Below are 72089 nucleotides of genomic sequence, written 5' to 3'. Positions count from 1 at the left end.
AAACACTATCAAACTCAAAACTTTAAATCCACAAACTTTACAATAAAAATAACTATATCTTATATTCAAATTCAAATGTCATGATCATATTAAACTAATTATCTTAAAAAAAAAAACGTATACCTTCAGCTCTCTCATGGTCAAACAAACACAAAAAAAAACTACCAAATTCAAAATTATATACCCATAACTTTAAAACCAAAATAATTCAATCTTTTATAGAAATTTAAATATTCAAATTTATTAATACAACTACATACAATTGAAAGGAATGATCCTAAAAATAGACTTTTCAAAATCATTTTATAGAACAAACTAGTTCTATATGAGAATGATATTAACTCATATGGGATTTAACAACAACATAATAAATTGGATCATGTGCTGTATTACTACAACAACTTTTGTAGTTATGGTAAATGGTGCAACATCAAACTTCTTCCACGCTGAGAGGGGACTTCATCAAGGTTGTCTGATGTCCCCCCTCCTCTTTTTATTAGTTATGGAAGGATTAAGTAGATTGGTCAAGAGCGCAAAAAGACGGGGCACAATATCGAGTACTCCTATGGCAAGTGAGATCAAACTCACGCATCTATTATTTGTCGATGACATGCTCATTTTTCTAGATGGATCTTGCCAAGACTCAACATCTTTCAATGATATTTTGAACCCTTTTATGCAAAGCGATGGGTATGGTTGCAAACAATCTTAAATCGACTCTCATGGTGGTTGGATGTTCTGAGGATGAAGTGTCCTATGCAAGAGGACTCTTCCCTTTTCAGATCAATATGCTTAAGGAAGGCATAAAATATCTTGTCTTCCATTTAAAACATAACGACTACAAGAAAGTAGATTGGATGTGGTTGATGGAAAAAATTGAGAACAGAATAAAAACTTGGAGTCATAAGTGGCTATCCTGTGTGGGCAGGCTGGTCTTAATTAAATTCGTCACATACTAGTCTTCTGGATGTATCGATCTTGGATTCTAAAAGGCATTCTAAAAATTATTTGGAAGTTCTGTTGCAAATTTATTTGGCGAGGTCAGAAAGAGGGGTAGACCTTTGCATGGGTCAAGTGGGACAAAGTTTCATTGGCCAAAAAGTGGGGACGCTGGGGTATCAAAAATCTTTATAATTTCTCACAAGCTTTGGCGGTTAAAGAATGTTGGAATACTATTTCCTCAACAAACCTATGGACTCATGTTATCACGAGGAAAATATATATCCTCTCCCTTCTTTAGATTAGTTACGGATACAAAACATGTATAGATCAAACATTTCCACAATATTTAAAGCATCCATTAAATCCTCCCACCTTATCGCTTATGGTCTCGCTTGGCATGTCGGGATAGACCGTAGAGTCCATATTGGGCTTGACCCTTGGTCTGGTAGTGGAAATCATCATACACTCCCTCCTGATTTGGCTGCACACTTAACATCACAAAGGATCTTCCACATCAATAAAATTGCTGACCATAATCATCCATCCATTTGGGGTCAAATATGGAAATCTGCAGAATCGTTGAACATACTTGAACAATGGCACTAGGCCTAGGCAGACTACACTCATGCACTTTCCACCTCTCACATCTGCATACATGATCGAGAGGACAGACTGCTTTGGGTTCACTCTAAGCGGGGAACTTACACGCCAAAAGTTGGTTTTTTATAGATCATTGACTCAAAGAACCCTGAATACGGTGGAGGCATCTCTGGAAGCTGATGAATCAACAAAAGGCATATTATTTTTCTGGTGTATACTAGAGAACAAATTTCCCTCTAGAGAAAACTTAAAAAAGAGATATTTTTATGGCCCATTGTGGTGCACATTTTGCAAAGATGCTGAAGAATTAGTGGAACATTTGTTTATTTTTTTTCCATTTTCTATACAAGTATGAAACTCAATTTATCATGACTTATTTATCAACATCAAATGGCTAGGTGACGATGTTTTACAGGCATAGAAATAGTGGTGGAACGAGGCTTCACCTGTAAAACTTAAAAACATCCCTCTCCTCACTAGTTGGGGGATCTGGATCGCCAAGAACCACAATTCTTTTCAGGAGATATCCTCTATGCCTAATGCAACTAGTGCAAAAATTACTACAATATATAATCTTCCGTCTGATGAGGATCAACCCTAGAAAAATTGTCCCACTATAGAGGAGGTTATTGATCGATCCATCCTTGGGAATATTTTGACGGAGATGCACAACAAGATCAGTGTGGCGGGGCGCTGTTATTCATAAAAACAATACACATCACTTTGAACTAAAGATGTGATTGGGGCCAAGTACAAACAAATATGCATAATTTTTCAGTTTAAAACTTCTAATATTATTCTCTATTGAAAAATATTGTCATCAGTTACAGGTCTATGGTGATTCAAAGGTGGTTGCAGACTGGTTTAATTAACACATGATGTGCCACACACACTGTAAACAATTTATTGGAAGAAGTTTTCATGTTAAAATCTCATTTTGACTACATTTCTTGTCATCACATTTACAAGGAAAGGAATATGCTTTCCAACAGGTTATCCAAAGAAACTGCGCAACAAGATTTTGGTACTTTGCATGTGACAGAGAGGAATGGTTCAGGACCATTATCAGTATTACCATAGACCATTTACATAACCTACTTTGGATATGGATGCTTCACAGTGACACTACACGTCATACTTTATTGATCATCAATTCTTTTTAATTTTTTCAACGGTTATGTTTATATAGTTTTGTATTTATGGCCATATATACAGGGACATACGGTCTTCATGTTTATTATTTTGATCTACACAATATGTATATCAGACATGTATGATGAGTGCCTGTACCTACCAACAATCTCTTTATCCGCATGATATATCAACAGATACAACATGTAATTTTCTATCTTTTGGATAATGAAAAATATGATTTTTCCTTGGGGAAAAAACTACATACAATAAAATAAAAGTAACTGTAATACAAAAAATATCCTGCATAGATCTATCTTAACTCCATATCTACCAAATGCCTGAGAGGGATCAAATCTCTGAAGATGAAAACTTCTTTTTAGCTGGGAAACTTGATTTATCAAGATTCCTCTCATCCTTAATTAAAATAGATTTATGGTGTTTCTTAATAATATTATTTATATTATAAAAATTTCACATCTCTATATGTAAAAGTATTCTCATTTTTAATTTCATTATAATCTTGATTTAATCTCTATGCAATATTGACAAAATACTTTCAGTAAGGGTAGTGAGGATAAAGGGTTTAGATATATCTCAAAAATAGTTATAACCTTTTTGTTTTATTTTATTTTAGATTTAATGAAAAATCTGTCATAAAATAAAAGTACAATAAAATATTTGTACAATACTTGGATTGTGAAATGAGCTATGGTTTTTGGGTATGTAGAATTGATAAGCCATGGTATTTCCCCACGACATTGTAACAAAACCTATTTACAAGTTAACAATATGCCTTATATGTGGGGTAAATATTTATGATTAAAAATCTTGTTATATTGTAAGTTTATTATAGGTATTAAATTTTTATATGCTTATTAATTAAATTTAAATATGGTCACAAAATCATTATTTTAATTTAGAGCTACTATTCAAAGTTATATATTTTAGTGTGATATGTTTATTATGATTTTATTTTATCTAATTTTTTTCAATTTTATTAATAAAAACGAAATTATAATATAACAAATTGAATTTTATTATTTTTAATTTTTTATTATTAATTAAGTCAACATTTACATGTTTACACTCATTTACTGACACTAAAACATCTTCCCCATGCTAGGCTCTATACTAGCATAGATCTATCTTAATTACAAAGCTACCAAGCCCTAAGGAGGGATCAGATCTCTCAAGATTAAAACTTCTTTTTGAGTGTGAAACTTGAAGAAAGGTTTGCACCTAGAGAGATTTGATTCCTCTCATCGCTTGATAACTCTTTAATTAAAAATAGATATATATTGGTTCTTAATAATATTATATATATTTCACATCTCTCTATATAAAAGCATTCTCAGTTTTAATTTGATTAAACCTTCATTGATAGATCTTTAATTAAAATGGATCTATTCTAATTCGGTAATGCTTAAGAACATGTGTTTCCTCTTTAGAGGTCACATGCTCAAATCTAGAGGGGGTAGAGTATGTATGCCTATTTAGACTTTAGTAGTCAAAACTTTGAGTAGAAGTGAACCCCTCATCCCACAAACAAGGGAGTTTCATACACCAGTTTGGTGTTTGGCTTGGTTGTGACCTTAAAATTGAAATATTTTTATTATTATAAAAATATTCTCATTTTTAATTTGATTAAACCTTGATTTAATCTCTATTAAATATCCACAGAATATTTGTACTAATAGTAGTGAGGATAGAGGGTTTAGATATATCTCAAAAGTAGTTATAACCTTTATGCTTAAATTTAATTAAAAAATGCTATAAAATTAAATCAAAATTAAATATTTATAAAATATTTTGATTTTGAAATGAATTATGGTTTTTGAGTATTTGATAGTGATAACCCATGGTATTGTAACAAATCCCATTTACAAGTTAATAACATCCACGATAAAGTAGGGGTGATTATCCATGGTTAAAAATCTTGTTACATGTAAGTTTATTATAAATATTAAGTTTTTATGTGCTTATTAATTAAATTTAAATATGGTTATAGAATCATTATTGCATTGAGATACACTCTCCAACCTAGTATGTAAGAGATGTTATAATGTCCTATGCTGTAAAAATGTTGATTAGACCAAACTACATTTAAAAAAATGTGTAAAATAATGTAATGTAAACATTTTAAATAGGTGAAAATAAAATAAAAGCGAAAATAATTGAAAACATTTTTACTCTATAATAAAAAATAAATAAAAAAATAATGTTAAAATAAAATAAAATAACTTCATGCTATTTCGATGGTATTGACCCATGGTATTCATGCAGAATATGTTAAAAATGGAAGAAACAAACATATATTAAGAAACTGTGTAGCTCACAGGTGAGGAGCTTCACCTAGAGTCTGCCTCTAGTAGAATTCTCTACACATTCACAATTAATTATCAAGAATATATAGTTTACATGCAAATAGGAGAGTTAGAACAACCACCTAGAATGTAGGAACTAATTCCCAAACTAAGTCTCACACACAACTGATGAACGAACTTTCTCCAATAATAAATTCTCCATTAATTTCAACACTCCCCATAATGGAGAAAGGGTTCACTAGTACTCCTAACAACTCCCTAAATAACTCAAATTTAATTCTTCCAAGGGGCTTGGTAAAAATCTCTACACCATTATCACAAGTATTACAATATTCAATATAAATCTCTTTTGGCTGAATCTTCTCTCTAACAAAGTGAAACTATGTATCAATATGCTTTGTGTTTTTGTGAAACACAAGATTGTTTGAAAGTTTGATTGAGCTCTGGTTGTCACATCTGATAACTGTTGCATCTTTTTGTTCTTCTCCGACATCATGGAGAAGTCTCCTCAACCAAACTGCCTCACACGTTGCTGCACACATTGCTTGATACTCTGCTTCTGCTGAAGACAAGGATACAATATTTTTCTTTTTGCTGCTCCATGCAATGACCATGAACCCAATGTTGAATGCATACCCTATTACAGATCGTCTGTCATATAGATTTCCATCCCAATCTAAATCTAAAAATCTTGTCAATATAACATCAAACGAATCAGTATATTTAATACCAAAGTTTAAGGTTCCTTGAAGATAGCTTAAGACGCCTTTCGCTGCAACCCAATGATTCTCAAGAGGCTTTGACATGAATTGGATTAATACATTAACTGCAAAAGCCAAATACAACCTAGTTGTAGTCAATTAAATTAGACTCCCAACTAGTTGTCTATACATTGTTGCATCTACCTCCTTAGAACCATCATTATTTTGAATTTTGATATTCTTCTGTAAAGTCACTAAGGTAGCTTTGCACTGATCCATTCTAAACTTTTCCAATAAGCTCCTAAAATACTATCCTTGAGACATAAAAGTCTGGCCAGAATCTGTCCAGACTTCAAAACCCAAACAATAGTGTAACTCTCCAAGGTCTTTCATCTCAAAATCATGTGACATCTGCTCTTTGATTTCTTTAATGAGCTCATCAACATTTCCTTTAATAATAAGATCATCTACATATAAAGAAATCAAATTTTTTTCCCCTTTCAATCAAACACAATATACATATTAGGGTTATTCTTGCTCCTCTTAGAACTATGCTGCAGGAAAATGAATCAATTTTTTCATATTAATCATACAATTCTTTTCTCAATCTATGGACTAAATGTTCCTCCCCCTATTTAACAAACCCTTCAAGTTGCATTAAATACACTACTTCTTTTAATTCACCATTTAAGAATGCAAATTTCACATCTAGCGGGTGTATCATCCAATGATGTTTGGTAGCTAAAGAAATTAACATTCTAATTGTGTTTAATTTAGCTACAGGGGCGAAGGTTTCCTCATAATCTATGCCTTCTTTCTGCGAGTACCCCTTTGCCACCAACCTAGCTTTATATTTGTCTATAGTACCATCTACTTTAAATTTAGGCTTGTATAACCATTTGCAACCTATGGGTTGTTTGCCTTCAGGTAGTTCAACTAGATCCCAAGTTCTATTCTTAAGTATTGACTCATATTCCTCTTCCATGGCTGTCCTCCATTCATCATATTGACTTTCTTATTTATAATTAGAGGGTTCAACAAAATTTAACATACTAGTTATAAGAGCATGATCCCTATATCTTGATGGCAATTGAATTTGCCTACCTGATCTCCTTAGTGGTGGACTGGCTTCAAATCTATTTTGATCATCCCTTGGTGGACTTGGCTTGCTGGCTGCATCTGTAGCATCTTATTCTTCCTCTTGCTGCTGCTGCTGCTTATGGCTATCCCTTGCTTCATCACATCCATCTTCCATCAACAAATTCATGTGCCACTCTTCATTGCATCTATCATGGTTTCCATCGTCAAATTGCCCATGGAATACTACATATCTACTTGCAAACACTTTATGAGTAAAGGGATTAAACAATTTATAAGCTTTAAACTCTGTACAATACCCAAAAAAATGCATTTAATGGCCTTTGAATCCAGTTTCTTCCTATCCTCTTTTGGAACATGAGCAAAATCTTTGGAGCCAAAAACTCTTAAATGATTAACTGCAGGCTTAAAACCTAATAAAGCTTCGAATGGAGTTTAAAATAAAGGCTTTTTGTTGGACTCCTACTCTTTAAATATACTGCAGTATTTATCGCTTCTGCCAAAAACCATTAGATAGGTTCTTACCTTTTAACATGTTGCGTGCACACTCCATAAGGGTTATGTTCTTCCTCTCTACAACCCCGTTCTGTTGAGGAGTTTGGGGTACTATAAACTGCTGAACTATCCCATGGTCCTTGAAATATTTGATGAAACCACCCTTCTTGTATTCTCCCTCTTGATCTGAGCGGAGAATTTTGATGAACTTCCCTGTTGTTTTTCAACCATGCTTCTGAACTCTTTAAAATATTCAAAAGTATGACTCTTATTTCTGAGAAAATATACCCAGGTAAATCTCGTGCAATCATCAACAAATAATAAAAAATAATAGGCACCTCCTAATGACCTCATCTGCGTCGGCCCACATAAATCAGTGTGCACAAGCTCTAGTATATCCCTCTTCTTTCTATCTAAATTTGAGGGAAAATCATCCCTATGCATCTTCCCAAGAGCACGTGCTTTACAATCAACATGAATTTTTTTCAAAATAGGGAGACCATTGACCATACCTCATTTCTCAAGCAGCAACAGGTCATGAAAATTAATATGACTGAATCTTTGATGCCACAAATTTTATGCAGTCATAACTGATGAAGTCAAAACTTGGTGTGGTGCGCTTCTTACATTCATTTTGTATGGACCGCCAACCTGAACACCTGATGCAATTTGCTTCATATGACCCAACAGATCTTTAATAACACAATAAGACTTAAAAACTCTACCTTAAGATTCTGATATGTTATCATAGAAAAAGAGATCAAATTCTTTTTAATTCTGGGTACATACATTACATTTTGAATATGCCTAATATTCCCATCAAGAAATATGACATGAACATTTCCATACCCTTTAATTTGGTACCATCTATCATCACCAAGGTAGATATTAGCACTACTGCTGGTTTCTTTGAAATTTTCAAAACAATGTTTGTTACCTGTCATGTGAGTGGAAGCTCTTGAGTCCACAAACCAAGTTTCTACTTCATCATCCTCAACAGAGAAATCCGAATCAAATACAAACAATCTGGGATTCTGATTCTAGTCTTCATCATCAAAGTGCCCTGCATGCTTCTTATGTTATATGTCAAGTTTCATCAAGCCTCTTCTTATGGAAATTCTTAGCAATATGACCAACTCTACCACAATAAAAACATTTGGTTCCTGAAACACTTATGCTTGAAGACATACCTTGAGGTGGCTTTCTTTGTGGTGTACGTCTGCATTTTTGTCCAACACTTGCCTTCCCTCTGAAAGGATTTTTCTTCACCAGTAAATCAAGGTCTGAATTCCAGGGTTTCAGAGTCATCTGCCTCTCTTCCTCTTGCATCAGGATCCCTATCAATTCTTCAAAATTGGGGGCTTTCTCCCTTACGTTTAGGTCTGTAACAAGCATTTGATAATCAACAGTCATAGCATTCATGGTAACCGTGATGAGATCAATGTTCGATACTGTCTCCCATATATCGACCAACTTGTTTCTCAACTCCTTGATCCGAGAGATGAATGCTGTGACTGATTCATTCTCCTCCATTTTAGTGGAGAAAATCTTGCTCTTCAGGAACAATAAGTGATTTGTATTTTTTATCTCATAAAAATCCTTGAGAGTTGTCCAGATCTCGTTTACGGATTTATGCTCTTTGATGTGAGGGATAATGCAATATTTCACTGATAATTTCAACAACACTTTCACCTTGTTCTCCCTTTTCTCCCAATCTTGAATTGATGCAGTTGTTCCTCCTCCTGCTACAATTTGCTTCAATTCATCCCCATTTGCAATCGCTCATGCACTTTTCCCCTCAAGCAAGGTTTGCAACTTGAATTTCCAATTAGAATAATTGGACCCATCAAGATTATTGCTCTCGTTCAAGTATGCCTCTGTCATGATTATTCATCTTGACAGGTCTACTTAAAAAAAATAACTTCCAACCTCCAGCAATTATTCAAAAAACAGATCTATCTCCAGATTCCAGACGAGCGATCTAAAAAAATTAGTGCTCTTTTAATATAAAAAACTTCTTTAAAATACAACCCCTTCAGATGGATGCTAAAAAACAAATCCTTTTTAAGGATATAGAAACCTCCTTAAAAAATATGAACCCCTTTTAGATGGGCACCCCAAACAAAAAACACTTTTCCCTTTAAAAAAAATAATGAAAGAAAAAAATGATTCCAACAGTACTCTCAGTTTTTATGCCTCCTCTTCTCAACGCAGATTGTCACGCCCCCAGGCCGACGGTAGTCTTTCAACCACACTTGGTGAGGTGCGGCACCACCGAACACTTTCTTTTCACCAATACTTATGTTCGTGGACTATGCCTAACCACTTATTCCTACTTAGTTTGTGTTTCGCAACCAAGTATTATTAATGTTTCCCTTATACCAATGAACACCCATACACATTCATTAACATCAGCAATTATAAACGAGAACACAATTGCACAGTATAAAGGGAGGGGAAACTCCCTGAACAATGAGTCTGCCCGATAATATATTATACAGTCTTTTAATATTACAAAGCTTTATAAGTATACTTGGAAACACCAAGTTTCATACTTAGCCAAATTTACAATCTTCGGCAAACTTGGTTGCCCATCTCGTCGGCGCCTTCGCACGGTCGCTGCATGACTTATCAACCCTTCGTTCTCCTCGTCACACGATCTTGTTGTTTGCCCAACTTGGGCGCGCCTCCAAGTTGCCACACACGGGCGCCTCTACCCGAGACACACCTTTGTCCACAATCTCAACACTTCACCAAATGTCACACTGTACACACTTGCACGACGGGCGGGCGCTCACCCGAGTCACCCAAGAACCCATGCCAAGTCGTCACACAAACCGGGCGCCCACGCCCTTGTCCAACCATCGGGCGCTCCTTTGCACAACCCGGGTGCCACACTCGTGCATGCCCTTCTCCAACCGGTGGGCGACCTCTACCCGCGCCCTTCACCCAAAACCAAGAAATGCTACTACCTCCGTGCGGCCTTGCCCAAGAACGGGTGCATCACCAAAACTGCGCCTTCCTTCTTTGCTACGTCCACACCTTAGTTCTGCGCCTTCTTCACATGTTGAGCGAAGTCCTTGTGTTGAGCAATGGTGCCAAATGACTCCAATGCAATGCCAATATATATGAGTGGCAGGGCGAGGTCTTGGCTGCCCAGCCAACCTACCCACGCCATCAACTCCATCGCAATTATCTCCAAAACGTGAGTCGGCATTGCTACTTCCGTAGGTCAACCCCGTGGGTGATCTTCCAAGCTCTCCACGCCTATAAACAGCTCGCTCTCCTCCTTTTATGTGTTCATTATAACATAACCTCATCGCATATGTCATATGAGCTCGTTCCTTTGTTGTTTGTCATCGCACTTTAGGCTAGAGTGCGCGCAAGGACTGCAGGTCCTTACATCCTCCTCCACCTGAAGTCGTTTTCATCCTCGACAACATCCCATCTTGGTAGCCATCCACCAAGATCATCAATATCTGTCTCGTCCTCGGTCCATGATGTCAACTCCTCCACATACTACAAACATCCCTGCAACATATGTAGAACTTCCATCTCCATCATGTGAACTATCATTCTTCCTGCCTGCCTGATGTCAACATCTCTCTGGTACACTGCTAGCCCTCATGACTCGAACTAGTTGGGTGATCAGTCCAACTGTCACGCTCAAATCATAAGAATGTCCATCCTTGTGCCTTCACCAGTCTATCTTGGATTCTGCCACATCCCAGACTCACCAAGAATCTTACCATGCTCAGGTCCATGGAAACTCCATCCCATCTGCAACATGTCATGATGCTTGATGCCAAGCCATCCCTGCACCATTTTCCATACCTACTCAACTTGTTTTAAGGACTCACTGCCATGAGCAGCTAACAATGAGCCCCATCTTCTATGTCATCTAAGAAGATGTAGAGGGAGTAGAGCCTAAAGGCTCACCCTCACTAATCAACTCAATCCATCTGTCAGGATTTTCTATCTCCATCCTCTGTAGATAAGTGACCCGATCCTCCTCCCGGACATTCGGCCTCACATATGCCTCATCATCATCATCATCATCCTCAACCACTTCTAGCCTTCTTGACAAATCCAAGATACTATCAGAAAGAGTCCTGATGACCAATGACTGCTCGGTAAGCTTTGTCTCAACCATAGACAACCGCTTACTCATATCTTCCATCCGCTTCTCATCCTCCATTTGCATTACTGCCAACTTACAATCAGGCTTTGTCACTCCAATGGTTGGTACACCAATGGGTACATCCTCCCTTCCATCGTAAATGTATAGCCTCTTCAAATGTGGAACAATCATAGCATCGAATTGTTTCAAGAATTCCATTCCCAGCATAGCTTCGTAGTCATCTATCCGCACTATAGTGAAGTCGACCTTCCCTGTCCACTCACCTAGTGTTGTGTCCACCTTTTTAGCTACACCAAGAACACAATCAGGAGGAGAATTGACTGTCTTCATTTGTGCCTTCACTGGTACAAATTTCAACCCAATTCTTCTCGCAGTATCTTTGCCCATGAAGTTGTGAGAGGCCCCACTATCCACCATAGTGAGTATATCAACACCTCCAACCTTCATCTGAACATACTCCAAACTGTTCCTCTCAGGATCCCTTCGAGAGATCACCTCTGTAGCAGCAGTAGAACCAAGTATCTGCATCATCCCCACAGAAGCTTCTTCATTATTCGTATTAGATTGTGCAATCACAGCCACTTTCGGTCTAGAAGGGCAATTCTTCACCGTATGTGGTTCAACACATATCCAACACTTCAAGGCTTTCTTCGTCTTCGACTTATCATCCGATTTTGAAGCATCCTCTTTCTTCTTCTCTTTCGGCTTATCAGACTTCTTCTTCCTATCATCAGAAGTCTCATCATAATGCTCCACCAACCTGTCCACAGTAGCAAAAGCTTCCTCAAGTGTTCTAATCCTCTGCCTCTTCACTTCATTACGTGCCCAAGGCTTTAATCCAATGATGAAATTGAACACCTTGTCCCTCTTCGCCATGTCAGGAAGTTCCAGAACCGCACTTGCAAACTCCTGCTGATATGTCTGAAGGTTCTCGGTCTGCTTTATGAACTTTATCTCCATCCTTGCTTCCCACGTTTCATCCTAAGGATTGAAATGGGTCTGCAAAGCTTTCTTCATCTCATCCCACGAAGTAATGTCACCAGCACTGCCATTGGCAATCTGATCCATCCTCCTTCGCCACCACATCTTAGCATCCTTTGTCAAGAACTGAGCAACTACCTTCACCTTCATCTCATCATCGGATAGACCCAAGCGTTCAAAGTATTGCTCCATGTCCCATAGAAAGTTGCCAAGAGTCTTTGCACTCCTTTTACCATCGTAAGATTCCGGTTCCTTGACTTTCACATGAGGCACTCCTCCACCTAAGTTATGCCTCACGACCTTCTTCAACATGGTGATCTCATCTCTGGCTTCGTTAAGAGATTTTTGCAGGCCCACGATCTCTGCAAGACCTTGGTCTCTTGCCTCTTCAACCTCCTTGACCCTTATTTCAAGTTGTGTACACATAAGATCAGTGTACTCGTGTTGAGTCCGGAGTTCCTTGAGCTCTTCCCTCATCTTCGAATTGGCCTCTTGATCTCTCTCGACCAAGTCCATCTTCTTAGTCCAGTAAGCCTCTAAGTCCTCCATCTCTTCCAACACTTTTTCAATGAATGCCATAGTAGCATCCTTCGCACCGTGACTAGACCTAGCCTGAGATTCAGCTGCCATTGCTAACAGTCTCCTTCTTCTTTACGATCTAGTTTCGACCATTCAACAACTTCACCAAGATGCCTGCAACCTGAACCAGCTCTTGTTCCACTCATATGTGAAACAACTTCCTTCACCTGCAAGTACCTGCTTCACTGTCACCAACTATCAAGCTTCTTCAACCCTGAATCAGCTTCAATATCTGCACTTTGTCACGAGCAACCCTGCTCACCAGCTCCAACCGAGCTCTGATACCAACTGTCACGACGCCGGAGACGATGGTAGTCTTTCAGCCGCGCTTGGCGAGGTGCGGCACCACTGAACACTTTCTTTTCACCAATACTTATGTTCGTGGACTACACCTAACCACTTATTCCTACTTAGTTTGTGTTTCACAACCAAGTATTATTAATGTTTCCTTTATACCAATGAACACCCATACACATTCATTAACATCAGCAATTATAAACGAGAACACAATTGCACAGTATAAAGGGAGGGGAACTCCCTGAACAATGAGTCTGCCCGATAATATATTATACAGTCTTTTAATATTACAAAGCTTTACAAGTATACTTGGAAACACCAAGTTTCATACTTAGCCAAATTTACAATCTTCGGCAAACTCGGTTGCCCAGCTTGTCGGCGCCTTCGCACGGTCGCCACATGACTTATCAACCCTTCGTTCACCTCGTCGCACGATCGTGTTGTTTGCCCAACTTGGGTGTGCCTCCAAGTCGCCCCACATGGGCACCTCTACCCAAGGCACACCTTTGTCCACAATCTCAACACTTCACCAAATGTCACACTGTGCACACTTGCACGATGGGCGGGCGCTCACCCGAGTCACCCAAGAACCCGTGCCAAGTCGTCACACAAATCGGGAGCCCACGCCCTTGTCCAACTGTCAGGCGCTCCTTCGCACAACCTGGGCGCCACACTGATGCATGCCCTTCTCCAACCGGCGGGCGACCTTTACCCGCGCCCTTCACCAAAAACCAAGAAACGCTACTACCTTCGTGTGGCCTTGCCCAAGAACGGGCGCATCATCAAAACTGCGCACTCCTTCTTTGCTGCGTCCACACCTTAATTCTGCGCCTTCTTCACATGTTGAGCGAAGTCCTTCTGTTGAGCGATGGTGCCAAATGACTCCAACGTAATGCCAATATATATGAGTGGTAGGGCGAGGTCTTGGCTACCCAGCCGACCTACCCACGCCCTCAACTCCATCGCAATTATCTCCGAAACGTGAGTCGACCTTGCTACTTCCGTAGGTCGGCCCCGTGGGTGATCTTCCAAGCTCCCCACGCCTATAAACAACTTTCTCTCCTCCTTTTATGCGTTCATTATAACATAACCTCATCGTATACGTAGTCTGACCTCATTCCTTTGTTGTTTGTCATCGCACTTCAAGCCGGAGCGCGCGCAAGGACCGCAGGTCCTTACACAGATGCCTCAAGGCTCGATGTCTCTCTAGCAGAGACATATCTACACACATATGACAGATCCACCAGGAATAACCCATAGGTCTCTACGGGTAGGATCCCACCTCCAACATCTCTCCATGACCACCACACTTCTGCTGTGTAGATCAATGACCCCATGCAAGGACATCACAATGGTTTTTCTCCCCTAAGCACCCTTTTAAGAATGATACAAACTGATCACCATAGGGTATGATCCTTTGATCTGCATGATCCACACACCAACAGATCCTAATCGATCCAAGCACCCGTAGATCAGATCGATCAACACCACAACCTTCATCAATTCACGATGCTTCTCCACGACTTGCAACAATTAACTGGACCACGATGGCATGCATCTTCTCCATGATACCAACTCGTCGGCTCGTCCAACAAAAACACCATGGCATGCATCTGCTCCATGATCTCATGTGACTGAAACTCCGTCTGCCTGGCCTCCACAAGCTCCATGCAGACGATTCATGCACCACGTACCACGTATTCACATCCACCACACAGGTTCTTGACGCACCACGTATTCACATCCACCACAGGGGTCGACCAATTAGATAGAGCGGACCACCACCTGATGCGCCCGAAGATATTGAAGTCAAACACGTAGCCAACACGTCGACAAAGTGCATCGCGAGTGTGTCCACGACCTTCTCGTGCTGATTAGCCACGCCGAGGGAAATTGCATAGAGTAAGGGATTAACAACACGTATATCCCTCCAAGACACACGCTGATCACAACATAGGGCCGTGCGTCTTTTAGAGAAAACAACGCGTTGATCAGTTTATCCTTATGGGAAAAAATATTTCTCTTAGCACTTCACCTCCTCGCTAGACCTTCATATCACCACTAAGGGTCACAATTCTCCTGCTTAGGCATTCACCCAATCACCAAAGCACACTAGCTCTAACTCAACTCAACCCTGACACTCTGATACCATGTTAAAAATGGAAGAAACAAACATATATTTAGAAACTGTGCAGCTCACAGGTGAGAAGCTTCACGTGGAGACTGCCTCTAGTAGAACGCTCTACACATTCATCATTAATAATCAGGAATATATAGTTTACATGCAAATAGGAGAGTTAGCACAACCACCTAGAATGTAGGAACTTTCTCCAATAATACATTCTCCATTAATTTCAATGGAATATAACCTATTTAAAAGGGGAAATTAAACCAACTTAGAACATACTTTCTCCAATAATACATTCTCCATTAATTTCAATGGAATATAATCTATTTAAAAGAGGAAATTAAACTAACTTAGATTTGACCCATCTCCGCACTTATCAAAAGTTTAGATGGATGTAAGCTAGTTTTAATTTACAACTACTATTTATATGTTATATATTTTAATGTGATATGTATATTATGATTTTCTTTTATCTATAAAAGTTTTTTGTAATATTATTACTAAAAATACAACTTACAATATAACAAATTGAATTTTATTATTTTTATTATTAATTTAGTCAACATTTAAATGTTTACATTCATTTAATACAACATCTCCTCCATATTAGGCTTAATATTATTATTTTTATTATTAATTTAGTCAACATTTAAATGTACATTCATTTAATACAACATCTCTTTCATATTGACTCTTTTTCTTGTCGTCATATCTACAGGGAACAAAACACCATTGCAGATCAACTCTCCAAAGAGGCAGCGCACAGACAAGGAGACAACTGGCTGATACAGGAGGAGATTGAAGGGTCTTACTATCAGCATTATCATAGACCCTTTGATGATCGGATGGACAATGGGCTATAAAAGCCCACCCACAGTTTTTTCACTTGCTTATTTTTGTCTATAAATGTACATAACTCTATATATTTACTGCACTTTATTTTTGTTATATATGGCTCTCTGCGTAGAGCAATGGACTCCTATTTTGAACTCTGTTAATGAACAGCTCCCTGCGAGGAGACAACATGTTCAAATTTTGTTTATATTTTACTACAGACTGATCATGGTAGGCACAGCTGCCTGTACTTGAATGCTTCGGCATATACAAAATGTAATTTCTTACCTTTAATAGAAATTACGACTTTTTCCCAGGGGAAAACATCTCTTTCATATTAAGCTTAATATTGCTTTTAAATTTTTATTATTTATTAATTTAACCTACATGTAAACTTTGCAAACATTTACACTACTACATAGCCCCTTAAAAAATATTTACATAGATTAGCTAAGACAACTATTTTGAAATCCCTTACTTTACTAAGAATTCACTCTCAATTGTAATTGAGTTGTTGCCTTGATATTATATTATTATTTATTAGACATCATGTTGTTGACAAGAAAGACCTCATTGGACGGAACCATACAGACCAATGTTAGCTAAGGAAAGACCGCATTGGACGGAACCATACAGACCATGTCAGCTAAGGCTCACAAACCATACTAAACAAAAGTAACCATGAGATTTGAACAGGTAAACTTTACATAAAATAAAAAAATAAAAATAAAAAAAATCTTCATAAAACATTCAATCACCAACAAATCCCCTTACTAATATCAATAAAGATATTTAACACTCAATCACCAACAAATCCCCACCCTACAAATCCCCACCCTATATATTACATGGTATAAATTAATTATGATATATTTGTTTCAATAAAAGGCAAAACCCAAAGTTCACCTTTTTTTGGTTTGGAGTTGGTATACTTCAATTAAATTGTGCTTAAATGAAAAGACAGAACCCAAACTTTACCTGTTTTTGGCTAGGAGACGCTTCGCTTGAGGGAGTCCATTGACATCCAAATTTTCATATTTACTTTCTACGAACCCTGCACTTAAATACCCAATGAACCCGAAATAGAGGAAACACAGTGGAAATCTTACGCATGGAAAATGGAAGAAGGAAATGATGATTTACGTGAAGACGAGTTAAGAAAGTTGTCTGAGCTGATTCGTTCAGGGTGGCGAGTCATTCAATATCCAATTCCAAGCAATGTCTCAGCCACTCACAATCCTAAAGTTCAGCCCCACATCAATCAGAACCCTAACACCACAGAAGAAGCATGTTGCAGTAATGCTGATAATTCTCCTCATCATACTGATATACAATCAGTCAGAAGAAGCGTTGCAACGGGCAAACTGAAAAAAAGGCCTGCTAAATTGAAAAAAGTACCTCCCCGGGTGGATCTGCAACTACTCATTGAATATATGCCTCCTAAACAAAATGAAATTGACAACATTGTTAGCCAGAATGAAATTGACAACATTGGTAGCCAGAATGAGGAAATGGGCACAAAGAATGTGTTGAATTCTAGTGTTGGATTTAAGCCGGAGAAACAATGTTTAATAGGCTTGAGTTATATTGATATTAGAATATCTACTAAGTTTATCAGATTCCAAAATATTCCAAGAATTAACAATCCACATATTTCAAAAATCGACAATCTACAGAAACACAATCAATTCAGAACACCAAGTATAAAATCACATACTAGAAATGTTAATGATAATGATGGAGCTCAGACTGTTGGGGGTACTGATAATAATGAATCTACAGAGGAGCAGGTGCATCATATCTTTGGATCTATAGAAGACCTGTTTGGTGCTTTTTTGGTAGAACAGCAGAACGACCAAGCAAAACAACTTTCCGATTTTATGGAAACGTATCATCACGGACATGAAGGAGAAGGTGGTGTATTTCAACTGGTCCTCTTAAACCTCCCCGCTGGTTTGCGGGTCTATGGTTTAAAAAAGTATGTTGAGGGCGAACTCACAAGAGATGAAGAGGTTCCTTCCTGGAATATGATTAGGGAGCATTTTATTGCATATGGATTGATGGTTGCCAGCAAAATAATGAGTAAATGTGGTTGGGTTGTATGTATACACACTTTGGAACAATCGAGAGAAGTACAGGACGCAGCCAACCTAGCTGGTTTGGAGCCTCACAAGACCTTAACGCTGCACTGCAATCTTCCCATATATCGTCAACTGCGGGAACCAAAAGAAAGGGTATCATGATCCATGTTTTGTTTAAATATTTTGAAATTTGATAGATAATTTTTTTTTGTTTGATTTAAGATTTTTGTGATTTATAGATAGATGTTTTCTGGATTAATCACATAATTAATTTGGTTATTTTTCGAACTAAAGAATGTGGTCCATTCTTACCTTGTCATGAGGATAGACCAGATTAATTGATTCAAAACTTCACCAAATTTTGATTATATGATTAATCCTAAAGACACTATCTAGATAATTTTTTATTTATCTAAATTTTAACAATATTTTGTAATTTGATAAATAAAAATAAAGTAAAAAAAATTCAATTAACAACAATTTTGATTATTACATTTTCTACCCAAATTTTTTAAAAAATATTTTAGAATTCGATCACAATGGAATTTTTTATTATATGTGCAGGTACAAGTACTATTCATATCCATCTTTAAACAGAGTTCAGAGGTAAATGAACGATTCTTCACTCGAGATGTGATACATGAAGAGATGCATAAAAGACAATGGACATACAAAAACGATAAAGCTTATAGGGCTGGAGCCCAAAGGTCCTCTAAACTGTGGCGGTACCTTATATTGGCATTTACCCAGAGTGGAGACTCAGTGGCGGATCTGACTGCAAACACAGGAACAGGCGAATTTGTAAGCTTAGCAAAACAATTAGATCGCCATGCATTAGCTCTTGAAGAGGAAGGTGACCAGTGATTAGTGCTCTCTTTTCTAATAGATGTATATAAAATGATAAAAATGATTATCAACCCATCACAACACAATTTGTCACTAGGTAAAGTGGATTTTGTTTTAAGGGAATTGAATAGAGTTGAATTAAGTGGATCTTGATTATCTATTAACTCATTACCGGAAATTTTAAATATGGAAATTTATAAATTTAGAAATTTCAGCTAATTTTATTAGTCTTTAATATGAAAACTATAAAATATTTGGTGATATATTTATAAAATCATTCAAATTTATTATAACTTTTTATATATACACTTTATATAATTTTGGCTATATTTAAGGTAAAATAATTTTATATTTTAAAACTTGACAAATTATTAAAAAAATAGAAATGTGCTATTTTTTTTTGGAAAAATCATGAAAAATTAGCTCACCTACCAATATTAACCCCTAAAATTTTCCATATTACCCACTTGGTCTCAATGAAATTAAAGAGTCTTGAATTAGTCATTTTTACCACAATATCAAAAAATTTCACATCTAACTCTAGGTCGAACTCTTAGGACTTTATTTTAACCTTATTTATTTTTTAATATAAAAAAATTGATGTTAAAAATAATGATTTATTTATTTTAAATAATTGAACAATGAATTTTATTACTTCATCAAAATTAGATTTTAAATTATGCTAATCATTAATGGCATAAACATAAATATAATATTATAATAAATTTATTTTAAGGTGAACTTTCAGAATCCGAAAATTCGCTTAAAAATCACTATGAATCACAAAAGTATGAGATAAAAAATTATTGTAAGTTTTAATTTTTTTTTTTTTTATAACTAATTAATATGGATTAAATTGTTATTATAAAATTATTTTTAAAATCAATATGTTCGAATAAGATAACTTTGTAAATTAATCTCTGGATTGCTAAGGATGCTTCCATGCACCCTCTCCAAGATGATCACACCAATTTAATGAATATACACCGAGGGAATGTGCGAACTCATTTAGTTGTAAGCACAACCGTCCCAAGACATATGGGTCTCCTATGCAATGAGCATACTTTCACAATGAGCACAAATGGTACCATTACCTTCTTTTCCAGAAACCAACTTGAATGGTGTGTGCTTAGTCAACTTTTTAGTAAGGGTTTATTATGCCCACAAATGTACTCATTCTAGCCATAACAGAATTACGCAATGTTCAAAGATCTTGTTAAAGGCCTCCAATGTTCCATTGGCTTGTGGATGTATGAATTGCTTCGATGAGGCTTAATCATAAATTATCTTGTAAAGTTTATGACAGTAATCCTAATGAAGTATTGGGATTACAACCTTTCGAAAATGGGCTAGTGCATGTTCAATCCTCCACCACGACACTATGGAGCTCATTACATTATTACCACAAATGGCAACCTCACGAGGTGGGTTGAAGCTGCCCCAATCATTGATTGTTCATTTGATAGCGCAACAAGATTGAGTTTTTTATAACATCATCACTGGATTGTGGTGCCCAAAGAGCTTAACTAGTATAATTTTAATGTCCAAATTGGGTGGAGATTTGTCAGGTTAATTATGTTCTAGTTTGGCACTCTAAGGCCATCAAGGAATCGAGTCTTAGTAGTTTCTCTCCTTCATCTTATGCTACATCTGCAAAAGTGGACATTCATTCCAAAGGAGGGTTAGTATTCACAAGCTATAATTACAAATTTGGATTAGGGATTCGATGAAGGATGTATTATCCACTTGCATAGATTCACAAACCTTTTAATTGACCATTCTTGTGGAGGTTATTTTCATCCATCTCTCATTGAATTTCTTTGCAAATTGTTGTTTCCTTTATTTCTTGTCCTACTTCTTTGCCCATAGTTTGGTTCTAGTTGTTTTTGTTTCCTCCCTCTCAAGTGAGATTAACAATTTAGTCTCTTCTACATTTTGTCTCGCTAAGTCTCACTGTTCAAGCCCCTTTATCATGACATTCTCTCCCTCGTCCATTTCCTCTATTGCAGTGATTTGCTCCCTCGTCCATTTCCTCTATTGCAGTGATTTGGTCTCTTTCGTCATCTATCCCTCTTCATCTTGCTTTCCTTCAACTACTTCTCTTCACAAATCAATTCCCTTCTTGAAAATTCTTTGTTTCTAGCTTATATCACCAATGCATAGTCAATGGGCCATATGTCAACAAGCCTGTCTATTTTTGGGACCAATGGGGCTCACCATCTTACCAAAGGGTGGTTAGCTTGTGTAGTATTATCATGAAAATACATCACAAGAAATTTAGGAAGAAATAACATAGGTGGAGAGTGATATTACTAGTAAAAGAGGTTGTCTAACAAATTATGAAGTGCTTGGTGAAATAGTTGAATTGTTACCTGATACTAGACATATTAGAGGTTACTACACTAAATACATATATATAATTGATATTTATTGGCATCTAAAGGTCTTGCTAGGCTAGGTTTTGTTAGATAGAAATGAAGCTAAGGAGGAAATTTTGCTCATGTTGGATGAAATTCAACTATCTATGAAGAGCTTGGACAGGCACTTGGACCGTATGGAGGGTTTTATAAGTCTCCTCCTCGGATGCTTGAGGCTCTCTTGGCAGCAACAAAGAGCCTATAACAATGGATGCTTTTGATTCTTTGAAGTCTAAATGAGGAGCCTCACTAATCTCTCTTGTTTTTAAAGTTCAATTAATTTTGAGTCTTAGGATAGATGATAGATCAAACTATCTAGCCTTGATCCATTGTTTTTATTTATTTTTGATTAACTTACAGAGACATTATGTATGGATTTTGAAAATAATGTAGTATTGTCAGTGATTTGGTTTCTTACATGAAAAACAAGGCAAACCAAAAGCTCTCATGATATTTCTCTCAAAGCATAAATATAAATTTATTTTACAAAATATAAATATTTGTAAAATAAAGTGGTTTGATTGAATTCATTTAATTTCAAAAATATTAAAATTATGTTTTAAAATAATCTACCATCTAGTATAAGAAAAATGTAATTATAATAAAATAATAAAATACAAATTATATAATAATATAATATGACTTAAATTAAAAAATTACTAAAACATAAAAATAATAAAACTAATAAATTAATTGATATATATATATAATAATAGTATTATTATTAATAAAATTATAAAACATTTAAAAAAATCATTAAAATCATATTTTACCTATTGATTGATCAATTGTTATATATTATTATTATTATGTAGGTTTATTCTTTCATCCAATGTTATATTATCATCTACTGTTACAATATTATTATGGCTGAAGATCGAACCCAACATCAAAAGTAGCCGTTATGAGCAACTTAGAGTTGAAATGAAAAGACAGAATCCAGAGTGTCACTGATTTTTTTGGGTAGGCGACGCTTCGCTTGAGGGAGTCGATTGGCATTCACAGTTTTATATTTAATTACTGCGAATTACTCTGCACTTAAATACCCACTGAATCCAAAATAGAACAAACACAGTAAAAAGCATATATATATATATATATATATATATATATATATAAATATATAATCTATAAAAAATGTTAATGTTTGAAATGACATTCGAAATAGGGTAAAATTTATAAAGAAATGAGGTTGATCCATCATTATTGGATCGATATGAGAAAGATTCACCTAAAATTATGCATAAATGTTATTAGCTAAGTGTAATTGTGAAGTAATCCAATACAAATGGTGGTGTGCCTTTATTTTTTCATATGTTTCCATTGTAAATTTAATTTGTAAGTCAAACAATCTTAATTATTTATAGATCAAACTCCAATGGAAATGGTGTGCCTTTTCTTTGTATATTTTCAATGTAAATTTAATTTGTAATTCCAACTATCTTAATTATTTTTAGATAAGATGTATTTAGTCCTTTATTAATCATTAAGATATTCTCTTAATTTTAACCTTTTTTTGATAAGGCCATTATAGTAATGTATTAATTCCTGTTCTTACTTGGAATACATCTTCATCCATCACAAATGTGACACTCCTAGTGCAACCATTATCTTGCTTGAGGATGTGTTAATCTTTCCATTCAATACTTATATCTACATAATAACCAAAACAAACATGTATTTGCATATGTTCAAACTCTATTAGTGCTTTCATGCCCGATCTATTCTTGTGAAGCTCTTGGTTAATGTAGTCCATTTTGTGAAAAAGTTTGAAACCTATTTCTTTATGTTAAAACCCAAAGGCTCTTTGATGGAATCTTCAAATTCATATTGAAAAAGAGATGAAATTGATACCTTGCTTTATGAAGAATGTGAGGAGGAGAAAAATATAACTCATAGCCACTTGTTTAATCCTATAAATAATCTTGTAGGATCCATAAAATTTGGAGTTAATTTCTAATTCTTTTTTGCTTTAGTGTAGATTGCCAATAAAGTTTTTGTTTCAGAAATAACCAATCACCTCCCTCAAATTGTCTTTCACTTTAATGTTGAATTGCTTGCTTTGTCCAATTTTGCATCATTTGAAGGTTTTTCTTAAGAATTTTCCTTAAGGGTATTTGTTAACCTGACATGCCCCCTATTACCTAGGCCTAACACTAGACTTTATTAAAAAATTCCGAGGCGTATGCATTCTATATGAGGCATGACAACAATATTCCCATTTACATGCAATAATTATGACTCCATTACAATATTTTTGTTTTCTTTTGTTGTTTTTATTCTTTTATATACCTATCCTATTGTTTTCACAATACAATGTTGCTTTGTCTCATTGTTCTCCTCTCCAAATCAAATCTCCATGATATGATTACTCTAATGCTCTAGGAATCAATCCTTAGTGATTTTGTGGCACAATTTCTAAGTGATTTCGCAGCCTCCCTATTCAATAATCCCATGACTCCTTTTAAAAATGATTTGGTGGATCCCATTCTACATTTATCACATGAAAAAAACACATTGATTACCTGGAAACTCTTCTATATAATCTTGTGCTACCTTTCACAACATTCTAATCGCCCAATTCCATAGTGATCACGTGGAACCCTAACAATTGGATTGTGGAACCCTTGCACTACACTCTCATGAAAACATATCACTACACTACCCCTTTAAGTGGGCCATCCTCCCTATCTTGATTTGTTACACACAATGGGATTTTATGATATCATGGTCCACCTCCTTAACGATATCTTGGAATTTATCAACGGGTTCATTGCTACAATTTTGTGACCTCCAACTGTTAGAAAATTATATATTACGGAGTAATGGAACGCATAAAATATTGTAGAAATATAAACACAGAAAACACACAAAACAAGAGAGACACAGATATACGTGGTTGACCCAGTTTGGGCTACGTCCACCCCGAATAGCCAGTCCTTCCTTTCTATTATCCAGCAAAATGAAGAGACACAACCTACAACAAATCCGTTGTAATATCCTCTATTTTCTCTCACAGTCTCACCTCTCTGTTTCTCGCTCACAGAATACACATCTATCACACAGCCTCAAATACAATACCCTCATACAAAGAGAGGGGTTGCCTTCTAGGGCAAAAAACCCTAAACTAAACATAAGTTCTACCGTCAGATCATCCGCCTAATGAACGGCCCAGATTGACTAGAAATTACTATACTTTTACAAGGCAATTTGCAGTTGTTTTTAGCTTCGGGGGCGCTGCCCCCGAAACCCCCTGCCAGGGGGGGGCTCCAAAAGGTCGCAGCCGCCCCCCCTGGACCCCCCCTGCAGCGAATATTTTACGGTTTTCGAACTGGGGTCCTATGTGGCGATACCTTTGAATATAGAAGATAATCAGGCTCCACACCCAACAATCTCCCACTTGGAGACTGATTGTATTAACTCCACCGCTGCTCCATTTGCTAGACAATGACTCCTCTTTGGACCTGGCTGTTTCTCATCTTCATCGTCATCCTTGAAGACTAACTGAAACTGAGCATATTCTTAGTTTCTCCCTGGTTACAACTTTTGTTAGCATATCTGTAGGATTCTGGCTAGTGTGTATCTTTTCCAGCTTCAACTCTCCATCTTCCAACACTGATCGTATGAAATAGTACTTGAGCTGTATGTGTTTAGTCCTGGAATGAAATGCTGAGTTCTTTGCAAGATGAATGGCACTTTTGCTATCACTGTATAACGTGCCCATATCATGCTCCTTACCCAATTCACCCATAAACCTTTGTAACCAAATCATTTCTTTACTAGCCTCTGTAGCAGCAACATACTCTGCTTCTGTTGTTGAAAGTGCAACAAACTTTGGATTTTTGAAACCCAACTGACAGCTGTTCCTCCAACAGTAAATACATATCCTGTAGTGCTCCTTCTGTTATCTCTGTCACCTGCCATATCTACATCAACATATCCTTGTAGGCAGATGTTTGAACCACCAAAGAATAATGCTTGATTTGTGGTACCTTTCAAATATCTGAGAATCCATTTCACTACCATCCAATGTTCATTTCCTGGATTGTTCATGTACCTGCTTACAACTCCCACTGCATGTGCAATATCAAGCCTTGTGCAGACCATTGCATACATTAAGCTTCCAACTGCTGATGCATATGGAACTTTAGACATATAGTCCATGTCTTCTTGGGTCTTTGGGCACATTTCCTTGCTAAGTTTGAAATGGCTAGCAAAAGGTGTACTAACTGGTTTTGCATTGTGCATGTTAAATCTTTTCAACACCTTTTGTATGTACTCATTCTGAGACAATGTTAATTTACGATTTTTTCTGTCTCTAGTTATTCTCATACCAAGGATTTGTTTTGTAGCTCCCAAATCCTTCATTGCAAATGAATTTGCCAATTTTCTTTTGAGCACATTTATTTCCTGCATGTTAGATCCTGCAACAAGCATGTCATCTACATACAATAACAATACAATATAGCTGCCATCATTTTGCTTTTTCAAATAAACACAATGATCAGAGTGACATCTAGTATAACCTTGTTCAGACATAAACTTGTCGAATTTTAGATACCACTGCCTTGGAGCCTGTTTTAAGCCATACAAGCTCTTCTTCAACCTGCACACTAGTTTCTCCTTCCCTTTCACCTCATATCCTTGTGGCTATTGCATATATATCTCTTCCTCCAAATCCCCATGGAGAAAGACTGTCTTTACATCTAACTGCTCAAGATGCAAATCTTCAGCTGCTACAAGACTTAAAATAGTTCTGATTGAAGTAATTTTAACAACAGGAGAAAATATTTCATCAAAATCAATACCTTTCTTCTGTGCAAACCCCTTCACCACAAGTCTAGCTTTATACCTCTGTTTTCCTCCATGTTCTTCCTTTAGCCTGTAAACCCATTTATTTTTCAATGTAGTTTTTCCTGCAGGCAACCTGACTAAATCCCAAGTCTGGTTATGCATTAAGGAGTCCATCTCTTCTTCCATGGCTACCTCCCACTTCTTCCTGCTTTCAACCTGCATTGCTTCTTCATAACATTCGGGTTCACCAGAATCAGTCAACAATAAATAATATAATGAAGGAGAGTATCGTTCAGGGGGTCTACTTATCTTGGTAGATCTTCTAACACCACTTTCAGGTGTTTGGGGTGCCTGTTGTTGTTGTGGTGGTTGTTGTTATTGTGGTTGTTGATTATTATTATTTTCAGGCACCTTTCCTTTTTCAGTGATTTCATCAAGAACTGCGTATTCCTTGTTTTCCTTTTCTTGTTTCTTTTCCTGCAACTGATTCTTATACAAGACATTTTCATTGAATATTACATCTCTGCTCCTAATGATTTTGTGATATTCGTAATCATATAAGCGATAACCAAAATCATTAACACCATATCCAATAAAGGTACATTTCTTTGACTTTGCCTCAAGCTTTGTTCTATTTTCTTTATCAATATGGACAAAGGCCTCACAACCAAAAGGCTTTAAAAAGGAATAGTTTACCTTTTTACCTGTCCATGCTTCCTCCGGAACACCACCATCCAAGGAACTTGAAGGCCCTCTGTTTATTAGATAAACAACAGTATCTACAGCATCTGCCCAAAACTGTAAAGGCAATCCTACATGCAATCTCATGCACCTTGCACGCTCCATGATTGTTCTGTTCATCCTTTCTGACACACCATTTTCTTATGGTGTTCTTGGAACTGTCTTCTCTCTGCGAATTCCATGCTCTGAACAATACCTATCAAACTCTTTTCTGCAATATTCACCTCCATTATCTGATCTAAGACACTTCAATTTCTTTCCTGTCTCAATCTCAACCAAAGCTTTCCATTTCTTGAAAGTATCAAATACATCAGATTTATTCTTAATACAATAAATCCAAGTTTTTCTAGTTGCATCATCAATAAAAGTAACATAATAACGAGAGCCACCGAGAGATGATACCTGAGCAGGTCCCCATACATCTGTATCCACAAGCTCTAATTTTCCATTCTTCTTTTCTTTCCCAACTCTGAGAAATCTGACTCTCTTCTGTTTTCCATAAATGCAATTCTCACAGAAGTCCAAATCAACATTCTTCAAACCCGGCAACAAATTCCTTGAGTGAAGAATCTTCATCCCCTTTTCACTCATGTGTCCGAGCCTATGATGCCATAATGCTGCATCTGCTCCTTTGGAAGTTAAAGCATTAACAGAGTTAGAAATACCATTGCATAAATACAATGTACCAACCTTTTCACCTTTTGCTATTACCAGGGCTCCTTTGGTGACCTTCCAAGCTTTATCTATGAAAGTTGTCACACAACGTTCACCGCCTAACTGCCCTGTTGAAATCAGATTTTTCTTTAGATATGGAACATGCCTTACCTCCTTTAATAGCCATTGGTTTCCATTCTACTGTTTTACAAGAACCTTACCCATTCCAACGATTTTACTGGGTTTATCATCACCTAGACGAACTTGTCCAAAATCTCCTTGAACATAGTCATGAAAGTATTTCTTATCAGGTGTGGCATGGAATGAAGCCCCTCAATCTACCAGCCAGGAATCAGTAATATTTTTGAAAGAAAGAATCAAAGCATCTTGTAACACCTCACCTGTCACATTTGCTTCATGATTGTTTTCTTGCTGTGCATCTCCTTCTTTTCCCTTTCGAGATCTACAGTCTTTCTTTAGGTGTCCTTTCTTTCCACATTTCCAGCACACTATCCCTGATCTGGACTTGGATCTGCCTTTCCTTGATTTACTATGATATCCTGAGCTCTTTCCTCTTTCCATTTTTCTTCCTCTAGACTCTGCACTCAAAGCATTTCCCGATGTCTCACCAGAGTTCCGTCGCATTTCCTCGCTAAGGATAGCACCGACAACATCATCAAACTTTAAAGTACTAGATCCAGAAACGGAGTTACTAATGGCCATTACCAAACCATTCCAACTTTCTGGTAATGAGCACAAGAATAACAGAGCTCTAACTTCATCATCAAAGTTTACCCCTACAGAACTTAACTGACTTGTAACTGTATTAAAATCATTTAAATGGTTTGCAACAGATCGACCTTCCGACATATTCATATTAAATAACCGTTTCATAAGAAATACCTTGTTTGAGGCCGAGGGTTTTTCATATAGTTTCGACAACGTCTGCATCAAACCCTCTGTCGTGGTTTCCTTCGAAATGTTGAAGGCGACTGACGCAGCAAGGCACAACCGTATTGTTCCAATTGCCTTTCTATCCAGAAGGTTCCATTCTTTGTCTTTCATACCCGTCGGCATCTTTGTTTTTCCGCCCAATGGTAGGTATAGATCTTTCTGATACAGATAATCTTCCATCTGCATCTTCCACAGCGAGAAGTTTTGGCCGTTAAATTTCTCGACCCTAAACTTACCATCTTCTACCATTGCTCCCACTCGAACCAAGAACCCTTCTATCCTGCGAGTTTATCAGCCAAATAGACCTTCGCCTCTGATACCAGTTGTTAGAAAATTATATATTACGGAGCAATGGAACACATAAAATATTGCAGAAATATAAACATAGAAAACACAGAAAACAAGAGAGACACAGATATACGTGGTTCACCCAGTTTGGGCTACGTCCACCCCGAACAGCCAGTCCTTCCTTTCTATTATCCAGCAAAATGAAGAGACACAACATACAGCAAATCCGTTGTAATATCCTCTGTTTTCTCTCACAATCTCACCTCTCTGTTTCTCGCTCAGAGAATACACATCTATCACACAGCCTCAAATACAATACCCTCATACAAAGAGAGGGGTTGCCTTCTAGGGAAAAAAACCCTAAACTAAACATAAGTTCTACCGTCAGATCATCCACCTAATGAACGGCCCAGATTGACTGGAAATTACTATACTTTTAAAAGGCAATTTTACAGTTGTTTTTAGCTTCGGGGGCGCTGCCCCCGAAACCCCCTGCCAGGGGGGCTCCCAAAGGTCGCAGCCGCCCCCCCTGGACCCCCCCTGCAGCAAATATTTTACGGGCGGCATTGCCGCCCCCATTTCGAACTGGGGTCCTATGTGGCGATACCTTTGAATATAGAAGATAATCAGGTTCCACACCCAACACCAACTGCACCTGCAAGTTTCTCATAATATTGAGTATCCCGTGCCCTTTTACTTCTCAGAATGGTTTTCAAGGTGCTTCTCTACAAACATCTCACCATAGATTGACTCCCCACTGGAGTAGGCAATGCCTTGCTCACCAGTGCACAATGCGAAGAAATTCTTGGTCATATTTGGCACAACGTTGGTGTAGAGCTCCATCATGTTTTGGCTAGCTAGGGACCACTGACCTTGTACACATTTCTCCCATTTCCATGGACGCAAATCTGAATTTGATCTAATTCTTTGATCACACCATTAAATTCTTGGCCTTGCTGCTTGCTACTGTCATCACCCCCTATGTTAAATCTTTGACCCCCACTGTTGAAAAGGAATGAAAAACAATGTGGAGCAGAGATTTCTCTTCTTAATATTTAAAATAGTTAAATATATTACATCAAAAGCATCAACAATAAATGACTGGAGTGAAAATCGATTAAACTGGAGTAAATCTGAACTGACTGTGACACCTGACAGACAATGGTATTAATTTGATGATACCTACAAGACAATGAGATTAATATCTCAACATCCCCTCGTAATCTCAACCATTACAAGTAGAGGCACTTACAATACCTAATTTCTCTCTTTGAAATTCAAATACATTTTTTCCCAGTGGCTTTGTGAAAATACCTGCAAGTTGATTTTGGAACCACAAAAAATAAGTACTATGTCCTCATCACTGACAAGCTCACACATGAAATGAAAACATGTGTCAATGTTCTTGCTCTTTTTGTGGAAAACATGTTTTTTTGATAAAGAAATTGTAGAACTGTTATCACAGTGAATAGGAGTTGGATCCTTTTGAACAATTGAAATATATTTCAATAATATTCTTAACCACACTGCTTGACAAGCTGCTAAATTCGCTTCTACATACTCTGCCTCTACAAAAGATATTGAAATGATTAACCGTTTCTTGGATGTCCATGAGATCAGATTGTTTCCAAGATGAAAATCACACCCTGAGGTGCTTTTGCAATCTTCTAAACTTCCTAAAAGTGAACAATTTTCAGAATGTGTGTAGAACAAACCATAGTCTATGTTTCCTGCGATCTTCTAAACTTCCTAAAATTGAACACTTTTCAGAATGTGTGTAGAACAAACCATAGTCTATGCTTCCTGCAATATATCTTAAGATCCTTTTTGTAACCTTCCAATGAGAAATATTAGGTGACTGCATAAACCTGGAGACAAAACTAGCAGCAAACATGATATCAAGTCTAGTTGCAGTGAGATACAACAAACTACCAACTAGACTTTTATACAATGTGGGATCAACTGGTGGTGCTACATCTTCTTTGCTCAACTTGGTGCCTTGAGAAATTAGTGTATCAGCTGGTTTGCAATTGGTCATTCTGAACTTTTGGAGGATGTCAGTGGCATATTTTTGTTGACCAACAAAAATTCCATTAGTAGATTGCTAAATTTCAATGCCTAAGAAGTATTTCATGACCCCTAGATCAATCATATCAAAATTTGTTTGCATTGCTACTTTGAAGCATTCTAACATCATATTGCTTATATAAAGAATATCATCTATGCAAATGCATACAATAATAATTTTACCTTGACGAGTTTTGGTATACAAAGTTGGTTCATGGCTGTTTATGCCAAAACCACTTTTGATGAGACATGTGTCGATGCAACTATACCAAGTTCTCGGAGCTTGTTTCAAGCCATATAAGGATTTTTTCAATCTGTATACCTTATGCTCCTATCCTGGAACTTAAAAACTAGGAGGTTGCTCCACATAAATTTCTTCCTGCAATATACCATTTAAGAAAGAAGATTTTACATCAAGTTGATAGACTTTCCATTTATGTTGAGATGCTATGGACAAAATAGTTATGACAATGCATAACCTTGCTACTGGAGAAAATGTTTCACCATAGTGGACACCAAAATTGTTGTGAGAATCTTTTGGAAACAAACCTTGCCTTATTTTTCTCAATCTCTACTTTTTCATTCAACTTGGTCTTATATACCCATTTTACATCAATTTTGGTTTTGTCTATTGGAAGATCAGCTAATCCTCAATTCCAGCTCTTCTCTATGGTAACAATTTCTTGGTTCATTACTTCAACCCAATGTTTTTTCTTTAACTGTTTCTACAAAATGGGTTGGTTGAGATGACAAAAAAATGAAGAGAAAACGTGGAGCAGAAGATTTCTCTTCTCAATATTATGAATCAGTTAAATAAGATTACATTGGAGACATCAATAATAAATGACTGCAGTGAGACTGAACTAAACTCAACAAAGCTTGTCTAAACTAAAACAAAATGTGACACTTGTATGGACAAGTGGTTGGAATTAGATTCTCCAACACTCCCCTTAATTTCAACCACAAAAAAATTAAAGTAAGATGCTTTCTGATCTATGTCTCAGCTAGGCTTACAATTTAAAAAAAATGACTTCAACTAGATTTACTTTTCTTCTTCTCTTCTTCCAGATCTTGTAGCCTCTAAATTGTTTCAACTTTTTATTTTTGTTGTATCCTTCAAACCTCAGTTTCTTCATTTGTTCTGATACCATGAAAAAATAATGAAGAGAAAACATGGAGCAGAGGATTTCTCTTCTCAATATTACGAATTAGTTAAATAATATTACATTGGAGACATCAATAGTAAATGACTGCAGTGAGACTGAACTAAACTCAACATAATTAGACTAAACTAAAACCGACTGTGACACTTGGATGGACAAGTGGTTGGAATTAGATTCTCCAACACTACCCCTTAAATTCAACCACAAAAAAATTAAAGTAAGATACATGTTGGTCTATGTCTTAGTTAGGCTTACAATTAAAAAAATGACTTCAACTAGATTTACTTTTATTCTTCTCTTCTTCCATATCTTGTAGCCTTTAAATTGTTTCAACTTTTTCTTTTTGTTGTATCCTTGAAACCTTAGTTTCTTCACTTGCTGGTGCATGTCTTCCATTGTTCCAATATGTCTAAGCATGCTTTGGAATTATTAAAAAATGACTTGTATGTGGACTGCTTCCACATTTCATATTCTATAGTGTTCTTTTCATCATCAATCTTTTTTTGCAACATAAGTTCATAATACAATTTCATCTCTTCAGGACTCTAATACCTGAAAATTTCATTAATGTTTTCATCATCCACACTTTCTTCAAGGTTCATTGCTGTAACCTCTACGAAAACCTCATTTAGACATGGTGTTGCAAGCCATGTTTGAAGGAAATTGAACTCTTCTTCATAATCATCTTGCTTGCCTGATTGGAAATCAATGTTAAGTTTAAAAACATCTGTAGAACTACATTGGTTATGTTCCTTTTGATATGCAATGAGAGCTTTCTCCTATTTCGCCTCCTTCTCTACCTCTACCTATATCTCTGTTTTCTCTTTGTGGGCTTCCTTCTTTTCCTCTGCCTCTTCCACTTCTTTAGTAACTCGTGCTACCGCATACAAGTTATCTTCCTCTTGGTTTTCAGATTCAAATGGGATTTTCTCACTGAATAACATCACGTCAATATCATGTTTTTGTTGCATCATCTGCAACAATTCATCATTAGGAAACAAGTATTCATGAAAGTTTACATCAACAATATTAATTGTTGGATTCACCATAATGCTGACTGCTCCAATGACAACTTCATTGTCATCAACAATCACTGTTGCTAGATTCACCAAATTGTCATCAACAAGCTCTATTGTTGGATTCAACAAATTGTCATCAACAAGCTCTATTGCTAGATTCACCAAAGTCTTCATCTTCAACTAGATTCAAGAAAAAATTTCAAACATCTCTTGCTGATGTTTCAAATTAACCTCTCGGATTTTCGCATTTGTTGAGTCATTATGGCTGAACAAGCAAATCAAATTTCAAACATAGTGATTTCCTGCGATTAAAAAAATCATTACGATGACTTCTCTGTTGTTTAGCTTTCACAAAATAGATGGGCATGCAAATTATCTACCAAAGTGACACCTTGACAATGTCCATAATTGATTGGAACAATGCCCCCTTTTTTAATATCCTTTTCAAAACTTTTAAAAATCTCCTTTAAAAAAAATCTAATGCATTAATTTTTTTTTTTTTGTAACTTTGAATAACACCTATTGTTTTTAAATAATACCAAAGTCACCCAACTTTGCTTCACTCTTAAATATCAAGGCTCCCTTTTTTTAATCAAGACACCCTCATATGATACTTCCTCATGAGCCCTCTTAAAAAAAATTAGAACGACAAAATTACAAAATTCAAGGGCTTTTTGTTTCATAAAAACCTTAAAAAAACCTTTTTCAATTCTTAGGTCTTCTTAACAAATTTTTTGAAATTAAAGGCCTCTCAACATTTTTTTTGAAATGAATTAAAACAAATTATTTGTGACATCTTAGTGTTTCAAAAAATACGAAGCCTTTTAATAAAAAATGAACCTTTCCCAGAAGGAAATGAGGGTTTTTTCAATGAAGGGAGCCACAAAAAGTCAAACAATTTGCTTTGAAACGATATGCTATAAAACAATTTCGTACCTCTTTTTTTAATTTTCTTGGCTAACACTATGTTGGCGAGCATATCCTGCGACCAAACAATCTCATGCTTGTGCTCCCAATCTTTGAATTTTGTTCAACCCCTCACAAAAATCGCTCAATTTTTTTTTTGCTTTGTTGTTTGCCCAGCTCGCGAAAAAGGTGAGCTACTTTGTGCAATTTTGTGCACTCTTTCCACTGACGGGGTGCGTTAATTTTAAATTTTTTACAATCTCGTAATTTTTTTTATTTTTTGAACACTCTTTTTTTGTTTTTTGTTGGGGGTGTCAAACTGACGCACTTCCTCTCTTCACAAGTGTGAAACTGACACATTTCTCTTTCTTCACAAGTGCACAATTTAAGTTACTTTCACACTTTCTTTTCATCTTCTCATCTATGACTTCTGACAACACTTGCTACAAAAAATTTGAAATGCTGCTATCAAGGAGTCTTATGCAACCTAGTCTCTTCTCTCTGCTTCTCTCAAGGAGTTTTATACAGCTTACCCTCTGATACCATGACAAAGAATGAAAAACTGGGTGGAATAGAGATTGCTCTTCTTAATTTAAAATAATTAAATAGATTACATTTAAAACATCAACCATAAATGACTAGAGTAAAACTTAACTAAATTAAAATAAATCTGAACTGACTATGACAACAATGAGATTAATATCTCAACAACTATGAAGCTTGAGCACATTCCATCAGTGATGTATATAAATCCATAGTGTTTGGCCTGCGATCTTAGACAAGAATATGATTGCAACACCACGTTCAACCCATTCCCTTCCTTCTGCAACTGTCCTCACAAATGGAAACTCATTGACGTCTTCCTTGATTCTACTCACACTAACACATTGAGTGTCCCTGATCTCGACACCAACCTTGATAACCCATAGCGGTGACACACTGCTGGCATGAGGGCATTCAGGTGGATATCCTTTCCCTTCCTAAAACCTTCCAATTTTACCATAAGAAATATATGTTTTTTCAAGAAGAATCTCCCAATTTTACCCTAACAAATATATGTTTTTTGAAGAAGAATCTCCCAATTTTACCCTAACAAATACATGTTTTTTCAACAAGAATGAGTACTTTTTCATTAAATCCGGGTATTTATTCATTAAATCCGCGCCAAAATACCCGGAGAATTTACATTACAAGTGAAAATATGGACTTCTTCATTATGAAAGATATCTATCAATGCCAAGATAACATAGAAAACTATAGAGTCCAATGCCACTCTTATTTTCCTAGTCGTGTATACACGACAAAATTGAGACAAGAGGAATATACATTGGAACCCATTCATGACATAACCAACCTAGGCAGTAGGGCCACCTGGACGGTTCAAATCGATATCTCAGTTCATATCTTCTGGAGGGTTATTCAACTTGACATTTTGCTAGTTGGAGATCAGCAACAATACTTCGTAAGGCCTCCACTTCATCCTCTAAACACAAAATTCTTTGCTATTGGTTGTCAATGGTGTCCAAAGTGTTGCATCATGAGGCGCTTTGCTGGTGAAGCATCACCTGCAAATCGTAAATATCTACTTTTAGTTCTTCATGATCCTTGTAACATTTCTCACAAACAGTGGAGGCTGAGGGACCAGAGTCTTGAGTGCTATCCTCTATTTTAAATCTGTTGTATTCATGTCTCGCCACTCGGCCTAAGCGTGGTTGAAAATGATCTCAGAGTATTGATGCCATGATAGATGGAGCACACCGGAGAGGAGGAAAGTGAACATGAAATGATAACGCAATTTCTTTGTCATTCCCGGGAGTGCTTTCTGATAACCCAATTTCTTTGTCATTCCCGAGAGTGCTTTCTGACACTCTAGAACTTGTCACTGTCCCAAAATCATCTTGGAAAACAAAGAGTGAGAGATGAGAGAATTACCTCCGGGCTACCCCTGTGCCAAGCATACCAGGAGCAAAAGCACCTCTGAGAACAAACTTATGGGTTTCTCTAAAATCAAACCACCTTATGAGCTCCATAGTTGATGGCCTGGCTGCCCGAAAACACATTCCCTTCTGCCTGAGACCAGGCTCTTCCCAAGCTACAAGAATGGAGAGAATTATATGACCCCTTGCTAATTTATTCCTTTCTCCCCTCACATAACACCTGAGAGGTTGAATTACAATCACAGGTCTAATAGGTTCCCAAGGCAGTGCCATCATCGTTTGGCAGCATGACATGAATCCTTCCTCACTTGGCCTGAACAACATATCGATTAACAGTCTAATCCTTACTGGAACTAGTAAATAGGACACACTGGTTAAGGGACGTCACAGAAGATACATCTGATTTCGCCTAAGGTGAACCTTGAGCTGAGAGGAAAGTATTGAAATTAACACATTTACATGCAAATTGAGCTGACGAGATGCCACATTGAGCTGACGGTTTGCACTTAACGACAACATAATGAGAGGAGCCATTATGGAGTAATGATTAACTATGTTACAAGGATTTTTTTGTGAGAGGGATGAATATGAATTGGAGGTGGGGTACAAGTGCATTACTGAGAGTAAGGAGGGATTATTCTTGGGTTCTAATTTAGGATAGGAACAATAATAAGGAGGGGAATTAGTCCTTTGGAGAATGGTTAATTCTTAAGTGTTAGATAATAAGGAAGGAGTCCCATGTTGAAGATGACATTTTCTTCTCTTTGTTGGGCTAATAAAATACTAAAGTAGGGTCCATAAACCTCAACCTAATTATTGGACTTACTGCCTAGTCTCCAAGCATACTTTTCGACAATTATTTCGTTAAGATTGCAAAGAATCTCTCCTCCTCCTCTCACCCCTTACCCAAAGCAATATTAAACAAAAAACACATAAGTTATTTTCAAAGTCTACCCCCAACTTCAACCAACACGTTGGCCTCTCCAAGATCCATCCCATTGGCCATCACAACTATAACTTTCATTCACGGGTCAATGAGTCCACTTCCTGGTGGTCCATTCTTGCTCCCAAAAGGGCGAAATGAGATTCTCATCTGAAACGATGCAGAGTGGTCCATAGCTAGACATCCAACATTAACTCTATGGTTTCAACTTCACACAAGCAATTTCTAGTTACTCCACTTGTGTATTGCTCCAACGGATCATCCACGACATGTTGGTAATGTTGGCATTGATTTCAAATGGTTATGAAGGAAAGGAACATAAAACATGTAATTAATGATTCTTATCCATGGCAGTGGCTTTAATATAAATGAACACAAGAAGAATCAAGACTTGACAACATAAGAAGGAGCAATGTTTCATAAGAAAATTGAGATCAACAATATTTAAACTCATATAAACACTGTTTAAACTTATATAAACAATGCACTCGATAACATTTAAACTTAGGCCGTCAATGTTTCATGAGAAAGGTTTGTGAGGTTTTTGGTTCATATGAAAGAGGAAGTGGAGCGTATGTAAATCATAATTTAGGAGGAAGAGTAGGAGATAAGTAGTTGTAAAGAGAGAATAAACAAATTATATAATGTTAATTTTTGGCAGCTCAGTGACAAATTCCACCCATGGGTCTAGATTCCTCTTTTTGAGAGGACAAATTTTGACTATTGAAGTACTCAATTTGGACATGGGAAAGTGTATTTTTCAAGGAAAGCCCACATGTGCACAAAAGGATAGGTTGACCCTAACAAGAAAATGGACACCATTGGAAGACTATAAATACAAGTGACATCAAGATCATTTGGACACACCAAGCATCTTCTTCTCTTGTTCATTGATTGGTTCGCACAGGTGTGAGGTTGGGTCGAGGAGTTTGGTTCGTATAGGTTTGAGATTGCATGGTCCGAAGCTCACACATGTGTTATGGCTTTGGTTTTCGACCACAAACTTGAAACATGAAATTTTTGGTTATAATTGCATGCACACAAGCTCATCTGTGCGGTTGAAAACTCTCAACCACACTTATACCTCTTCCTCCTTGCGGTTCAGATGTAGGGTTGCAATATGACATTTGACCACAAAGAGGAAAATTTGTCTCTAATCTCAAATGATATTGGGAACATATTTCTGAATGTTGTTGGGAAAATTTTGTTGGATGATTTTTTATGGCTTATTGTACTCTCTGCTAAACATTTTATGACAATCTAATAGAAGAAGAATTACCTTTTTTGAAGTAGGCAAAATCTGAATGTAAAACATATTTATTGTTGGAATTAAACAAATGTGTTATTTCACTTGTCTTGCTCCTCCATGTGATCTTGTGCAATTACAGGCTTGTAATGGCTATGCCAACTCAGTATAATTAGCTTTTGTTGCATTAACATGAATACAAGCTTTTAATGGCTATGCAAGCTCATTATCATAAGGGTTTGTTGCATTAACATGACTTCCAACTCAATATAATTAGCCTTTATCACATTAACATGCATTGATTTAAAGACGTGTTTCAACAATATCATTGCATTTGAAGAAGAATTTGTATCATTTCAATTACAGAAAAATTTGTTGCGATTAATTTAAGAACTTACTAACGTATGGAATTCATATTTTCAAGCTTAATACAAGCATTTGATTAGTTCCCCATATTTGTTCAAACTTGAAAACTTCAAAAAAAGAGCACAACATCCCGACATTGGAAAAGACCAAAACCCATGCATTTCTTCAGTTTGAACAAACCAATATAGATTGTTATGTATTTGTATTATAGGGTAAAAGCATCCAATGTTGATATGAAAACTGCTTGTTCTATCTGATGCATTCTTTATCTTGTTCTTGTCCTATTTGCATTTACATAAATGTAGTACACTTCAGTTGAAAATGTTTTACCCTGTGTCCAACTTTTGTGAATAAGCCTAGGCTGTCATGCATGCTACAAGTCTTAGATATATCCATTCAGTCTTCATATGTCCAATTTCCCTAATCTATATTAATCCAAGTTTTTATCACAATGCTTTGGCTTTCTTCAAATATCATTGGCCTTAAACCCTTCTATATATCTATCTGGGAGTTGTTTTGACCTGTGAGAATTCTCTTAGTTGTATGTCAAAGTAAGCTCGTGATTGTAATCTATGCTAAAAATCCGTCTAACATGGGTGTGATTTGTCCATGACAATACAAGAAATTCAAGTGGGAATGGGTCCTATAGGAGAGATGAGGTATACATCTTATCTTGAGAGTAATGGTACGTGGAGATTCCTGGGAATTGAAGCATTTCAGTGTTATGATAAGGTATAGACAATTTTTTTCAATTAATTTATACAGAGCATAGTTGCATCACATATTTTTCTACATCTACATGTGTATGACTTCTATATAAGTTTTTAAAGTTTTTGGGGTCAATGCCCCTTATTAACTAGTTTGGATATCCTTGTATCATAGTATATGGTCTCTAATCTTAAAGTTATAGCTCAAGCTATTGGCAAGAAGGAATGTGGTAATGGGGGCCCAAGTGACGCAGGCCACTACAACAATTGGCTTGAGGACACACAATTTTTGAGAAGAGATGGTGGTTGTAATACTCCTTATGGTGAGTTTTTCCTTGAGTGGTATTCTGGTATGCTTCTTGATCATGGAGAGAAAATCCTAACAACAACTGAAGCCATTTTTCATGGCACTAGTGTCAAGCTTTCTGAAAAAGTGGTTGGAATACATTGGCTTTATGGAACCAGATCCCATGCTCCTAATCTCACTACTGTATATTATAATACCCAATTTAGAGATGGGTATCAGCCAATAACTTCCATGTTTGCGAGACATGAGGTGGATTTATGGAACTAGATCCCATGCTCCTGAGCTCACTGCTGGATATTATAATACCCTATTCAGATATGGTTATCGGCCAATAGATTGCATGTTTGCAAGACATGGGTTGATTTTCAATTTTACTTGCATTGAAATGAAGGATTGGGAACAACCAGGAGATGCACAATGCTCCCTAGAGAAATGGATCAAACATGTCATCCTTGCAACTCAGAAAGTTGGGGTCCCTCTTGATGGGGAGAATGATCTTCCAAGATTTGATCAAGATGCATACGATCATATCGTTAGGAATGCAAATCTCCAACTACTAGAAGATTTTCGTAAAACCATAGTGGAACCCAGTGTGCATTCAATTATTTGAGAATGAACCAACATTTGTTCCAGCCTGAAAATTGGAGGTTATTTGTCTCTTTTGTTAGAAAAATGGCACAAGGAGGGGCCTAAAATTAATGGGAGAAAGAACATAGAGATACAAACTCATTTGTCTATGCTACAATCCCATTGGTCCAAGACATTGTTGCACTCTTGCATAATTAACCCTAAATCTTACCTTTTTTGAAGCAAGCAAAATTTGAATGTAAAACATATTTATTGTTGGAATTAAACTAATGTGTTATTTAACATGTCCTACTCCTCCATGTGTTATTGTGCAAATATAGGCTTGTAATGGCTATGCCAACTCAGTATAATTATTTTTTGTTACATTAACATGAATACAGGCTTTCATTGGCTACACCAACTCAGTATTATCAAGCTTTGTTACATTAACACGACTTCCAACTCAATATAATTAGCCTTTATCACATTAACATAAATTGATTTGAAGATGTGTTTCAAAAATATCATTGCAATAGCAGAACAATTCGTTGTCGCAAATCAAAAGATCCATATCCTTGCAACTAGGAAAGATCTCTTCAAATGATCCCCATCCTATTTCAAATTGAAATATCTAGATCACTGTAGCTGGGAGATATCCTAAAACCGAGAGGCTACAGGTGGGGTACCTATTCAACAAAATTTTCCTAGGATTTGTACTTGGTATTTATTTTGCCAAACTCCACCTAGGATTTTCATTATCACGGATTTGTATCTTTGTATTTGGCACTAACTGATGGAAGATCAAACCTTGCTTGTGCACAAAAATATCGCCATCCTATCTCAAATCAAAAGGTCCATGTGATTGAGAAAAATTGTGTATTGGAGATTTAAGCCTTTGTTAGATTTGAGGCATCCCTGTTTTACTAGCTCTAAAGATCTTATTGTTTATCTTACCAATTTTATTTCATCCAAATCCACAAGACCTTAATTTTTAGGCATACACTTGCCCCAACATGTGCACTTTTTGAATTGATTTCTTAGATACCTCCAATATCTTCCATGTTGCACCTCATTTTGACCACATAGTTGCCATACTAGTTTCTTTGCCACCACCTCCTTTTTTACAACAGATGTTTGCCACCAACCTCACTTTTACGAGAGTTTTCTTACTCTACCTCTGGCATCCTTTTGCCATAGAGGTTGGACATACATTGTCCCTAGTACATAGCTTACATATGGATAGTGAGCAACTTGCCATGGGGTTTGCATGACCCAAATACTTCTATGTAACCCGTCAGAGGGCTTCTTTTCCATGTGCCTATATATGATGGCTTATGAACAATTAACTTGACCAACCTTGTCTTTATGAATTTTGTACAAGATATATCCTTTGTCTAAAAATATACTATAATCTATTTTGGCCCCAACCTTAATGATCAAGGCTTATTTTTCTATGTATTAATACAAGTTTTGGTCCAATGGATAAGAAGTAATTTTATTTGACCTCGTTTCTTTTATATATCCAGTTTTGAGAATATCATGAGGCGTTTCTTCAGTTTGAAGAAACCAATGTAGATTATTTTGTATTTGTATTCCAGGGTAAAATCCTTCAGTGTTGATATCAAAACTATTTTATCTATTTGCTGCATTCTCTATCTTGTTCTTTTCCTATTTGCAATTACATAAATGTAGTACACTTAAGCTAAAAATGTTTTAATCCGTGTCCAACTTTTGTGAATAAGTCTACACTGTCATGCATGCTGCAAGTCTTAGATATTCATTTAGTCTTCATATGTCCAATTTCCCTAATCTATATTAATCCATGTTTTTATCACAATGCTTTGTTTTTCTTCAAATATCATTGGCCTTAAACCCTTCTATATAACTATCTAGGATTTGTTTTGACCCGTGATAGTTATCTTGGTTGTATGTCAAAGTAAGCTCATGATTTGAATCTATGGTAAAAATTTGTCTAACATGGGCGTGATTTGTCCATGATAATACAAGAAATTCAAGTGGGAATGGGCCTTGTAGGAGAGACGAGGTATCCATCTTATCTTGAGAGTAATGGTACGTGGAGATTCACAGGGATTGGAGCATTTCAATGTTATGATAAGGTATATACATATTTTTTAAATTACTTTCTACAGAGCATAGATGCATCTTACCTTTTTTATATATCTACATGTGTATACCTACTATATAAGTTTTTAAAGTTGTTTGGGTCAATGTCCCTTATTAACTATTTTGGATATCCTTGTATTGCAGTATATGGTCTCTAATATTAAATTTGTAGCTGAAGCTATTGGGAAGAAGGAATGGGGTAATGGGGGCCCAAGTGACGCAGGCAACTACAACAACTAGTGTGAGGACACACCATTTTTCAGAAGAGATGGTGGCTGGAATACTCCTTATGGTGAGTTTTTCCTTGAGTGGTATTCTGGTATGCTTCTTGATCATGGAGAGGGAATCCTAGCAACAGTTGAAGTCATTTTTCGTGGCACTGGTGTCAAGCTTTCTGGAAAAGTGGCTAGAATACATTGACATTATGGAACCAGATCCCATGCTCATGAGCTCACTGCTGGATATTATAATACTTGATTTAGAGATGGGTATTGACTAATATCTTCCTTGTTTGTGAGACATGGGGTGATTTTCAATTTTACTTGCATTGAAATGAAGAATTGGGAACATCTAGAAGATGCACATTGCTCCCCAAAGAAATTGATCAAACAAGTCATCCTTGCAACTCAGAAAGCTATGGCCCCTCTTGCTGGGGAGAATTCTCTTGTAAGATTTGATCAAGATGCATACGATCAGATCGTTAGGAATTCCAATCTCTGATTTCCAAAAGATGGTCATAACACCACAGTGGAACCCATGTGTGCATTCACTTATTTGAGAATGAACCAATATTTGTTCTAGCCTGAAAATTGGAGGTTATTTGTCTCATTTCTTTGAAAAATGGCACAAGGAGGGGCCTCAAATTCATGGGAGCAAGAACACAGAGATAAAAACTCATTTGTCTATGTTACAATCCCATTGGTCCAAGAGACTGCTACACTCTTTCATAATTAAGCCTAAATCTTACCTTTTTTGAAGCAAGCAAAATCTAAAAGTAAAACATATTTATTGTTGGAATTAAACTAATGTGTTATTTCACCTATGCTGCTCCTCCATGTGGTCTTGTGCAAATACAGGGTTGTAATGGCTATGCCAACTTAGTATAATTAGTTTTTGTTACATTAACATGAATACATTCTTTCAATGGCTACGCCAAATTAGCCTTTATCACATTAAAATATAGTGATTTGAAGACGTCTTTCAACAATATCATTGCAATTGTAGAAGAATTCATATGATTGCAATTGCAAAACAATTCATTCTGGTTAATTTAATAACTTAGTACATATGGAATTCATTTTATTCAATATTAATACAAGCATTAAATTAGTTCCCCATATTTTTTCAAACTTGAAAACTTCAAAAAAAGAGCACAACATCACGACATTGGAAAAGACCAAAACCCAGGCATTTCTTTAGTTTGAACAAACCAACGTCGATTGTTTTGTATTTGTATTGTAGGGTAAAAGCCTTTAGTGTTGATATAAAAACCGTCTACTCTATGTGATGCATTCTTTATCTTGTTCTTGTCTTATTTTCATTTACATAAATGCAGTACACTTAAGCTAAAAATGTTTTAAACCGTGTCCAACTTTTGTGAATAAGCCTAGACTGTCATGCATGCTACAAGTCTAAGATATACATTCAGTCTTCATATGTCCAATTTCCCTAATCTATATTAATCCATCTTTTTATATCAGTGCTTTGTTTTTCTTCTTTGTTCTTCTTCAAATATAATTGGCCCTAAACCCTTCTATATATCTATCTGGGAGTTGTTTTGACCTGTGAGAATTCTCTTAGTTGTATGTCAAAGTAAGCTCATGATTGTAATCTATGCTAAAAATCCGTTTAACATGGGTGTGATTTGTCCATGATAATACATGAAATTCAAGTGGGAATGGGTCCTACAGGAGAGCTGAGGTATCCATATTATCCCAAGAGTAATGGTATGTGGAGATTCTCGGGGATTGGGGCATTTCAGTGTTATGATAAGGTATATACATTTTTTATAAATTACTTTCTACAGAGCATAGCTGCATCTTACCCTTTTTTATATATCTACATGTGTATAGTTTATATATAAGCTTTTAAAGTTGTTGGGGTCAATGTCCCTTATTACCTAATTTGGATATCCTTGTATTGCAGTATATGGTCTCTAATGTTAAAGTTGTAGATGAAGTTTCTCACAAGAAGGAATGGGGTAATGGGGGCCCAAGTGACATAGGCCACTACAACGACTGGCCTAAGGACACACCATTTTTAAGAAGAGATGATGGCTGGAATAATCGTTATGGTGAGTTTTTCCTTGAGTGGTATTCTAGTTTGCTTCTTGATCACGAAGAGAGAATCCTTATAGCAGTTGAAGCCATTTTTCGTGGCACTAGCATCAAGCTTTCTGACAAAGTGGCTAGAATACATTGGCATTATGGAACTAGATCCCATGCTCATGAGCTCAATGCTGGATATTATAATACCCGATTCAGAGATGGGTATCAGCTAATAGCTTCCATGTTTGTGAGACATGGGGTGATTTTCAATTTTACTTGCATTGAAATGAAAGATTGGGAACAACGAGGAGATGCACAATGCTCCCCAGAGAAACTGATCAAACAAGTCATCCTTGCAACTCGGAAAGTTGGGGCCCCTCTTGCTGGGGAGAATGCTCTTCCAATATTTGATCAAGATGCATATGATCAGATCGTTAGGAATGCCAATCTTTGACTGCCAGAAGATGGTCATAACACCACAATGGAACCCATGTGTGCATTCACTTATTTGAGAATGAACCAACATTTGTTCCAGCCTGAAAATTGGAGGTTATTTGTCTCATTTGTTAGAAAAATGGCACAAGGAGGGTCCTAAAATTCATGGGAGAAAGAACACAGAGATACAAACTCATTTGTCTATGCTACAGTCCCATTGGTCCAAGAGGTTGTTGTACTCTTGCATAATTAAGCCTAAAGCTTACCTTTTTTGAAGCAGGCAAAATATACTCTTGCATAATTAAGCCTAAAGCTTACCTTTTTTGAAGCAGGAAAAATCTGAATGTAAAACATATTTATTGTTGGAATTAAACTAATGTATTATTTCACTTGTCCTGCTCCTCCATGTGATCTTGTGCAAATACAAGCTTGTAATGTCTATGCCAACTCAGTATAAAAGTTTTTGTTACATTAACATGAATACAATATTTTAATGGCTACGCCAACTCAGTATCATCAGGATTTGTTACATTAACATGACCTCCAAATCAATATAATTAGCCTTCATCACATTAATATACATTGATTTGAAGAATTGCAGAACAATTCATATCATTGCAATTGCACACCAATTCACTATGATTAATTTAATAACTTAGTATGTATGGAATTCATTTTGTTCAAGCTTAATACATGAATTTAATTAGTTCCCCGCATTTTTTCAAACTCTAGAACTTCAAAAAAAGAGCACAACATCCCGACATTGGAAAAGACTAAAACCTAGGCATTGGAAAACACAAAAATTGAAGGTAGCGTCAATGTTGTGCATTTTCTTGGAAAGAATATAAAGCTATAGTAAGAGGACGAATAACTGAAACAATTATAAACCTGACCCATCTATTGCACTAACTCTAAAAAATTCATTAGGTTTGATGATTGTCTATGTTACCTGAACATGATGTTTTCAAGCTTGTATACCCATATTTATCCACAGAGGTAATGCAATAGCAATACTTATCCTAAATCAGAATTTTGATGTAATGCTCTCAAGGAAGGTTTTAGGACTTTCATCTTGGTTATAGCCAAAATGTGCAATATTCCAGAAGCCCTACCTTTTTCCTTGTCACTCAAAGATCTATGGAATAAAAACTGTCAACTCTCTAACAAGTACGATAGGAGAACAGGGCTATGTTTGAGGATCGTGGTGCAGAATTTGAATTTTAAGGACTTCAAGTTGGCCCTGTTAGTAAGGGTAAAGGTTTAAATTTTTCCCTGGCCCCTAAGGAGATCCCGGTAGATGACATTATTTGTGACATAGAATTCGGGATTAGAGGCTTACCTGATAATATTAAGGACACTATTAGACAGGATTGCGTCGTTGTCCTTAGGAAGGCAAAGCCCCATCAGAGCAACCTTAGCAAGGAAGAATTTATGGCCCTCAGATCCTTAAACTAGAACAAAGATATCATTGTTCTGAAAGCCGACAAAGGAGGGGCTGCTGTCATTCTTGACAAAGTAGATTACCGCAATAAGATGTTAGATCATCTTCATAATAGTGGAAGCTATAAAAAGCTTCCCAAAAACCTGCTAAAGAAGATTTCTAGGACTATGGCTCTTGCCATCAAGTCCAGTAGCTCAGTGAGTTCCCTGTGCTATAAACTCATTGAGAGTTGTCCCATCACTCCTAGGATCTATGGGATCCCTAAAATTCACAAGGAGGGAGCTCCCTTAAGGCCCATTGTCAACACCATAGGTGGTCCTACCTACCTTCTTGCTAAATTCCTTGCCTTAAAGCTTAGACCCTTAGTTGGCCGTACAGAGTCCTTCGTCAAAGACTTTGCTTCCTTTGTTGAGGAGCTCAAGGGCATAAAGCTTGACCCTAGGGACATTCTTGTTAGTTTTGATGTAGTCTCCCTTTACACTTGCATCCCTATAAAGGAGGCCATGGAGGTGATCAACCGCCTAACGGATCCCGATACAACTCGGTTAGTTGAGATCTGTCTCACTTCCACCTTTTTCAGTTTTGAGGGGGAGTTCTTTGAGCAAACCTGTGGTGTTGCCATGGGCTCACCCCTATCCCCTGTCGTTGCTAATCTTTTTATGGAAGATTTTGAATCCAAGGCTCTAAACTCGGCCCGCCTCCTACCTAAACTTTGGAAAAGATTTGTAGATGACACTAATGTCATCTGGTCTCATGGCCAAGAGGAGTTAGATCTCTTCTTCAATCATCTCAATAGTCAATCCTCAGCCATTAAGTTCACCATGGAACAGGAAGTCGATGGTTGCCTCCCTTTCCTTGATATTCTTATTTCAAAGAATAGTGATGGTTCCCTCTCCCACCAAGTGTTTCGAAAGAAAACACATACGGAGCAATATCTTCATGCCAGTTCCCACCATTTCCTGGCTCAGAAGTTGGGCGTTCTCAACACCCTCGCTACTCGTGCCCTAAGGATCTCTGATGAAAAGAGCTTTGAGAAAGAGAAATCCCATCTCCTTAATGTCTTTGTTGAAAACGATTATAGTAGATTCCTGGGTCAGAAGGCTTTCCTCAAAGCTGCCAAAAATTCTGTAATTAAAAGAGAACCTAAAGAATGGGTCCCAGGGGTCCATCTACCGTTTGTTCAAGGGACCATTGATAAGACTGCGAGGATTCTTAAGAAACATAATGTTCCTTTGACCTTTAGACCCCTTAGCACCATTCGTAAGTCCCTCTGATAAGTGAAGGATCCTATTGACCCCAAGGACATGAAGGGTTTCTATATTATTCCTTACTCCTGTGGGACCCCCTATATTGGTGAGACTAGATGCTCCATTAATCAAAGGATTAGTGAGCACGCAGATGACCTTAAACATAGGAGAACCAAGTCTTCCACACTAGTAGAGCATGCAGAGAAGACCAAACATCATGTTTGCATTAAAGAGGCCAATGTTATTGCTAGAGTTTCGCAGTTCCATCACCAAAAATTTAGGGAAGCCCTTGAGATTGAAAGAAGGCCTAGCAATCTCAATAGAGATGACGGTTGGAAGATCAGTAGTTGTTGGGTCCTGACCCTTACTTCCTAGTCATTTCCTTCCCCTCCTCCCCTCCCTCTTTTTATAGCTTGCTCTAGTTTTCTTATAAAGAAATTTTCCCCTTGTTATCCTTTACCCTGCTCTCTTTAGCCATAGTTCTTTGATCCTCTTTGGTATTCTTCCTTGATAATCCTTTTCTAGTGGGTTAGTTTATAGAGTATAAGATATTTATATAGCAGTCTTATGGTCCAAGTAGATGACTTTACTAGTAAAATTAGTTACCCTTCCTTTAATTTAATACTATTATTATAATACTATTAGATTAATAATAATAATACAATAGATCCTTACACTTCCTAATATCCCTTGAACTATTAATATAAGTTCCTTTTAGATCACTAATAAATTGATACCCTAACCATTAATAATAAGAAGTAACACTATTACTATAACTAATATTACTTTTAATATATGTTAAATAATAATATAGATATTCCCTTTTAATGAATAATTTATATGATCTAGCATATATAATATAACAATAATTAATATTATTTGTGTTAATATTAGATCCTTACTTTTACTAATTTACCTAGATCTATTAATATTTATTCCAATTAAATAGCCTTACTATTAAATTTATATTAATTAGTTACACATGACATTAATAATAATAAGATTAATAATATTACATTATTATAATAATAATATAATATTAATTATTATTAGTTATTTTAAAATCCTTTCCCTTACTAACAATTACTTTCCCTAGATATATTATTATATATTAACATTTCTAACAATTTTATTATAAATATTCCCTAGTTAACTCAAATATAGTTAACTTTTCACTTAAATAATATAAGATAAATATTAAAATAATGTTTGTTTTAGCATAATAGTATTATATAATTATACAATTTGAATAGTCAAATCAGCTGATATTGGTCAATCTTAGCTGTTTTTCCAGTATGATCTAGTATAGCCGTTTTTTCAGTATAATCATTTTTCAGTCAAACGTCGCTGTTTGATGATCTGCTCTCCTTATTTAATATGCAGCCATGATCCGATTCTTTAACTTGAAACACATCGACAAATGAAATATCGTGTGATTTAAGCCTAAGAACTTTTTCTCATAAAAAACTATTCATTAAAGGATCTTTTAATAATAATATAAAATACAATTTAAGATTATAATATAACTTTAAAACATGATTAATAATGATTAAAAATAATAATTAAAAAATAAAAATGAAAATGATTTTTTTTAAAGCCGGCCTCATCTCCTTAAAATCAAATTATCATTTTACTATTTGTCCTCTCACTATAGCTCTTCTTCTATCATCATTCAGAAATTCTATCATCATTCAGAATTTGTCTTGATCAAAATTGTCCTCATGATGGATCCCTGTTGGGATTTGAAATGTTGACAAGCATGATTATTACTGTAGATACTCAGAAATTCAACTTGAATGAGTTATGATACATTTTCCACAAGAAATTATAAAAATTAACAATTAATTAAATAAAGTATATATTATATTATTATAAATATTAATAATATAGACCAAAATCATAACTCATTCAAGTTGAATCATATTATATCTATATATATATATATATATATATATATATATATATAATGAGGTACTATATGATGATGATGATGATGATGATGGTTAACGTCCGCTGAGACCAAATAATGATCTATCGGACCTAAAAAGACAAATTATTTATTTTGATTTAAGATTTTATTCCTATGCTCAAAAAGCTTGGAGAGAAGCCTTCCGAGTTCACTATAATTTTGGCATTGTAAAAGGCTAGGAAGGTTAGTATTGTAACAAAGGTTGTGAAATTGAGATCTAATGTGGTTGTATGCAGGGCACTCTAAGAGGAAGTGGTTTTCATCCTCGATGCTCCTATTCTCACAAATATGGCAGATCCTTTCTATCCATGGCGTTTTAGGAACTGGCCAACGGCTAGTTTCACTATGGAGCTCATGAGAATTCGTTCTAATCTTTGCTATATTAATTTTCTTCTTTGAGCTAGTTAAAATAGAGATACTTTTGATTTTCAAGGGTGGGGTTTGCTATATATATATATAAGTACTATATATATAAATAATATATATATTACCTTATTATATATTTTATATTATTATAAATATTAATAATATAGATCAAAATCATAACTCATTCAAGTTGAATCATTATATATATATAGAACCTCATTTTATATATATATATATATATATTACCTCATTATATATATATATAAATAATAAGGTACTATATATATATAGTACCTCATTATATATATAATGAACAATAAATAATATATATATAAATAATGAGGCGGGGTACTATATATATATATATATATATATAGTATATTATATATATATATATATATATAAAATACAGTATCTCATTATTATATTTATATATTATTTTATATATATATATGGGGTACTATATATTACCTCATTTTATATATATATATATATATATAAATAATGAGGTACTTATTACCTCACTATTATATATATATTATTTATTGTTCATTATATATATAATGAAGTACTATATATATATAATGAGGTAATATATATATAGTACCCCATATATAGTAAGTGAGGTAATAAGTACCTCACATATATTATATAAATCATTATTTATATAATATATATGAGGTACTTATTATCTCACTTACTATATATAATAAATATAAATATTATAAATATATATATAAATAATGAGGTACTATATATATATTATTATATATTTATAATAATATATATAATATTATATATATATATATATATATATATATATATATTATTATATATATATAGTACCCCATATATAATATGGGTACTATATATTACCTCATTATTTATATATATATATATATATATATATATATATATATATATATAACCTCATTATTATATATATATATTATTTATGGTTCATTATATATATATATATAATACAGTACTATATAATATAAATAGTATTATATATATATATATATATATATATATATATTTATTATTTATTATTTATTGTTCATTATAAATATAATATATATTATATTATTATAAATATTAATAATATAGATCAAAATCATAACTCATTCAAGTTGAATCATTTTATATATATATATATATATAGTTAGGTAAATATATAGTACCTCACTAATATATATATATATATATATATATATATATATATATCAATGAGGTAATATATATGAGGTTATGTATTATAAGGTACTAAAATATATATATTTATATATACATATAAATAAATAATATATATTATTAATAAATATATACTTATTATAAATAATAAGTATATATTTATATACTTATTATATATATATATATATATAAAACCTCACTAATACATATCTATCTATATATATATATATTAGTGAGGTTATATATAGTATTTCACTATATATATATAGATAGTACCTCATTATTATTATATATATATAATTTATTGTTCATTATATATATATATATATATATATATATATATATATATATATAATGAATTACTATATATATATAATGATTCAACTTGAATGAGTTATGATTTTAATCTATATTATATATATATATATATATATATATATATTATATTTAGTGAGGTTAAATATATATCTATATATTAATAATATATATATATATATATATATATAATACTTCATTAGTTGTACTTGATGGTTCTCTCATGGTCTTGGCCCCAAGTGAATCGTTGTTGAACATGTGATCAACAACAATTAACAACAATATCAAGAACTTCATATCTAGCTCTAAACCACTTGAACTAACCTTTGGGATGTATATATCATTATTAATATTTATAATAATATAAAATATTATTATATTATTATAAATGGAACTTATAATAATATAATAATATTTTATATTATTATAAATATTAATAATGATATATACGTCCCAAAGGTTAGTTCATATTATTATCTAGATAATAATATAAACTAACCTTTATATTATTATTATATATATATTGTAAAAATATATAAACTACCTAAATAATACCTCATTATTATATATATTACTAATATATATATATATATATATATATATATATATATATATTTATAATAATATATATTATTATAATGAGGTACTATATATATAGTACTTCATTATTATAGTACCTTATCGAGGATGAAAACCATTTCCTCTTAGAATGCCCTGCGTATAACCACATTAGATCTCAGTCTCACAATCTTTGTTACAATACTGACCTTCCTGGCCTTTTACAATGTCAAAATTATAGTGAGCTCGAGAGGCTTTTCTCCAAGCTTTTTGAGCATAGGAATAAAATCTTAAATCAAAATAAATTTGTTTCTTTAGGTCCGATAGACCATTGTTTGGTCTCAGAGAACGTTAACCATCATCATCATCATATATATATATATATAGTACCTCATTATATATATATATATAGTAAAAATCACTTATTTATAAAACAATAAGTAATGAGGTACTATAAATAAGTGATTTTTACTATATATATTTATTGTTCATTATATATATATATATATATATATATATATATATACATATAGTACTATATATGTATATATGTATATATATATATAGTAAAAATATATATTACCTCATTATATTTATATATAGTACCTCATTATTTATTGTTAATTATATATATACGTCGCTCTTCGGTTTGGGACGTATATATATAATATTATTATTATATATTATTATTTATAATAATATATTTATAGTATATTATTATTTAATATTAATAATGATATATACGTTCCAAAGGTTAGTTCAAGTGGTTTAGAGCTAGATATGAAGTTCTTGATATTGTTGCTAATTGTTGTTGATCACGTGTTCAACAATGATTCACTTGGGGCCAAGACCATGGGCCAACCATTTACCTGGTTTACCATCCACCCACATTTAAGGAGTTTTCATTTCAAATAATATATATATATATATATATATAAACAAAAATAAAATAGGTTAATGGCCCAAGACCCAAAAGTGTTTGACAAGATTGAAACCTTGCCTCCTTATGGACCACCTAGTTTTTACCTAGTTTATCATCCACCTAAATAAAAAAACTATATATATATATATATATATAAACAAAAATAAAATAGGTTAATGGCCCAAGACCCAAAAGTATTTAACAAGATTAAAACCCTGCCTCGCTATGGACCACTAGCCAGTAATCCTGGGTGACATGATTTTCCTTGAATAATCGTGATGAACCAACTTTCCTTCCCGTATAGCACCCAACATGGTCGTTTTGGTTGCTAGTTTTGAAATTGAGTTATGGTAGATTTTCCCACAAGAAATTATAGAAATTAAAAATTAATGAAGTTAATGATATATTATATTGTTATAAATATCATTAATGATAAAATAATCCCCAAAGGTTAGTTCAAGTGGCCTAGAGCTAGAAATGAAGTTCTTTGATATTGTCCTTCATTGTTGTTAATCACATGTTCAACAACAATTCAGTTGGGGCGAGGATGGCTGACCATTTATCTAGTTTACCATCCACCCACATTTCCTGAGCTTTCATTTCGAATAAAAAACAAAAAAACAAAAAAACAATAAAAATATATAAATAAACTTTGATATTGTTGCTAGTTGTTACTAATCATGTATTGGAAGATCTTTTGGAGCGAAACCAATAATAAGCCCATGATTTACTTAGTTTACCATTCACCCACATTTCTTATTCTTATACTTTTATTTCAAGTAAAAAAATTAAAAAATCAATAAAAATATATAAAAAAATTGTAAAAAAAAACCAAAGAAATTGCGCAGATAACTTGCTATCCCTACATACATTTGTAGCTACTTACTGGAATGAAATTAATTTAACATCATCTAATAACCATGATGACGTTGTTAGCTAGAATGAGGAATTGGGCACAAAGAATGTGTTTGAAGTTTAGATTTGGATTTATGCCTGAAAACAAATGTTCAATGGGCATTAGCCATATGGATATCATGACATCCTCTGGTGGGCAATCTACCCAGAGTTTAAGAGGGCATACTAGGAATGTAGGATTAGTAGTAAGAGGGCATACTGGGAATGTTAATGATATTGATGAGGCTCTGATAGCTGGGGGTATTGGTAATGATGAATTTGCAGAGGAGCAGGTGCATCATATTTTTGGATCTATAGAAGACATGTTTCATGTTGTTCTTTGAAAACAACAGAATGAGCAAGCGAGACAATTTTTTGATTTTATGAAAAATTATCATCATGGAGCTAAAGAGGAAGATGGGGGTGTATTTTAGCTGGTCCTATTAAACCTCCCCTCTGGTTTGCAGGTCTATGGTTTAAAAAAGCATGTGCAGGGTGCCCTCGAAAACGATGAAGAGGTTCCTTGGTGGAATGTGATGATGGAACATTTCATTCAACATGGATTGACTCTTGCCAGCAAGATGATGAGTAAATGTGGTTGGGTTGTATGTATACACTCTCTGGAACAATCGAAGGAAGTAGATGATGCAGCTCTCGAAACTAGATTGGTGCCCCATAGCACCTTAACACTGAAATGCAACCTCCCCATATATCTTCAACTGCAGGGGCCAAAAGAAAGGGTATCATCATCCAATTTTGTTGGAAGTTATTTTCTTTTGCATTATATTCATTTTGAAAATATTTTAAAATTTGATGAAGGAATTGAAAAAGTTCAATAAATTATTATATATCCAGGTAAAAATATTATTCATATCCATCTTCACACACCAAGCCAGGGAATCCAGTTCAGAGGTGATGAAGTATTGTTCCCTGGAGATGTGATACGTGAAAAGATGCATAAAAGACAATGGTTATACAGAAATGATAAACCTTATAGGGCTGGAGCCCAAAGGTCCACTAAATTGTGGCAGGACCTTATATTGGTGTTTACCAAGAGTGGAGATTCAGTGGCGGATCTGACTGCTAGGACATGAACGGGTGAATTTGTAAACTTAGCATGGCAACTAGATCGCCATGCATTAGCTCTTCATGAGGAATTAGGTGGCCAATGATATAACATTATTGTAACAACGGTTCTGTTTTCATGCTGCTATGGATTGCTTTCATGCTCCCAACTTTTCGTTGCCTTGAAGAATAACTTTCTTAGTGTGATATTATTGATGAAATTATTAGTACCTTCACGATCAACAACAATTTTACTACATTTAGTTTTTGATTTGCAGATGGTTCTCAATAATGCATTTTTTACAGAGGCTTTTTAATCTCCTTAGCATATTTTTGTTCATTATATGAGGTTTTCTAACTTTTGGTGTGTTCTCATGCATGGAGGATTATACATTTTATGTATTTGTTTATGTAATGTGTGCATTTCTTGTATTTGTGAAAGTGTTTTCTAGATATTCATTAGATCTATTATTAATTTTATTAGATGTATATTATTTAACAACAAAATTTCATCCTCTACCTCTTTGATATGGTCTTTTCCCATTGAAGTCTCTTCCTCTTGATGACTATTTTGACTAATATGAACTACTTCCTTCTTTTGTGTCTTATACTTACTATTGTACTTTACTTTTGTTTTATTTGGTTTTGTTTTATTGCTAGTTCTTCTTCCACTTTGAGAGCTACTTGGTATGCTTCTTCAACATTTGTTAGAAGAAAAATAATCAACTCATCTTGGATTCCATATCTTAAACAAATAATATAGCTGGCTACCTTTTTAATACATTCTTCTACATGATAAAATTTTATGCTTATATTATAAAATTCCTTTGTCTACTATATCACAAACATTTATTTTTGCTTGAGAGTTTGTATTTGTATACCATTTGTTCCCGGCTAGATATCTTCTTCTTACCTTTATTCCTTTGCTCTGCTTGCACAATAGTGAGGCATGTCCCTTAAATTTGGTCACTCCAAATTTCACCTCTTCTTCTCAGCTAAGCTTTTGTAGTCAATTTTTTTTTTTCCATGGTGCTCATTTAATCAATCAATTCTTTGGCATTTAAGTTGTCTTTGTATATAGACATTTCCAATCTTGGTTTATTGCTCAATCTTGCAATTATCTTAATCATTCTTTCTATTTGAGTTTTTTCTTAATAATTGATGTCACCAATATTGTCTCCTTTTCTTTATACCATCTCCATTGTATTTAATCTTGTTAGTATACTTATTAATTCATTGAATAATATTTAGTTGGAAACGGATCTTCCTCAACCAATTCCAACTACTCTAACTTTAAGTGCAGTCTTTTGCACAATTTACAAACAATGAACTTCTAATATTAATTATTTTTTCTTTTGATTATTGAATTTGTTGTGGTGATATCAGTAAGAATAATAAAATCTACGATTAAAGGAAAACCAATAGATATTAATGTCGTAAATTTATTCTGTACATATGTAACCACCATCAAATCCATTGAATTTTTCTTGTATAGAAACCACTCTACATGAACACTGAAAATTTTGATAAAAACCATTGTACATGAAAATAAAAAGATTGTAAAGGAAAATTAAGGACTACCAACAAATATCACATCAGTGTATTGGGCTTTGAACACAAGCTTGTGGGTGTGAAACTATGAGGAGTTTTGGGCATATGATGATTTGAGATGATAGAGGACCCCAAGAGCAACTAGGCACAACGAGAATAAGTCCAATCCAAGTTGCCTATGTGGATATTTTGAATTTTCTGTGGTTGTTAGGTTTGTACAAGAATTGGTCAAGTCGGCTAGGGTATTTTATGTCACTTCATGAAATATCAAGCCAGCAAGAGCACATATATTGAAACCCTTATGTTTGGTATAAATATAAGGTGAATGGTGGAGCAAAAGACACATCCAGAGAGCATGAAAACAACAGATAATTACCTCTGAGGCAACCGTAAACTTCTAGCCCTAGCAAAGGAGAGACGAGGGTTATTTTGTGCCCTATTTTCTTTTGACAATAGGTCGAGTTTATGAAGGAGGTAGATACATGGAGGGGGAGAATTTCTGGGCAATTCTCTTGTGTTTTCTAAGTGTGATCTCTCTTGTACAGGCAAAAAATTTGTTGCAGTTCAGAATGTGGTAATTTTGGGCTAGTTTGAGGTCATGAAAAGGGCTGGAACAGCTCCTTATTAAAGGCCGAGTAGCAAAAAGTTAGAGAAAAGTCAAGGGAGGACCTCAACAAGGTGTTTTGGACATGGTTTTTGGGTTGTAGCACTAGTTACAGTCAGCTCTAAGAGGGCCAAAAATATCAGAATGCAAGCATATGAGCTTATGTCAAGAAGGAAAAAATATCTCTGTTAAACAAGGTATGTTTAGCCTTCTTGATTTGTTGTTTTTCTAGTGGATGAGTAGTCCAATTTGGACAAGGTTGTTTGGTTTTAGTATTTGAAATCTTATTTTTAGTGGAGGACTACAAGTAGGTGTCCAAAGTAGCCCTAGAGCAATTGACAAGAAGGAATTTGGACAACGGTGAGTTGGGTAGAGTTTTTGTTGCTTAAATAGCCCCTTAATGGACTAAGGAGGCTACTACAAGAGGTCATTGTAGATCAAGGTTTAGCTAGCAAGAGGGGCAGCTTGACTTAGCCTGTGTTCATCGTTGGAGAAGTGACATTTTATGGTGATAGGTGGTAACCCTATTTCCCTATGTCAGTCTTCATTGGAGCAACACAAGAAGACTATAGTGGGAAGACAAGTTCCAAAATATCTAAGGAGAAGTAGTGGGAGAAGTCTCAAAGTGTTGTTTTCTAGAAGGACGAAGGAGAAACTAATGAGCATGAAGACCCTATGTGTTAACGATAAATGGACTAATGATCAGCTAGAGGGAAAATTTGATAAATGATTTTGTGGCCAGATGGACTTGGTGCATTGATAGGGGCAGGTGCTGCAAAATGGAAGCAAAGGACCCGCAGTGTACAAGATATGACAAAGAAGTTGTGATTGCATGCTACATCAACTAGATCATCAGTGTATCTTGTATCGTGTATTCTTGTATTAGTGGATATTTGAGGGCCATTATCCCTCGTATGGAAGCCCTGGAGTGTTATATTATATCAGTGGTATTAATATATCGAATATTCGGCTGTTGTGCAAAATTGTGTAAAAGAGTTGTGTATATTTTGTGCACTGGTAGATTTACTGTTGTATATTGTTCCACTTTGTAAAGAAGACTTGTTGTGATACTTGGTTTGGTAGTGTCAGTGATTTAAGATTCTATCCTAAACATTAGTATCGTGGAAAAAGAACATAGTGTCAGAGCTACTTTGAAGGGAGAGTGAATCAGAGTGTGCATAGTGAAGTACGACTTAAGAGGGAGTTGGTCACATTGTAGGTGAAGGGCTCACTACAATGTCAAAATTGCGGGTTTGTCTCTGGTATGAGGATAGGTTGGAAGGGTTGTCCAACTATAGTCCATGGAAGGAAAGGATCAAGTTGGTCTTGCAGGTAAACGGGATTTCAGAATTCATTGAGAAAACCATCAAGAAGCCAACTAACCCTAAGGAGCTGGAAGTGTATGAGGAGTTGGATATGAAGGAAAAATCGGTCATCCTAGATGGGGTTAGAGATTCCTTAATACCTCATTTATATGGGAAGAAAACTGCACATGGGATGTGGATGGATCTTCAGGATTTGTTCCAGAATAAGAACGAGAACTAGGTATTGATATTGGAGGATAAGTTGAAGTCCACCAAGATAATAAAGGGTGAAGGGGTGACTTCATATCTGACAAGGTGTTCTCAAGTTCGAGATGAGCTTGCTACCGGTGGTGTGAATGTTGCAGATTTTGATATGGTGATGATTTCTTTTAAAGGGTTCACCAACAAATAGCATCCCTTTAACAACGAGATTGTTGCCAGACTGGAATAGGTGTGGGATGACTTCATTCAGGAAGAGTTACGAGTCAAGGATTTTCATCCAAAGAAGAAGGATTCAGATGATGATGTGTCACTTACAACTTGAATGAAGGGAAAGCAAAAGAAGGACTTGAGTAAGATCAAGTGTATCAACTATGCCGAGATGGGTAATTTTTTGACAAGGTTTCTGGTGAAGAAGAAGCAAGGAGATGAAGAGACGAAGAGAGGGAAGTAGGCCATATGTGTCACGACTTCTACTGAGTAGATGATCTCTCCAAGAGGACTTTTCTTTGATCTCTCATTTCTCGTGGGGTACCATTGATGAGGGTGCATGGTACGTGGATAATGGAGCATCGAAACATATGACAAGGTCACAGGAGGTATTTTAGACTCTATCTAAGTGGGAATCAAAGTTTCACATGGTGTTGGGCGATAAGAGTTTGAAATATATTAGAGGATCAATGGCCGTGTCATTCAAGATGGAGTCATAATAGGTGATGCGAGTCCAAGATGTACTGTTTGTATTAGGACTTAGATATAACATGCTATTTGTCTCAATGATCGAGTAAAAGGGGGTTGAGGTCTTATTTCAGGATGGGAAGGAAAGACTCAAGCCCAAAGGCTCTAGCTCCATGGGTGTCATGATTGGAGTTAGAGAGCATGGTTTATACATGCTGATAGACAAGCCTATAGATCATGAGAAGAAGAAGGAGGACTAGGTGTAGGTTCTAGAGAAGCAGGTGCGGGTGCAGGATTCAGAGGAGTAGATACAGGGTCCAAAGACAAAGATCTAGGTTCCAGAGACTCGTACGGATTCGAGTTATAGAGCGAGCTTGCAGGTTCAGAGGAATACTTTGCAGCCCAAGAAGATCGTGTGGTTAGTGGGGAGCAAGGGTTCTTCTACATCTGACAAGAAGGAATCATGGAGGAATTGAAAAATGATACGGGAGAAAAAGAAGAAGTAAGCGGCTTCCAAGGACAGTGAAACTTCCAAAAGAGGCATAGTCCATGATTTAGGGATTGTTGCAGTTGTGGGCACCAAGAGATCGGGGAGTGTTGTGAGTAGTGATGGTGATTATGACAAGTTACTTCCTAGTCTTGGAAGTACCTCCCTCACTGAGAGGGAGTGTTGAGATTTGGTAGCTTGGTACGTACTCCAAGCCCTAGGGTTTGAGGTTTGGAGGTTGGAGCACCACAAAAGGGAATTGTGGGTTTGGAACCCAAGGTGCGGCCTGTGTACCCAAGCTTGTGGATGGGAAACCTAGAGGATTTTTGGGCATGTGATGATTTGATATGATAAAGGACCCCGAGAGAAACCGGGAGCAATGAAAATCACTCAAATATGAGTTGTCTATGTGGAGATTTTGAATTTTCTTTGTGGTTATTGGGTTTGTACACAAATTGGACAAGTCGGCTAGATTATTTTATGTCACTTGATGAGTTTTCAAGCCCACAAGAGCACATATATTGAAGCCCTTATGTTTGCTATAAATACAAGGTGAATGGTGGAGCAAAAGAAACATCCAAAGAGAAAAACAAAAAAAGACAATTACTTTTGAGGAAGCCACAGACTCCTAGCCCTAGTGAAGGAGAGAAAGAGGGTTGTTTTGTGCCCTAATTTCTTGTGACAAAAAAATGAGTTTGTTGAGAAGGCAGTTGCATGGAGGGGAATTTTTGGGTAGTTCTCTCATGTTTTCTAATTGTGTTCTCTCTTGTATAGGCAATGGATTTGTTTCAATTTGTATTGTGGTAATTTTGGGCTAGTTTAAGGCCATGCAAGGGGCTGGAACAACTCCCTATTAGAGGTCGAGTAGGAACAATTTAGATAAATTCAAGGGAGGAAATCAGCAAGGTGTTTTGGCCATGGTTTGAGGGTTGTAACAATAGTTACATTCAACCCAAAGAGGGTTGAAAATATCATATTGGAAGCACAAGATCCTATGTCAAGAAGGAAATAAGATCTCTGTTAAGCAAAGTATGTTTAGCCTTCTTAATTTGTTGTTTTTCTAGTGGATGAGTTGTCTAGTTTGGACAAGGTTGATTGCTTTCAGTATTGGAAATTTTGTGGTTGATGGAGGGAAACAAGTAGGTGTCCAAAGTAGACATATAATAGTTGAAAAGAAAAAATTTGGACAACTGTGATTTGGGTGGAGTTTTTGTAGCCTAGGTAGCTCCTCGATGGACTAAGGAGGCTACTAGAAGAGGTTATTGTAGATCAAGGTTTAGCCAACTAGAGGAACAACTTGATTTAGCCTGTATTCATCATTGGAGAAGTGACATTTAATGGTGATAGGTGGAAGCCCTCTGTTACACTAAAAAATGTCACCTTGACTACTTACAGTTAGTATGGCTCAAATCAACAGTCATGCTACCCTCTTAGGCAAGTCTCATGCCTCTGTTATCCATCTCAAACTCAAAGAAGAGAGAAAGTCTTGTAAAAACTATGTTTATCTCTGGGGTCGCAGGTTCTCTCTAGCCTTACCTGCGGGGACGCTGACCATGTTCACAAAATCTGCGTCCATGGACGCTCTGTATGTTAAGGGACAGGTGCGTCCCTCTGTAAAAGGCAAAATGCGCGATTTTTATCTTGAAAAAGTTACTTGTGGTTACTTCTAGAACATTCTAGAGGTCGGTTTGATGAAATGGATGCGCCTCCAGTTGGTTCATGTATCTCTATTAAGGGGGAACTTATCCCATCAATAAGGGAGCTATCCCACCCAAAGAGGGGGATGATCCCATTGATAGTGGACCTGAATAACCTCTTTACAGCACTATAAATAAAGGCATTGAGCCAGAAGGAGAGGAGGTTGAAGCTATACATTTTCTTTGGGTAAATGCTGCAGGATTTAGGTCTTCCATTAGAGCCTTTGTGAGGAGAGATTGTCTTCACTTGATTCTACTTGGGAGAGGGTGAGCTTTGTCAAAGTAGAGGAAAACCCTTGATGGACCCTGGGAGGAACTTGCACAACACCAAGGCCAGGTTGTAAGAGTTTCTTTGTTTCGTTATTAATACAAACTGGTTTATTTTTCTCAATAGCTTGTGTTAATGAGTTATTTCATGTGTTCCTTGGTCTGCATGTTGAATATATATTTTATTATATGAAATGCAAGTGCTTGGTAATTGTTTGATTGTTTGTGGTTGCAGGAATTGACTTGAAGGAGGAGCTCATCCGGATCGTCAAGAACGGACTTCAACAACAACGTTTTGGAATAAGGTAAGCCTAAACACTTGTAGTTTTCATGTTGTAAAAGGTGTATTTAGAGAAAGATCACTCCATTTTGTCTTGTTTGTCATTAGAATGTCTTAGACTTCTAGGAAGGTCAGTCGTGTCCGCACCCTTGACAGATTCCGTGTGACAAATTGGCGACTCCGCTGGGGAATCCATTAATGAGAAAGTCTTTTCCTTTGTGTGAACTTTGCTCTGAGAAAATCATTTTTATTTTCTGGTTTTTGACTGTGAGAATTAGTATTTGGGTGGCTTAGCTTTAGATTTAGTTAGATTTGGTTTTTCTTAACTTTTCCAGAAGGACGCACCCTCTGAGTACTGCACAGTGCGTCTTTGGACGCGCTGTTGCCGTTTGCACAGAGCGGGCCCGCGCCTATTCTAACGGGTTGCCTGCGTCTTCCTGTAAAAATTTAGGAAAACTCCATTTTTGCTTTAATTGCTTTTAGATTTTGGTTTTTCTTAGTTTTTTTTTCTGCCCAGATCCTTTAGTACCCTGTCAAAAATTTTCACCTGAACTTGTTTCATTAGCATTCCTGCTTTTAGCTTTCATCAATTGGGTGTTTTGAGTCTCTTTTTTGAGAGATTCTTAATTTGATTTCCTTTGGTCATTACTTGGAGGTTTCTCTCAGTCTTTTCACAATTTTGCATCTTTTTGCTTTTGTTTTTGCAAAAAAAAATTTCCCCCTCATTCGCCGGGGGGGGCTAAATTGTGTATGAGTGTTAATCGCCTTTGAGTGTTTTTATGTTTTGATCTTTGGAACTCTCACCCAATTTTCTCAATTTGCACTTGATTGGTTCTTAGATCACATTAGAATCGTCTTGTGTTTGAGAATTCTTTTGCATAGATCACATTTGCACAATTAGAGTTCTCAGTTTCAGAATATGAATGAAAAATGTGCATAGATTACATTTGCATACTTTTCATGTGAATTGTGCATAGATTACAATTGCATAGTTTACATTCTGAAAAATCAATTGTAGATTTAGATCAGCTTTCTTTGATTTGAATTTACACAAAAATAAAATAAAAAAATGGTTTGGAATTGATTTGCATTAGTTTTTCTTGATGAAATTAGTGCATTAGAGAATTTGTTAAATTTTCTCTTAATGATCAATTTTTTGCATTGTTGGAAGTGAATGGAAACTCTCTCCTTACTCTAGATAGGATTCATCGAATTGAAAGGATTGCATTATCATATTCGATTGCATTCAGTTGAGTCGGGTCATAACACCATTGGTTTCATCTCCATTTACCCATTTGAGTAATAACAGCCTTAATAACACAGCGCTTAATTAAAATTCATCTAGTAATTTTTACATTTCTAGGGCTCTGAAACACCAACATAGCTTAGGCTAGGGTCTTGGAGTAGGTGAGTACTTAACTCTCCAAGACTACAAAACCAAACAGATAGTTTATCTTGAGTAGAATAAATCCAATTGTTTCAATTGCACTCTGGGAAAGCTCCTCTTAAAGGAGAAGCACGAGCTCGTGTCCGAACCAGTGAGGGGATCATTCCCCCCTCGTTGGGAACGACGCCAGACAATACGTATTACAAACGGTAAACCTCGGATTAACCATTGTCGAGGAGCCAGGGGTCACTTATCGGTAAACCTTGGATTGTTGTCAAGGAGCCGGTAAGGGGATTGAGCTTGCTACTCTGCCCTTGCGTGCTGTCGGAGTTTAGACTGTTCCCCCAGGTGTATTTGTTACTGTTGGTGACCTTAGTGACCATAATCTTTAGGGTTCTATCGAGGTGACGGTGGAGGGAAGGTCCCACTGTACCTGGAGCAGACGTCGGTTATACTCACTTGGATTTTCCGGGGGGTTCACTTCACTCGAGATGGTTAAAGTGGAGGAACTTGGTCCGGTCTATTCATTAAGCAGGTTGCCGGGGTAACTGTTCCACCCGCCACTTCTGTACTGAATTCAGCGAGGTTGGGCTTCATCACCAACTAGTGTTTTCGGTCCGGAGAGCTTACTGTTTGTGTGTGGTTTGACTCCTAGATTTGATAGCGCGTGTTAATTTGTTTGTTTTTACTTTTAGAGACCATAGGTGTGAATTGTGAATTTTAGTTGTTAAGTGTGAATTGTGAATTGTTAATTTTAGTTTTAAATTGTTAATAAAATTCACTGAAGTTGAATATAATGGCAAATGTTCCGGAATTTATCAACCTAGGAACCCCTCCTAATGAGAATCCTAGTACTTTTCCTTACTTTGGAAATGTTGGTCCTCCTTATATGGCTACTTTGTCATTACCTGGATTTACAATAGGTTTACCGATATGGTTATTTTCAACTTCGTTAGCCCAAAATACTCCAATTGTTCCACCTCAACCGGATGCTTCACCTCAACAGAGTTCACCATCTCAACATCACCAACCTTCTGTTGACCCTTTACCTTCTTCGCCTAATTTTTCTTCCTCCATTTCTTCCTCTTCGCCTGGTAAAAGCCTTGATGTTAGTAACCAGGAGGCTAAGAAGAAGAAGAAAGGGAAGAAGAAGAAGAAGAAGAAGAAGCAAGATAAGAAAGAAGTCAACCAACCAACCATGGCTGTAAGTGTTAGTTGTGTTGAGGAAAATTCCGACATGCATCGTAAACCCAAATACCCTTGCAGGCTTTGTAAGGGTGACCACTTCCTTGTCAATTGTCCTGGTATTCCAAAGGTCTTGGAAGTATGGTCAGAAAAATCTCATCAACTTTCTGTTGATCCATCAACCAGTGATAGTCAGGTTCCTGGGAAAAAGGGTAAAGTTAGGTTTCCTTGTAAGTTATGCAAAGGGAGTCATCAAACTCACATTTGCCCTCACATGGAGGAAGCCTCAACATTGTTGGAAAACCTTACTGTTCCACAGCAAGAATTTCCAACTGGTTACCGTAAACTTTCTCCCAACCTACCGTCAACTGACGGAGTGATTGATCTAAATTCAAGTACAGTCGATCACACTCTCCCATTGGAGAGTGAAACTCATGTCACTCAGGTTGATGATCCATTAGTTGATCAAGTGGTCGATTCAATTTCACATTCGGTCGATCACACTCTCCTTTTCGAGAGTAAATTTCATACCGCTGATGTTCTTCTTGTTACATCGGATTCTTCTATGCCGGGGGGCATTTCACCTGTTTCTACAGAACCCCCTCCAAGTACTGAGGTCTTTTCCTTTGATTGGAATAGACTGACAGAACCTCGTCTTCCTTCCTCCATCCCTTTCCAAATCATTGTCAAGGCTGGTGGTAGGGACATACATCGTACTCAGGTAGATGAAGGTGCTTCTGTTAGTATTTTATCCTCAGCTGTTTGGAAAGCTTTGGGTTCCCCTCAGCTTGCGCCTATTACGCAGAATCTGAAAGCTTTTAACAGAACAATTAGTGAACCTTTAGGGATCTTTCCTAAGTTTTCTATTACCTTAGAAGGTAAAACTGTTTGTGTTGATCTTATGGTAGTTCGAGGTCCCTTGGATTTCAATTTACTCCTTGGGCGAGACTATGTTTATGCAATGAAAGCTGTCGTATCGACACTCTTTCGCGTGATGTCTTTCCCTCACAATGGCAGTATTGTGACTGTAGACCAGCTTTCATTCCCTAGTCTTTTTTCAACTACCAATAATATGACACCCCTAAATGTTCCTGATTCTAAAGTGGTATCTACCCTGCCACGGGTTAATTATGTGGCAACCGGTCCCATGATTTCAGTTACCGATGTAAGTGAGCCTCTCACTGTTTGCTCATCTTCCTTTGATTTAGATCCGGTAATTGACATGGAAAACTCTATGGGATTACTTGAACACGATGTTCCTATCCCTTTTGAGTCCCTTGACATGTGTTCCTTCCCAAGAAGTATTCTTCCTTCGGATGAAGACCTCTTGGAAGCCATGATCAAGGTGTGTCCATTGACATGTCTTTCCTCCAGTTGGAAGCCATGATCAATGTTACGAGGAAAGTTCTTTTTACTGAGTCAACCTCGTTAAAAAATGAATCAGTGAGTACGAGGATAGTTTTTTCCTGTATCAACCTCGTTAAAAAATGAAATAGGCTAGCATGAGGACAGTTCTTTTACTGAGTCAACCTCATTAAAAAATGAATCAGCTAGATTTTAGGATATGTAGGTAGATTGTAGAAAGTAGGATTGTGAGGAAAGTTCCTTTTACTGTGTCAACCTCATTAAAAAATGAATCAGTGGGTTTGAGGACAGTTCCTGTTACTGAGTCAACCTCGTTAAAAAATGAATCAGGTATGAGGATAGTTCTTTTCTTGTGTCAACCTCCTTAAAAATGAAACAACTCCCTTTTCAAGTTAAATATTGAAAGTAAACCTTCATTTCATCCAGCCGGTTGAATGCAATGAAGCCTGGGGGGCATGTACCTCGCTTTGCATCATTATGCTGGGGGCATGCGAAATTTTTGAGCATAGTTCCTTGTCTTGTGTCAAGCTCGTTAACAAATGAAACAAGGGTAGGTTAAGTAGGTAGATTCTAGATAGTAGTCATGAGCATAGTTCCTTGTCTTGTGTCAAGCTCGTTAAAAAATGAATCAAGGTTTTTTAGAGTATAGTTTTTTGTTAGGTAGATTGTAGAAAGTAGTTATGAGCATAGTTCCTTGTCTTGTGTCAAGCTCACTAAAAAATGAAACAACTCCCACAATTCTTTCCACGATCTTGAAAGTAAAGCTTCATTCCATCCACCTCATTGCATGCAATGAAGCTTGGGGGGCATGTACCTCGTTTTGTGTCATTATGCTGGGGGCATGTGAACTTATAACAAGCATAGTTTTTCGTTTCAAGCTTGCGTAAACATGAAACCGAATTCGAGCATAGTTCTTTTCCTGTGTCAAGCTCGTTAAAAAATGAAACAAATCCTCCTCTACTTGAGTCGAGAGATTGACTAGATCTCGTAAATGTTAAGTTGTATATTTAGGTTAGTTATTTCAGTGTTTTGCATAATTTTCTTACAGTTTTAGGTCGAGTCTTTCAAATGATCTCGTTCATGAACCTTCATTTCATCCAGCTAGTTGAATGAAATGAAGTTGGGGGGCATGCGCTCTAGCAGTTATGCTTAGGGGGCATCAAGCACAGTTTTATCTCTGTTTCAAGCTTGTGTAAAAATGAAACTACTCTGAAGCATAGTTTTTCTCTGTTTCAAGCTTTTGTAAAAATGAAACCTATCTCGAGTCAATTTCAGTTATTTTCAAGACTCGTTAAACTCATGAAAATACCGAGATTATTTTGCTATCTTTCATTCTCGTAAAACAAATGAAAATGCCGAGATCTTTCCGTCTTTTCCTACTCGTAAATTAAATTGAAAGTCGGCCATATGAGTACATTTTTATCATTTTTTCGAACTCGTTAAAACTTACGAAAAAGTGAAAGCCATGAGTACATTTTTATCCCTTTTTCGAACTTGTTAAAACTTACGAAAAAGTGAAACCTTGGAGTTCTCTTTTAAGCCCTTTTCAGACTCTTAAAACATGAAAAGATTGTCGAGCGTTTCTTTTACACTCGTTAAAACGGAATTAAAAGACGGTCCCCTTTTTAGCTCTTTTCTGACCGCAAAATCAGGAAAAGATTGCCGGGTTTTTGTCGTTTCAAACTCGATAAGGAAATAAAACGACGTGTCCTTGATCGCTTTTTACTTTTCAGGTCAACGACACTATTATGAAAGTACTCCTTGGTCGCAAGATCAAGCGGTTCCCCCAGGTATTATTTTATACTTTTTCGGGCTTGAGGGACACAAATATACGAAAAAGTTCAACGTGGAGTCTCCTTTAGTTTTTTCAGACTCTCTAAAATTGAAAAACGCCGAGTTTCTCCTATACTGGGCTCATTAAACTTTTACAGTAGAGGACCTGTTCAATTACAAACAGGAACGAACCACTCCTTCCTAGGGTTCGAATTTAAACTAGGTTGGACTCGTCCGAAGGATGAGCTTATAATCAAGCATATGTTATCCTCCTCAAGCTTGTTAAAAATAAAGAGGTACTTGCCAGAAATGGTGGGGGTAAAGAGAGAAGAATGAACCTGTTTGTCACCTTTTGTCTCAGAAGAAACTTTATTACCACTCTTGAACACGACACTTTTCATTCACCTGGGTTTGGAAATCTTTTACCTCACAGTTGACCAAATCACTTTGAAAGTCTTTAACCGGGTTTCGGGGATTAACTTTGAGTTATTCGTCACCAAGCCATCTGTTGTGTCGTTATGTGTTCAAGAGGTCTGCAAGCAAAACTTTCATCTGCAAAATACTTGTCATCCATTTGACCATCCCTGAGTCAGTCCTCACAGCAACATTTCTTCAACTTGAACAATGATTTCGTGTTGTGGGCTTGCCTGCAACGGGTCGCTTTCTATCGACATCGACACATTATCTAGAAAGATGACTTAGGAATCGACAGTACCTTGAAGTCTGCATGCATCAATGGTAGGTTTCTCGCCTTTGACGTCAGTTTACATCATTGACTTTCGATCAGAGGATTCCGTGAAGTGTTCGACATCAAAACATCTATTCACATTTCACGGGTTGTGCTTGGTACTTTGAGAACCATTGACATTACTGGTGGTTTCTCTCACGCTTGTTAACAGTTTACATCATTGACTGGTAATCAAGTGGTTTCTATCATGTTCGACATCGAATCATTTAATCACATGGCTAGAATCGTACCAATTCGGGAAGTAGAAGTGAAGACCCTGGATCTAGTTTCTACCATCCAGGCTGCGAGGAGTTTTGTATTCATTATCTATGTAGACTAATCATAAACAGATGGCTGCGTCCATACTGTGTCTACAAAAGTCTATTAAAATGATGTACTGCAAGATCATTCCTGTATCAGAATAGTTAGTCCATTAGTTAAAGTTTTGAATCTGAGTATGGGAATGCCTACCTCAGTGATGATATAATCTTATCCATGTATTTTGTGTTGAAAATTGCAGGTTCCAACCAGGCCATCCACAAGACAATCCTTGAAATGATAAAGCGCTTCACCCTTCCTAGAATTACAAAACCCTATTCTATTCCAGGCTTCGCACTTTAGGGGGCAATCTGTTACACTAAAAAATGTCACCTTGACTACTTACAGTTAGTATGGCTCAAATCAACAGTCATGCTACCCTCTTAGGCAAGTCTCATGCCTCTGTTATCCATCTCAAACTCAAAGAAGAGAGAAAGTCTTGTAAAAACTATGTTTATCTCTGGGGTCGCAGGTTCTCTCTAGCCTTACCTGCGGGGACGCTGACCATGTTCACAAAATCTGCGTCCATGGACGCTCTGTATGTTAAGGGACAGGTGCGTCCCTCTGTAAAAGGCAAAATGCGCGAGTTTTATCTTGAAAAAGTTACTTGTGGTTACTTCTAGAACATTCTAGAGGTCGGTTTGATGAAATGGATGCGCCTCCAGTTGGTTCATGTATCTCTATTAAGGGGGAACTTATCCCATCAATAAGGGAGCTATCCCACCCAAAGAGGGGGATGATCCCATTGATAGTGGACCTGAATAACCTCTTTACAGCACTATAAATAAAGGCATTGAGCCAGAAGGAGAGGAGGTTGAAGCTATACATTTTCTTTGGGTAAATGCTGCAGGATTTAGGTCTTCCATTAGAGCCTTTGTGAGGAGAGATTGTCTTCACTTGATTCTACTTGGGAGAGGGTGAGCTTTGTCAAAGTAGGTGACGAATAACTCAAAGTTAATCCCCGAAACCCGGTTAAAGACTTTCAAAGTGATTTGGTCAACTGTGAGGTAAAAGATTTCCAAACCATCTGTTGTGTCGTTATGTGTTCAAGAGGTCTGCAAGCAAAACTTTCATCTGCAAAATACTTGTCATCCATTTGACCATCCCTGAGTCAGTCCTCACAGCAACATTTCTTCAACTTGAACAATGATTTCGTGTTGTGGGCTTGCCTGCAACGGGTCGCTTTCTATCGACATCGACACATTATCTAGAAAGATGACTTAGGAATCGACAGTACCTTGAAGTCTGCATGCATCAATGGCAGGTTTCTCGCCTTTGACGTCAGTTTACATCATTGACTTTCGATCAGAGGATTCCGTGAAGTGTTCGACATCAAAACATCTATTCACATTTCACGGGTTGTGCTTGGTACTTTGAGAACCATTGACATTACTGGTGGTTTCTCTCACGCTTGTTAACAGTTTACATCATTGACTGGTAATCAAGTGGTTTCTATCATGTTCGACATCGAATCATTTAATCACATGGCTAGAATCGTACCAATTCGGGAAGTAGAAGTGAAGACCCTGGATCTAGTTTCTACCATCCAGGCTGCGAGGAGTTTTGTATTCATTATCTATGTAGACTAATCATAAACAGATGGCTGCGTCCATACTGTGTCTACAAAAGTCTATTAAAATGATGTACTGCAAGATCATTCCTGTATCAGAATAGTTAGTCCATTAGTTAAAGTTTTGAATCTGAGTATGGGAATGCCTACCTCAGTGATGATATAATCTTATCCATGTATTTTGTGTTGAAAATTGCAGGTTCCAACCAGGCCATCCACAAGACAATCCTTGAAATGATAAAGCGCTTCACCCTTACTAGAATTACAAAACCCTATTCTATTCCAGGCTTCGCACTTTAGGGGGCAATCTGTTACACTAAAAAATGTCACCTTGACTACTTACAGTTAGTATGGCTCAAATCAACAGTCATGCTACCCTCTTAGGCAAGTCTCATGCCTCTGTTATCCATCTCAAACTCAAAGAAGAGAGAAAGTCTTGTAAAAACTATGTTTATCTCTGGGGTCGCAGGTTCTCTCTAGCCTTACCTGCGGGGACGCTGACCATGTTCACAAAATCTGCGTCCATGGACGCTCTGTATGTTAAGGGACAGGTGCGTCCCTCTGTAAAAGGCAAAATGCGCGAGTTTTATCTTGAAAAAGTTACTTGTGGTTACTTCTAGAACATTCTAGAGGTCGGTTTGATGAAATGGATGCGCCTCCAGTTGGTTCATGTATCTCTATTAAGGGGGAACTTATCCCATCAATAAGGGAGCTATCCCACCCAAAGAGGGGGATGATCCCATTGATAGTGGACCTGAATAACCTCTTTACAGCACTATAAATAAAGGCATTGAGCCAGAAGGAGAGGAGGTTGAAGCTATACATTTTCTTTGGGTAAATGCTGCAGGATTTAGGTCTTCCATTAGAGCCTTTGTGAGGAGAGATTGTCTTCACTTGATTCTACTTGGGAGAGGGTGAGCTTTGTCAAAGTAGAGGAAAACCCTTGATGGACCCTGGGAGGAACTTGCACAACACCAAGGCCAGGTTGTAAGAGTTTCTTTGTTTCGTTATTAATACAAACTGGTTTATTTTTCTCAATAGCTTGTGTTAATGAGTTATTTCATGTGTTCCTTGGTCTGCATGTTGAATATATATTTTATTATATGAAATGCAAGTGCTTGGTAATTGTTTGATTGTTTGTGGTTGCAGGAATTGACTTGAAGGAGGAGCTCATCCGGATCGTCAAGAACGGACTTCAACAACAACGTTTTGGAATAAGGTAAGCCTAAACACTTGTAGTTTTCATGTTGTAAAAGGTGTATTTAGAGAAAGATCACTCCATTTTGTCTTGTTTGTCATTAGAATGTCTTAGACTTCTAGGAAGGTCAGTCGTGTCCGCACCCTTGACAGATTCCGTGTGACACCCTCCTTCCATATGTTAGCCTTCATTAGAGAAACACATGAAGATTATAGCGGGAAGACAAGTTCTAAAAGAGATGGGGACAAGCAACAGGTAGAAGTCTCGAAGTGTTGTTGGCTTGAAGGATTAAGGAGAAGTTATTGAGCATGAAGCCCCTATGTTTTGATGATATATAGAATTATGATCAGCTAAAGGGCAGATTGGATAGCTGAGAATTAGTGTCTAGATGGACTTGGTGCATTGATAGAGGTAGGTGCTGCAAA

General features: G+C 36.1%; 3 pseudogenes; all 3 read left to right on the top strand.

The window, feature by feature from the left end:
• Positions 1–39285: 39285 nt before the first annotated feature.
• LOC149205509 (beta-amylase 1, chloroplastic pseudogene) lies at positions 39286–40476 on the top strand (annotated as a pseudogene).
• A 1775-nt stretch (positions 40477–42251) lies between these two features.
• Positions 42252–43335, top strand: LOC149205508 (beta-amylase 1, chloroplastic pseudogene; annotated as a pseudogene).
• Positions 43336–44251: 916 nt separating this feature from the next.
• LOC149205507 (beta-amylase 1, chloroplastic pseudogene) lies at positions 44252–45336 on the top strand (annotated as a pseudogene).
• The last annotated feature ends 26753 nt before the right edge of the window (positions 45337–72089 follow it).

Source organism: Pinus tabuliformis, chromosome 1_2 (genome assembly GCF_031772625.1).
Source record: "Pinus tabuliformis cultivar Carrire ecotype Pingquan chromosome 1_2, CPIR1, whole genome shotgun sequence".
Taxonomy (NCBI): Eukaryota; Viridiplantae; Streptophyta; class Pinopsida; order Pinales; family Pinaceae; genus Pinus; species Pinus tabuliformis.
The sequence above is the reverse complement of the archived record's forward strand: the minus strand, read 5'-3'. Positions and strand labels throughout refer to the sequence as shown.